This window comes from Pipistrellus hanaki, assembly GCF_964339955.1.
Source record: "Pipistrellus hanaki genome assembly, chromosome: 16".
Lineage (NCBI taxonomy): Eukaryota > Metazoa > Chordata > Mammalia > Chiroptera > Vespertilionidae > Pipistrellus > Pipistrellus hanaki.
Window position 1 is genome coordinate 37744700 of NC_140518.1, and position 71590 is coordinate 37816289.

The 71590-nt window shown below is 43.8% G+C and overlaps 3 protein-coding genes and 1 pseudogene across 5 annotated transcripts in view; 2 read left to right on the top strand and 2 right to left on the bottom strand.

Moving 5' to 3' along the window:
• Window positions 1-6602, top strand: part of LOC311611267 (polyunsaturated fatty acid lipoxygenase ALOX12-like) — a gene marked incomplete at both ends in the record, with an annotated part of 14118 nt that extends 7516 nt beyond the window's left edge. The window contains 6 exons of the mRNA XM_084863290.1: window positions 268-354; window positions 587-756; window positions 1853-1974; window positions 5896-5996; window positions 6125-6295; window positions 6423-6602. Of these exons, the coding sequence (XP_084719416.1) occupies window positions 268-354; window positions 587-756; window positions 1853-1974; window positions 5896-5996; window positions 6125-6295; window positions 6423-6602 (831 nt within the window). The remainder of the gene's footprint in view (window positions 1-267; window positions 355-586; window positions 757-1852; window positions 1975-5895; window positions 5997-6124; window positions 6296-6422) is intronic.
• A 17497-nt stretch (window positions 6603-24099) lies between these two features.
• On the top strand, window positions 24100-36792 carry LOC311611262 (polyunsaturated fatty acid lipoxygenase ALOX12-like; the record flags this gene model as incomplete). The annotated part of the gene is made up of 14 exons (XM_084863285.1): window positions 24100-24234; window positions 24726-24927; window positions 26936-27017; window positions 27121-27243; window positions 27337-27440; window positions 27925-28085; window positions 28618-28761; window positions 29397-29606; window positions 31921-32007; window positions 32240-32409; window positions 33125-33246; window positions 36110-36210; window positions 36315-36485; window positions 36613-36792. 14 exons carry the CDS (start codon window positions 24100-24102, stop codon window positions 36790-36792), a joined length of 1992 nt encoding a protein of 663 aa, XP_084719411.1.
• A 5824-nt stretch (window positions 36793-42616) lies between these two features.
• On the bottom strand, window positions 42617-48802 carry LOC311611252 (general transcription factor II-I repeat domain-containing protein 2-like). Of its 2 annotated transcripts, none has more exons than XM_084863267.1 (7): window positions 48575-48802; window positions 46758-46837; window positions 45993-46038; window positions 45579-45673; window positions 45422-45486; window positions 44877-44958; window positions 42617-44529 (listed from the first exon to the last, which is right to left on the bottom strand). In XM_084863267.1, exons 4-7 carry the CDS (start codon window positions 45624-45626, stop codon window positions 42685-42687), a joined length of 2040 nt encoding a protein of 679 aa, XP_084719393.1. In that variant the 5' UTR covers window positions 45627-45673; window positions 45993-46038; window positions 46758-46837; window positions 48575-48802; the 3' UTR covers window positions 42617-42684. The 2 variants fall into 2 exon arrangements, with proteins under 2 accessions (XP_084719393.1, XP_084719392.1); XM_084863266.1 differs by having other exon boundaries at window positions 45989-46038.
• A 1156-nt stretch (window positions 48803-49958) lies between these two features.
• Window positions 49959-50541, bottom strand: LOC311610853 (small integral membrane protein 15-like; annotated as a pseudogene). The gene is made up of 2 exons: window positions 50315-50541; window positions 49959-50108 (listed from the first exon to the last, which is right to left on the bottom strand). The product of its transcript is annotated as a small integral membrane protein 15-like (transcript).
• Between the last annotated feature and the right edge of the window lie 21049 nt (window positions 50542-71590).

Below are 71590 nucleotides of genomic sequence, written 5' to 3' on the forward strand. Positions count from 1 at the left end.
TTTATAATCTTGGTCAAGTTTCAAAGTAAGTGGTGAAGTGTATATTAAAGTCCAGGTCAGTCAGACTCCAAAGCTCAACTCACAGAGCAATGGGAGAATATAAGACTAAGAGATCAGAGAGGGAGGAGACTACCTGGCAAAGGCACCAGCAGGTAGGAAAGCATCAAGAGATGAGGGAGAAAAAGCCACATGCTGAGTGCTGCTCACTAATAAAGAAGGATCCAAGCATGTCCTCCATAAACCACCCCTCCACCCTTCTCCATCCAGCTCCTGATCCCACACACCCGCTACACCATGGACATCAACACCAGGGCACGGAACCAACTCATCTCAGATGGAGGTATATTTGATAAGGTAAGGAGATGGATTGTAGGGCGACCCAATCACCCAAGTCTGCATCACCTCCTGTCACTTTCAGCATTCTGGGGCCACCTGTGTGACTGTCCTGACCCTTTAACCCAGGAGCCTTGCCTCTTCATACCAATGTCATTGAATCTGAAAAGGCCACATCTCTCCACTTTACATACTATGCCATGTTTTCTAGTTCTATTAGTCCCTTCAGAACCCCTCATTTCTATTGTCACAGGGATGGAGCACAGGTGGAGGAGGTCATATACAGGTGCTCCGTCGGGCCATGACTCAGCTGACCTACCGCTCCCTCTGTCCTCCTGACGATCTGGCTGACCGGGGCCTGCTGGGAATCCCAAGTGCCCTCTATGCCCATGATGCTTTACGGCTCTGGGAGATCACTGCCCGGTGGGTGAGAGTTGGAGAAATAAAAGGTCATTGGGAACAGTGAGAATGGGGCTTTAACCTGAGATCACCATGAGGCCAAAGGAATATGAAAGAAGAAAGTCCAGAAAGGAGAAGCAAAGGAGTCAATTGAGAAGAGATAAGGAACAGTGAAGAGATGGTGGGTAGGGTCTGAGGATGGGAAGGTTGAAATAAACAGTGTAAGTAAGTAGATTTGTGTGGGTGAGTGAAACTATGGGATCTGGTGGAATCAGGGATTTTGTTATGAAGAGTGACTATAAATCGTATGTTTGGATTTCTTTTTCTTTATTATCTATATATATAAAAGCCTAAGTGACTGTTACAACCAAATGACCAGTTGACTAGTTGCTATGATATGCACTGACCATCAGGGGACAGACACTCAATGCAGGAGCAGCCCCTGGTGGTCAGTGCACTCCCACAGCCAACCTTCTGCATCTGGCCAATGTCCTCTGGTTTCTCCCCACAGCTGGCTGCCCTCTCCAATCAGCCCAATGGAGGGGGTGGCCAGCCCTCTGATGTCCCGTGGTTCCTCCCCCCAGCCAGCCGGCCAGCCTCCCATGGACCCTTCCCCTGGCTGACTCAGCCTCAATCGGCCCTGATTCCTGGCCAGGCCGAGGGACCACACCTGTGCACGAATTTGTGTACCAGGCTTCTAGTTTAATATATTTGTGCTGATTTCAGAGGGGAAGGGAGAGGGAGAGAGATTAAAAGAAAAAAAATCAGTGATGAGAGAATCATTGATTGGCTGCTGCCTGCTGGCCCCTCCTGGGAATCTGACCAGCAACCCAGACACATGCCACAACTGGAAATTGAACTGTAACCTCCTGGTTCATAGGTCCACACTCAATCACTGAGGTACATTGACCAGGCAGAATTATTAAAAGTAATGCCACACATTTCCTTCTTTTCTAAACTAATGTGTAGAAAGAGCTCCAGAATGTCCCAAAAGTCAAATCTTGTCAGATCTGTTCCCGGGTAGAGTGAGAATCAGCTGGATAGAGACCACAGAAAAGGAGGAGCAGCCAGAGACTAGAGCTTTCTCCTCTCAAGGAACTCAGCTCCCTTTTCTGGGCAGGTACGTGGAGGGGATCGTGCACCTCTTCTACCACGGGGATGACGTCGTGAGAGGGGACCCTGAGCTGCAGGCCTGGTGTCGGGAGATCACTGAGGTGGGGCTGTGCCAGGCCCAGGACCGAGGTAAGATCCCTCCCCAGAGAAGGGAGCACCTTAAACCCTCTGACCAGAGGCCCTTTTCAGCCTTGCCCTTCTGGGACCATGACCCCAACCCCTCATCAGCCCTGACCCTCCACACATGGAGCATCTTATTCTCATTCCCACTTCCTAAGTCTCAGGACAATTCTAGAAACCCAAGGACTGTTCTCTTCAGAGACCCCATGCCTCTTCTTAGATGCCCCTAACCTGCGATAGGGACTAATAAGGCCAGAATCATAGTTAATAGGGAATCTGCCCAGGTCCTGCCAGGTTCTCTTCTAATTATTATCTATTATCCTACTTAAGGCTAGAATAGGGAGATTATTCCCACCAAAGCCCATGAAATCCCACTCTAGCTTTACTCCCCTTTCCTTCTTGCTACTGCCTGACACTCTCAGAGGATCCAGACATCCTGCCTGCCATAGTACAGGGCCATTTATAAATGTAGACTCAATACTGTATATATTTTAACTTAAATTCAAACTTAGTACCATGATCCTTGGGACTCAAGTTTCTTAGGCAAAAGTGCTCTCCTCACCAGTGAACTACCTTCAAGTCCCCTACCCCATTAAAAAAAAATATTCTTTGATTTGAAGAGAAGAAGGGTGAGGGAGAGAGAGATAGAAATATTATGAGAAAGAATCATTGATCGGCTACTTCCAGCATGCCTCACTGTGGGGATCAAGCCGGCAACCCTACAGATACCCTGAACAGAAGAATCTAGCCATGACCAGGTTTATAGGTAGATGCTCAACCACTGAGCCATGTTAGCTGGGCTCTGCTACCCCATTTTTTATCCATAAAAAAGAAATGGCCTTTCTTGAGCTCTTCCTGGATTCATATTCCTCTCTCTAGTACACATAGGCTAGCTGGAACTGTTTTGAATCATGTTTTAGCTCTTTCCCCCTTCACTCTTCACACCAATACCTTGAATCCCTTCACCCTCCGTGTGATAACTGTAACCAACAGCTAAGAGCTATTACTTATAATCAGGCCCTGAGAACACACACTTCATTAAGCCACATCCATACCAGGGAGTGGAGTCATATCTCAAAGTATATGGAGCTATACCTTTCCCATTCATCCAAGAACACCTCAAAAGCCCTTTATGACCAAAATCTCTGTAGTATGTCTCAGTTCTGTCCACCAGGTTCCACATGATCCAAGAGACCCTTCTCATTTTCTCTTTCATGCTTCTCCCCATGAAATATCCACATCAGAGCACTTTTAATACTTATTTAGCTGTGAGCTTTAACCACTTGCACCCACACCATTCTCCCTCAGCTTTCATGGTTCTTTGTGCCATCATTCTCTCATCACTCTCATTAAAGGCATGCATTAAGATATTCTCTTCCTAGACCTATGCCTTGAGAAAGCCATTTAATCTCTTTGACTTTTAATATCCTTTCTCTGAAGTGAATATAACTCTTGTCCCAAATGAAATATTGAATGTGAAAAGTAGAAACATGTGTAAAGCAATCAATCCTTTATAATAAAGAGCTAATATGCTAAATAAACCGCACAGTGGAACAACCTACCAGAACAGCCAGTGGACGGGGGGGCAGGGCCAGCAAGCCTGCACCGCCAGGCCAGCCATGGAGGTCCTGGTGCTGCCCCTCAGAAGAGGTGGTGGGAGAGAAGCGGTGCAGTCCCGGCACCTCCACAGAGGTGGGACAGGGTGGGAGCAAGGCACCTCAACCTCCCACGGGGGCCTTCCCCCAACAGTCCAGGCCCCCAATCACCACCCCCCTACCAGTGGGCGGGAGCAGGGACAGCACTAAGGAGCAGTGAGCCAGCTTTTCGTTGAACAGTGCCACCACACCCAGGCTCACAGCAGCAGTAAGGATGTTTGACTGATGGCTCCTGAACTGTGCGAGGGCGCAGGCCAGGCTGAGGGATCCCCATCCCAGTGCACAAATTTTATGCACCAGGCCTCTAGTGTAAAAATATTATAATCATATGCCACACTCCAAAAACTTATCTTCCCAGTTTAATCAGCAAGTGTAATAGGTGAGCAGGTCCTTAAACGCCCTAAGCAGCATCTCAACTGTAAATTGAGTGGATGAGACAGTGAATTGATGCTGTTTCAGCACCAACACCAGTCTATGACTTCTCTTTTATTCTGCATTATAGCCCAGATACCTGAAACTACTTTCTGAAAATAGGAGAGCAACCTCAGCTTTCTTAACTGTTTTGGGGGGGAGTGAAAATTGTATTAAAATAAAATAAACCTAAAGAAAAATTAATGTTATAAATCATTGGCCTACAACTTGAACTTTTAGTAAGGTGACATATCTATCAAAGAACAAACAAACAGCTCCCAAGAAACCCCTTGCCCATCCAAAGGTAACCACTACATACTGTGCAGGTTAGTTTTACCTGTTTGAACTTTACACAAATGAAAACACAAAAATGCACTCAATACTGTCTCAAAATATGTTTGAAAATTACCCATGCTGTTACAAAATGTAGCATGTATTTCATTGTTCTCATTGTATATTATTCCATTTTGTGAATATGGTGGACTTTATTTTTTTCCTTTCTCCCATTGATGGGCACTTGGTTTGTTTCCATTTCGAGGCTATTAATGTCATTGCTGCTGTGAACAATGTTGTGTGTACAGTTCTGTCGGGTGTGTATCTAGAAGTGACATTGATGGCCATAGGATATGTGTATGTTCAGCTTTAGTGGTTTCTGACAGTTTTCCAGTGTGCTTGTATACATTTACTCATCTTCCACAGAGTATGAGGTATAGTCAGTATCTTCTCAAATATTTGAAAAATACTTTGGTCATATTGTTAATATGTTATGTTTTCATATTATGAGTTTAAGTTGTATTCTCCCAGTGACTGGTAGAACCGAGGAACTTGTCCTAGGTTTAGTAGCCACATGGATATCCTCCTTTGTGTGGAGCCTGTACCATTTTATTTTGGGGTGTCTACCTCTCTCCTGTTGCTTTTAACACTTTTGAACACTGGATATTTGACCAACCAGCCTCTTGGCCCTACCCACTCCCCACCTTATAAACAAACATACCTACAATGGACTGAGGGGCTTTTGCATGAACCGTCCCTTTATAAGGTAACTATTATTATCTCTATTTTCATAGTAAAATAAACAGAAGCTCAGAGAAGCTAAACAGTCAGTCCAAGGTAATGAGTTAGTCAGCAGCAAAGCAAGGACTGGTCTTTTGACTAAATTATTAACTACCCCTCTTTACATCTCATATCTCTTTTCCTTAACTTACTTATATTCTTACTAGAGGCCCAGTGCACGAAATCTGTGCACTGGGGAGAGGGGGCGGGGAGAGGGTGGTCCCTCAGCTAGGCCTGCACCCTCTCACAGTTCGGGAGCCTTAGGATGTCCAACTATGGAAGCGGGCCAAAGCCATCAGTTGGACATCCTTAGCGCTGCCATGGCAGTGGTAGAGGTTCCTGCCACTGCCACTGGGCTCACCAGTTGTGAGCACAGCTTCTGGCTGAGAGGTGCTCCCCCTGTGGGAGCATGCTGACCACCAAGGGAAAGCTGCTACCTTGAGCGTCTGCCCTCTTGTGGTCAGTGTGTGTCATAGTGACTGGTCGTTCCACTGTTCTGTCAATTTGCATATTAACCTTTTATTATATAGGGTCACTATCTAACAAACTGCATGTAATTTGACTTAGTTATTCTGTTTATTATTATTATTATTATTCCCTATTACCGTCTGTTTTGTCCACCAACATATTCCCAGTGCCTATATAATATTGATGGGCATATAATTTCTGGTACATAATAGTTCATGACTTTTTAAATAAATGAATGAATGAACACTCACTAATTCTAACATATAGACATGCCAAGATATCAGCATTTATTTCCTTATCTCCTTTGGTACTGCCATGTCTAAAGCTTTGTTCTTTTCTCTAGGTTTCCCTGTGTCCTTCCAGTCTCAAGCTCAGCTCTGCCATTTCCTTACCATGTGTATCTTCACATGCACTGCCCAGCATGCAGCAATCAACCAGAGCCAGGTCTGGACAACTAAGAGCCTGGGTCTGTGAGAGGAAGTGTCTGGTCTAGGGGACACTTGAGGAACAGAGTTGGGGTCCAGGGTCCTGAATCAAAGTTTCTGAGTGACTCCAGATTCTTCTTTTTCTAGTTGGACTGGTATTTCTGGGTCCCTAATGCCCCAAGCTCAATGCGGATGCCCCCACCCACCACCAAGGAAGATATCACAATGGACACAGTGATGGGCTCACTACCTAATGTCTGGCAGACCAGTCTTCAAATGGCTTCCGCATGGCTCCTTAGCTGTCCACATCCAGACATGGTGAGAGGGGCCCTCTGGAATTCTGAGGGGACTGATAACTGACAAAGAGACTTTAGGATGAAAAACAGGAGTTTGGGTCCCTTTTTCTTAGAACTAGAAGATGATTGGTCCTTTCTTTCTGCTTCAGGTACCACTGGGGCATCACAAAGAAGAGTATTTCTCAGGTCCTGAGCCCAAGGCTGTTTTAAGGCAGTTTCAGACAGATTTGGACAACCTGGAAAAGGAAATCGTGGCCCGGAATGAGCAGCTAGAACTACCCTATGAACACCTGAAACCCAGCCTCATAGAGAACAGCATCACTATTTGAACCTAAATCATTCAATACTTGAGGCCACCACCACAGTTAATATTTTCCACCTGATTTTTACTGTTTCCATGGGTCGAGTTGCTACAGTTCTATTTGTCCTCTTGAGGTCCCTACCTAAATATCTCACTAGCATGAAGCATTATCCTTACTTTCTGTTCCCTAATAGGATGATCTTTAACTTGAAACCAACTCCCTTAGAGAACTCAAATATCTTCCCACATCATGTTTTCCTTCCTCTGGAAATTTTGCCTTCTTCATTTATCAATAAATCATTATGGCCCTAGGTGGTTTGGCCTGTGGACTGAAGGGTCCTGGGTTCAATTCCAGTCAAGGGCATATGCCTGGGTTGCAGGCTTGATTACCAATGGGGGCGCTTATATGAGGCAGCTAATCTATGATTCTCATCATTGATGATTCTTTCTATCTATCTCTCTCTCTCCCTCTTCCTTCTTCTCTGAAATCAATTTAAAAAATTAAAAAATCATTATATAATGACATTGTATTATCATTGATGTAAGTGATTTAAAAATGTGTTTAATAGTGTAGCTAATTTTTTAATACAGTGGAAGATAGAAGTCAATTCTATATGTCTTTTCTGCTCTAGATAATAATTCATCACAGCACTGTTCATTGAAAAACTCATCCCTCCCATTAATCTATAACACTGACATTGATTAAGTTGCCATCTATGAATGAATTAGTTCTCAGATGTCCAGTAGTTATAACCACACTCACACAACTGCTACAGCTTTATACTTTTTTTTAAAAATCAATCTTTATTGTTCATATTATTACAAAGGTTCCTCATTTCTTACCCCCTCCACCAGGTTCCCACCCCACCCTCGGTCCCCTTCCGCTCCCCCATTGTCCTCATCCATAGGTGCACAGTTTATGTTCAGTCTCTTCCTCCCTCCCTTTCCCCGATAGTAAATCCCTTTTCAGATAGTAAATCAGTTACTTAGCATTTTCTCATATCAATAATACCTCCACATGCCCAAAGATACACTTCACACAAAAGACATTTCCAAATAGGTCAACCAACCTCATCCAGGCCCCACACAAGGCACTCACAGATCAACACCCCAGCGCTATACTAACTCAACACATCCAGATCTAAGCCTTCATCATTTGATTCAGCAGACCCTCAAGTTCCTGCAAAAGTTTCCAGCCATGTCTGAGAGGCAGCCTTGGGGCAGGGGCAGGCGAGGAGCGAGCTGTTCTGGGCCTGGCTGCTCCGGGCCTGGCCTCTGTTGCTCTGGTCCGTTCCACAACCAGCTGCTCCGGGTCTGGCCACTGCCACTCCCGACCTGTTGCTCCAGGCTTGGCTGCTGCTGCTCCGGGCCTGGCCACACCCAACCCAGCTGCTCCGGGCCCGGCCGCTCCCAGCCTGGCAGCTTACAGCTTTATACTTAATACTAGAGGCCTTGTGCACAAATTTGTGCACCAATGGGATCCCGAGGCCTTGCCTGTGGGATCAGGCCAAAACTGGCTCTCTAACATCCCCCAAGGGGTCCCCAAGATTGCAAGAGGGCACAAGTCAGGCCAACGGATCCCACTGGTGCACGATCAGGGTTTGGGAGGGATGTATTGTAGGAGGTTGGCCAGCCAGGGAAGTACCACGGGAGGGCTCCAGGGCACATCCAGCCCATCTCAATCAGTCCCTATCAGCCAGACCCCAGCAGCAAGCTAATCTATAATACCTATCGAAGCCTCTGTCTCTTGGTGGTCAGTGCATATCATAGCAAGCAGCTGAGCAGCCTTAGCATACCATTAGCATATTTACACTTTGATTGGTTGAATGGCTAACTGGAAGACCAGACACTTAGCATATTTGGCTTTTATTATATAGGATAGCACTCTTATTCAACATAGCACTGGAAGTCCTAGTCACAGCAATCGAAGAAGAAGAAATAAAAGGCATCAAAGAAATCCAAATTGGAAAAGAGGAAGTAAAACTCTCATTACCCACGGACAACATGATATTATACATAGAAAACTCTAAAGATTCTACCAAAAACTACTAGATTTAACAAATAAATTTGGCAATGCAACAAGATACAAAATTAATATGCAGAAATCAATGGCAGTTGATTCACCAATAATGAATTCTTTTTTTTTCTTTTTTTTTAATCAATCTTTATTGTTCATATTATTACAAAGGTTCCTCATTTCTTCCCCCTCCACCAGGTTCCCACCCCACCCTCTGCCCCCTCCCCATCCCCCATTGTCCTCATCCATAGGTGCACAGTTTATGTTCAGTCTCTTCCTCCCTCCCTTTCCCCGATAGTAAATCCCTTTTCAGATAGTAAATCTGTTACTTAGCATTTTCTCATATCAATAATACCTCCACATGCCCAATGATACACTTCACACAAAAGACATTTTCAAATAGGTCAACCAGCCTCATCCAGGCCCCACCCAAGGCACTCACAGATCAACACCCCAGCGCTATACTAACTCAACACATCCAGATCTAAGCCTTCATCACTTGATTCAGCAGACCCTCAAGTTCCCGCAAAAGTTTCCAGCCATGTCTGAGAGGCAGCCGTGGGCAGGTACAGGCGAGGAGCGAGCTGTTTCGGGCCTGGCTGCTCCGGGCCTGGCCTCTGTTGCTCTGGTTCGTTCCACAACCAGCTGCTCTGGGTCTGGTCACTGCCGCTCCCGACCTAGTTGCTCTGGACTTGGCTGTTGCTGCTACAGGCCTGGCCGCACCCGACCCGGCTGCTCTGGGACCGGTTGCTCCCGTCCCGGCTGCTCCGGGCCTGGCCGCTCCCAGCCTGTCAGCCGCTGCTCCGGGCCTGGCCGCTCCCAGCCTGGCAGCCGCTGCTCCGGGCCTGGCCACACCCGACCCGGCTGCTCCGGGCCTGGCCGCTCCCAGCCTGGCAGCTGCTGCTCCGGGCCTGGCCGCTCCCAGCCTGGCAGCCACTGCTCCTGGCCTGGCCGCACCAGACCCGGCTGCTCCGGGCCTGGCCACTCCCAGCCTGGCAGCCGCTGCTCCTGGCCTGGCCGCACCAGACCCGGCTGCTCCAGACCTGGCCGCTCCCAGCCTGGCAGTCGCTGCTCCGGGCCTGGTCACACCAGTCCCGGCTGCTCCGGGCCTGGCCGCTCCCAGCCTGGCAGCCGCTGCTCCGGGCCTGGTCGCACCAGACCCGGCTGCTCCGGGCCTGGCCGCTCCCAGCCTGGCAGTCGCTGCTCCGGGCCTGGTCGCACCAGACCCGGCTGCTCCGGGCCTGGCCGCTCCCAGCCTGGCAGCTGTTGCTCTGGGCCTGGCCACTCCCAGCCTGGCAGCCGCTGCTCCGGGCCTGGCCACACCAGACCCGGCTGCTCCGGACCTGGCTGCTCCCAGCCTGGCAGCTGCTGCTCCAGGCCTGGCCGCTCCTAGCCTGGCAGCCGCTGTTCCAGGCCTGGCCACACCAGACCCAGCTGCTCCGGGCCTGGCCGCTCCCAGCCTGGCCGCCGCTGCTCCGGGCCTGGCCGCACCCGACCTGGCTGCTCCGAGCCTGGCCGCTCCCAGCCTGGATGCTCCGTGCTTGGCTACTGCTGTTCTGGGCCTGGCTCCTCCCAACCCAGCTACTCTGGGCTGGGCTTCTCCGGGCCCAGCCACTCCGTGTCTGGGTGTTCCTGGACTGGCCACCCTGGGCTTGGCCGCCTCTGCCTCAGGCCTAGCTGCCACTGCCCCAGGTCTGGCTGCTCCAGTGCTGGCCGTTGATGCTCTTGTTCTGGCTGCTGCTGCTCTGGGGCCTGGCCACTGCTGCTCCGGGCCCAGCTGCCACTGCCTTGTGCCTGGCCACTCTAGGCCTGGTCGCCGCTGTTCCAACATTCTGTCCCTTTTTTCTCTCTTTTTTTTTTTCTTTTTTAAAAAAAAAACAAAATGCATTTATGTTGCAATGTTGGCTGGTGCGTTGAGTTCTGACTTAGTCTTTGATTTTTCAAGATCTTCTTTGTATTCTTTCTTAAGTAATTTTACTATCATTTGCTCTCACTTGATTTCTTCACATTGAGAACTTCTTTGGTTTCTTCCTCCTTGTCCTGGGAGCTCAGCAGGTTGGCCTGTGGCACCCCTTTGTTCTCCGCGGGCTCCCGCGCTGCTCCAGCCTGTTGCTGGGGTCGGCGCCGCCCAGGAAGCAGCCCCCATCCTTGGCTCCGTTGCCGGCGCTCAGCAGTTGAAGGCTCAGGGGCACCCCCCCCACTGGGGGCCCCGTCGCCCGGCTCCTTGCCGCGCCCGGCTGGCTGGTGTCCGGCAGGGGCTCCTGCTCCTCGTGGCGTTCCTCCAGTCTGGAGCTTTCTTTCTCCCTCCCACTAGGGGAGTCCAGAATCAGAGTCAACAGACTGTCCTCTGCGCACAGTGTGCGCGACTCCGGGGGCTCGGCCTTTCGCCGCACTCCCAGGACTCCACCTCACAGCTCCGTCTCCCCCTGCCCGAGCTTGGGTCCCCAGGGACTGGCCCAGACCTGGAGTTCGGGGCGGTCTGGACTGAGGCTCAGAGCTGCCACCGGAGGCTTTGTTTCTTCCGGCTAGGGTAATCCAGCATCAGAGTCAACATTCAGTCCTCTGCGCGCCATGTGCGCGCGACTCCGGGGGCCCCGCATTTCGCCGTCCCCCGGGATTGTCTCCCCCTGCCGGAGCCTGGGTCCCCAGGGTCTGGCACATAACTTGGGGCTCAGCGCTGCCGGTTCGGGGGTTCAGCCCAGGCTGGGGGTTCTATTTCCTTCCTGCTAGGGAACGCCGGGCAGCACCCAGCCCTCTCCTCCTCTCCGGCTGCGACCTCTCCGCGCGCGCGTGTGTGCGAGCGCGCAGCATGTCTCCGTACCTTAGGCTTTTTTTCAGCTCCTCTGATTTTCCTTCTGGTTTTCTCCCTCCTTCCTATTGTAGAGTTTTCAGTCAGTCGACTACCTGTAGCTCTGGGCAATGTCCACTCTACATTTTAGTTGTATTCCCTTGAAATTGTTGTGAGCTGCTGCGGCTAGGTGTATACCCGAGCAGCCATCTTGGATCCTCCCACCAATAATGAATTCTCAGAAAGAGAACCTAAACAAACAATCCCATTTACTATTGCAAAATAAAAGAAGGAGGAGGAGGAGGAGGAGGAGGAGGAGGAGGAGGAGGAAAAGGAGGAGGAGGAGGAAGAGGAGAAGAAGAAGAAGGAGAAGAAGAAGAAGAAGAAGAAGAAGAAGAAGAAGAAGAAGAAGAAGAAGAAGAAGAAAAGAAGAAACAACTGAGGAATAAACTTAACCAAGGAGGTAAAAGGCTTGTACTCAGAAATCCACAGGGCATTGAAAAAAGAGATAAAGGAAGATATAAACAAATGGAAGAATACACCATGTTCATGGATTGAAAAAATTAACATCATTAAAATTTCCATACTACCCAAAGTAACTTATAGATTCAATGAAATCTCTATTAAAATACCAACAGCATATTTCACAGATCTAGAAAAAATACTCCAAAAATATATATGAAACAAAAAAAACAAAAGACTCCAAATAGCAGCAGCAATCTTGAGAAACAAGAACAAAGTTGGGGGAATCATAATACTGGATATCAAGTTATACTACAAAGCTACTGTAATCAAAACAGCCTGGTACTGGCACAAGAACAGGCATATAGATCAATGAAACAAAGTAGATTCCAGAAATCAACCCAAGCCATTATGCTCAATAAATATTTGACAATGGGGAGAATCCAAGATGGAGGCATAGGTAACACCTAACTGCAGCCTCACACAACAATTTCAATAAAATACAACTAAAATACAAAATGGACATTACCCAGAACTACAGGAAAGTTGGCTAACTGGAAATTCTACAATGAGAAGGAAAGAGAAAACCAGGAAGAAACTCAGAGGAGCTGTAAAAGCCCAAGGTACAGAGACAAGTTGCTCGCACGCAGAGAGGACGGAGCCGGAGAGGAGGGGGAGGCTGAGTGCCTGGCTGGCGTTCCCTAGCGGGAAGGAGATTAAAGCTCCAGACTGTGATAAACCCCAGATCTGACAGCACTGAACCCCAGTTCTAGGCCAGACCCTGGGGACCCAGGCTCATACAGAGGGAGCCTGGGCTGTAAGGCGGAATCTCAGGGGAGCAGCGAAAGGCAGAGCCCCCGGTGGCGCACACATTACGCGCAGAGGACGGACCGTTGACTCTGGTGCTAGATTGCCCTACTGGGAAGGAGACAAAAGCTCCGGACTGTGCTGAGCCCCAGTTCCGACTACACTGAACCCCAGTTCTAGGCCAGACCCCGGGGACCCAGGCTCATACAGAGGGAGCCTGGCTGTAAGGCAGAAACCCAGGGGAGCGGGCGGTTGACTGTGCCGCTGGATTGCCCTAGCAGGAAGGAGACAAAAGCTCCAGACTGCTCTGAACCCCACTTCCAACCCCACTTCCAACTGAATTGAACCCCAGTTTCAGGCTCATTGGAGAGAGCCTAGACTGTTTGGTAGCAGGCGAAACTCGAGGGCGCCTTTCTCTCAGAGGTGCTTGCAGAGAGTACCGAAGGACCCTGAGGAACACTGAGACTCAGGAGCCTCATAGGGCAGGGCTAAGGGAAGCCAAGGCTGTAGGCTCCACCCTGAAACTCCGCCCCATCCAAGCTGAACACAGAGACTTTTAAGGGTACCAACTCAGGGAAGCTGCGAAAATGCCGAGACAAGGAAACAGATCACAAATGAAAGAAATGGAGGACAAAAAGCGACTGGATATAGAGTTCAAAACCACACTTATAAGGTTTTTCAAGAATTTCCTAGAAAACGTCAATAAGACCTATGAGGATATGAAAGGGATCAACTAGAAATAATAAGGGATCAACTAGAAATAATAAGGGATCAACAAGAAATAAAGAATACATTGTCTGAAATAAAAAATATTATACAGAGTCCAAGACAATCTCTTCAATAAAGGGTGTTGGCAAAAAAAAACAAAACAAGACCAGCTTACACCATATACAAGAATAAACTGAAAATGGATAAAGACTTAAATGTAAATCATGAAACTATAAAAATGCTGGAAGAAACCATAGGCAGAAAAATCTCAGAAATCTCTCATAGCAATACGTTTGCAGATACATCTCCTAAGGCTAGGAGAACATAAACAGATGTGACCACATTAACATAAAAATCTTCTGAATAGCAAAAGAACCCCAAATAGCCAAATTATCATATAAAGAAAAAATTGGAGGACCCACATTTTGTAATTACAAAAAATGCTACAAAACTACAGTAGTCTAAACAGTGTGGTACTGAAATATAAACAAACATACACTGAGTGGCCTGATTATTATGACCTCTGAACACACACATACACACATATATATATATATATATATATATATATATATATATATATATATATGAGGCCCAGTGCATGAAAATTCATGCACTGGAGGGTAGGGTACCTCAGCCTGGCCTGCCCTCTCTCATAGTCCGGGAGCCCTCAGGGGCAGGAGGCAATCTGGCAATCAGGGAAAGGCAACATCTCATCACACCTCTGCTGCTGCCACTGTCGGCAGCACAAGCCTCGGCCGGCCCTGCTTACCTAAGCCTTGGCCGGCCCTGGGCAGCTGGGCAACCACCATCCAAGGCTTGCCTGTGCCTCTGGCCAGCCCTAGGTGGCTGGGGCACTGAGGGGTCTGGGCACTACCATCTTTGAGGACAGGGCAGTCAATTAGCATATTCCCTCCTTATTGGCTGTGGGTGCCACCATCTTTGCAATGCTGTGAGGGTCAATTAGCATATTCCCTCTTTATTAAATAGGAGATATATATACATCTTCAAGTGCTTGAATTTGTGCATGGGTGGGGTCCGGCCAGCCTGACCAGGAAACAGGGGACATGGGCAGTTGGCCAGCCTGCATGCTTGTCAAACTCCTGGTCAAGGGACAATTTGCATATTAATCTTTTATTATATAGGATATACACTGAGTGGCCAGATTATTATGCGTTCAGAGATCATAATAATCTGGCCACTGAGTGTATAGCCCAATGGAGCACAATACATTGCTCAGGAAGAAAACTTTGTATATACAGATGGTCAAACAATTTTCATCAAGGACATCAAGACCATTCAATGGGGAAAGGACAGTCCTTTCAACAAATGGTGCTGTCTAGAAAAATTGATACCCACATGTAAAAGAATGAAGTTGGACCCTCACCAGACACCATATACAAAATTGATTCAAAATGAATCAATGCCAAAATGTAAGAGGTAAAACTATAAAACACTTAGGGAAAAACTTTGTCACTGGTTTGCAATTATTTCTTGGATATGATACCAAAAGTATAGGTAACAAATTTTTTAAAAAACATCAATTTGACTAAATAATCTTGAATACATCAAAATTTAAAACTTGTGTACATCAAAGTCACTAGCAATTGTCTCATTCTATACGAGACAATCAATAGAATGGGAGAAAATGTGTATTAGTCATATATATAATAAGGTATTAATGTCAAATTTATAAAAGGAACTCTGATCATTAGGAAAATACAAATGAAAACCACAATGAGATGTCATCTCACATCCCTTAGGATGGCTACTATCAGTAAAACAAAAAATAACAAGTACTGACAAGGATGTGGAGGAATTAAAATCCTTGTGCACTGCTGCTGGGAACATAAAATGGTGAAGCCACTGTGGAATTATGATCAATTAAAAATTAAAATTAAAAATCAATTATGATATGATCCAGTAATCCTGCTTCTGATATAAAAGCAAAAGAATTGAAAGCAGGGATGCAAATAGTTATTTGCACACTTATAATTATTTAAAACAGAAGAATGGCCAGAGGTCAATGAACTATAACAGAACTTCTGCCAACAAAGCAGCTAAATGACAAAATGTAAAACCACACAGGCTTTGACAACCATGCTCACTGAGAAAAACAACTTTGGGATTTAAGAATCAACATGCCATAAAGAAGCTTTAGGAGAAGGTTCAGTAGAAAACTAAAGCCAGAAGCCAACACCCAAAAGCTCAATAGAGAATGGGTGGTTAGGATATGAATTAGCAAGTGTTCCTGACTCTTTCCGGGATCATCCATCAGCATTTCAGATGACTTGGACATCTCTTTATCTCTTTGAACCTGAATGTCTTTATATACGGTAAAAGAAGTGGTACAGCAAAAAATCATCAACAAAATGTAAAGGGAGCTCATTGTATGCATAAACATATCCACCAACGATATATCTGATGAGTTAATTTCCAAAATATATAAAGAACTTATACAATTCAACATTAATCCAATATTAATTAAAATGATAATGGGAAAAGGACTTGAATGGACACTTTTCCAAAGAGGACATACAGATGGCCAACAAACATGAAAAAAAATGCCTAACATCACTAATCATCAGAAAGATCCATATTAAATCCATAATGAGAAATCACCTCACACCTGCCAAAATGGCTACCATCCTATCAAACAAAGAGGGAATATGCTAATTGACCTCACACTGTTGCAAAGATGGAGGCACCCACAGCCAATAAGGAGGGAATATGCTAATTGACTGCCTCACCCTCAAAGATGGAGGCTCCCACAGCCACAAGATGGCCAGCTGGGGAGAGCAGTTGTGGGCAACCATGCCAGCAGGGGAGGGCAGTTGGGGACAACTGGGCCAGGGGAGCAGTTATGCATTGGTCAGGCTGTCAGGGGAGTGGTTAGGTGGTGATCAGGCTGGCAGAAGCAGTTACGGCTGATCAGGCAGTCAGGCAGGTGAGCAGTTGGGAGCCAGCAGTCCTGGATTGTGAGAGGGATGTCCCAGATTGGAGAGGGACACCCTCCTCCAAGTGCATGAATTTCATGTACCAGGCTTCTAGACCTATATAATAAAAGGGTATGCCCTAACCAGTTTGACTCAGTGGATAGAGCATCAGCCTGCGAACTGAAGGGTCCCAGGTTTGATTTCAATCAAGGCCATGTACCTTGGTTGCAGGCACATCCCCAGGGGGGGTGTGCAGGAGTCAGCTGATTAATATTTCTCTCTCATCGATGTTTCTAACTCTCTATCCTACACCCTTCCTCTCTGTAAAAAATTAATAAAATATTTTTAAAGGGTAATATGCAATAGACGAACAGCAGAACAACCAATCAAAGCATAAAATGCTAATTATATGCTAAGACTGCTCAACTGGTCGCTATGACATGCACTGACCACAAGGGAGCAGATGCTCCAATGAGTAGGTTAGCTTGCTGCTGGGGTCTGGCAGATTGGGACTGAGTGAGATTGGCCAGACATGCCCTGGAGCACTCCTGCTGTCCCTCCCTAGCCCAGTTGTGCACTGGCAGGGTCCCTCAGCCTGGCCTGCACCCTCTTACAATCTGGGTCCCCTAAGGGGATGGACCGGTTTCAGCCTGATCCTACAGGCCCTTGGGAGGGTGCCAGACACAGGGCTCATGGCTAGCGAGTGCTGCTATGGCAGCACAAGCCTCTCCTGATCAGGACTGATTGGGTGTGAGCCCACAGCAGGCATACTGGGACCAGGATGAGTGGGAGTGGCAGGTAGAAGCTGCAAGCAGCATTGGACTGCGGGTTTCAGCCCAATCCCTGAAGGCTACCCAAAAGGATTTCACCCATGCACGAATTCATGCACCAGGCCTCTAGTCAATAAATAATTTTTTTAAAACAGTGCTGGAGAAGATGTGGAGAAAAGAGAACCCCAGTACACTGCTGGTGGGAATGCAGACTGGTGCAGCCATTGGAGAAAACAGTATAAATTTTCCTCAAAAAGTTAAAAATAGAACTACCTTGCCCTGACCAGTTTGGCTCAGTGGATAGAGCATTGGCCTGCGGACTCAAGGGTCCCAAGTTCGATTCCAGTCAAGGGCATGTACTTTGGTTGTGGGCACATCCCCAGTAGGGAGAGTGCAGGAAGCAGCTGATGGATGTTTCTCTCTCATTGATGTTTCTAACTCTCTATCCTTTTCCCTTTCTCTCTGTAAAAATAAAATATATATTTTTTTAAATAGAACTGCCTTTTGATCCAGTGATCCCACTTTTGGGAATATATCCGAAGAATACCAAAACACCAATCAGAAAGAATATATGTACCAATATATGTACCCCTATGTTCATAGCAGCATTGTTTACAAAAGCCAAGATCTGGAAACAACACAAGTGCCTATTAGTAGTTGAGGGGATAAAAAAGCTGTGTTATGTTTATATAATGGAAATACTATGAGGCTGTAAAAAGAAAGGAACTCTTTTGCAACAGCATGGATGGACCTAGAGAGAATTATTCTAAACAAAATAAGCCAGTCAGAGAAAGACAAATACCATTTGGTCTCACTTACATGTGGAATCTAATGAACAAAATAAACTGATGAACAAAACAGACCCAGAGACATTTATACATGGCACAGACTGACAGATGCCAAAGGCGAGGTGGTGGGGTGGACAGGATGCAAAAAGGTGAAGAGAATAGCCCAAGAATATATACGCATAGCCCATGGGCACAGACAACAGTGTGGTGAGGGCCAGAGGGAGAGAAGGGCAGGATCTAGGTGGAAAGTGGCAAACGGGGAGATGGATTGGAGAACATCTGTAATAATGTCAACAATAAAAATAAAACATAATTTTTTAAAAGTGGCACAATGAGAGCTACCTCACTGAGTTTTTGCAAGGATTAAATGAAAGGTATTTTATATTTTTGTTCCACCAGAAAACTGAACGTAACCACTTTTTCTATGAGAGTGTTGGTGGCACTTAAACAATTGGAAGAATCTATATCTACTTCTTTTACTTACAACTTCTGGGAAAGAGGTGGTGGCAAAGAATTGACCCTGTTAATGATCTCCCAAACTCTCTGCCTTTACTTTGTGCTGCTCAAACAATAAATGCTCCAATTATTTGAATTCTTCTTTAAAATAAAATGGGAGAATTTTTGCTTTCCAACGATAATTAAAATAGAAATGGGGGAAGGGAGTCATTGTGAGAGTGACTGGAAATAAAGAAAGAGAGTGAGAGACCTGAGCCACATGGGGTGTGTGTGTGTGTGGGTGTGTGTGTGTGTGTGTGTGTGTGTGTGTGTGTGTTAGGGTAATAGGGGAAGTACTGGGAATAAAGACAGCACAGGGAAATCCTGTTGTCAGGAATAGCCATAAAACATTTAACAATATAAATGTCTTACAGCAGGTGCCATTATGCTGACTGGTGCATGAAATTCGTCCATGGGGGTGGGAGGGTTGTCCCTCAGCCCGGCCTGCACCCTTTCCAATCTGGGACCCCTCGGGGGATGTCTGACTTCCAGTTTAGGCCCGATCCCACACTGGCAGTCGGGCATCCCTCTCACAATTCGGGACCTCTGGCTTCTAACAGCTCACCTGCCTGCCTGCCTGATCTCCCCTAACCACTCTGCCTGCCAGCCTTCTTACCCTCAACCTCTCCCCCTTGCCAGCCTGATCACCCCCAACTGCCCCCCCACCATGGCCTGCTCACCCCAACTGTCCTCCCCTCCTGACCTGATTGCCCCTAACTGCCTCTGCTTTGGCCCCGCCACCATGGCTTTGTCTGGAAGGATATCGTAAAGGTCTCCTGGTCTAATTAGCATATTACCCTTTTATTAGTATAGATGTGATGAAATAATCCTTCACTCCATTATGCCAACATTTAGAAAACTTGTGTTGTGTGACTGCATGAGCAACAACATTCTGGGAGGAATAGCTTTTTTTTTTTTTTTTTAAATATATTTTATTGATTTTTTTACAGAGAGGAAGGGAGAGGGATAGAGAGCTATAAACATCAAAGAGAGAGAAACATTGATCAGCTGCCTCCAGCACACCTCCTACTGGGCATGTGCCTGCAACCAAGATACATGCCCTTGACTGGAACCAAACCCAGAACCTTTTAATCTGCAGGCCAACACTCTATCCACAGAACCAAACCAATTAGGGCCAGAAGAAATAGCTTTTAAGTTTGGGTCATCAGAGCAGAGCAGAGATCAGCACCGGTAGGCAAGTAATGAGTTAAGTTGAGAAAATAATGAGGGGAAGATATCGGAACAAGAGCTAATGAACTGGTGAAAGGAGTAAGGAAAAAACCCTCATGAACACGGTCAGCACTGTGGTGATTACCAGAGGGAAAGGGGAGTGGGGGCAGATGGAAGAGGGTAAACAGGGATAAATGATGACAGGAGACTAGATTTGGATTTTGAGTGCTCACTGCAATGTGCAGATGATGTACTAGTATTACAGAATTGTACACTTGAAACCTATATAATTTGATTGACCAATGTAAACCAATAAATTCAATTAAAAAAAGAGCTGGTGAAAATAAATGTAAATGGATCTTGGAACTGTAAGCAGAGACACCTCCCCTCAAGTCAGGTAGTCTCTGCCCCCTCTGCAGCCTAGGTGGGCTCCATCCTCATTTGGAATTTAACCTTGCCTGTCGGAGCACCGAGAAGGTCAGTGCTGCCATTGTGGCCCAGTGCTGGGACTGTGATACCTGGGTCCTTGAGAAGTAGAGTACATCTAGGCTTAGGAAGAGGAGTGGGGTGAACATGGAAACTGTGAGATGGGAACCTCCTCAATATCCTTACATGGAATTTTCTATGCTGCCTTCTGTTAGAAAGGAAGTCTCCCTGTCCAACCAACACTGGTTCTTCCATACATGGTTTGAATTTCATCCTCCCACACCCATCATGTGGTCCCTTTCTCAGCTATGCCTCCTGCATCTTAAATGTTCTCTCTCTACTAGTTCTTTGCCATCCAAATATCCTCAAGCCTATTCCATCCCAAAGAGAATTCCTGCCTTGACCTCTCACACTTCTTGCTGCACTCTGGCCCCTCTTTTCTTTATAACACCACATGACCTCCTTATATTCATCTTCCCTAACATCCATTCATTGTTTTTAATTGTAGGAATCTTGCTGTGATTTTATCAATCACAACACCGTGTTCAAACATTCTACTGACACAAAATATTGTAGTGAAAAGCAACAGTCCCCTGCCAACTCCCAACCCCACAATCAATGTTCTTTATGGCTCATGTGCTACAATTGTTTCTGGAATCACTCGCATTTCATCTCTCTCTTTTCATGTCTTGCCATGTTTATGGTGATGAAACAAGGTTGTCTGCCTCCTCAAACAGATTTTTTTTCTAATTATTTCCTGGTGGTTTAACATCTTCCTTTATCCTCTATACTTCCTACATGTTAATGGTTATATCCATAGATTCTATGAGAATCGCTATGTTATGTTTCAAGAAGCCTTCATAGTTGGTGCTTACTATTTCTGCCATGGGTATATAATTATTGCCAATGTATCTTCCTGTGAATTTAGCCACTATAGATAACCACTGTTAGATGTATTATTAGGTTTTGCAAACTATTGGTATTCTAACTCCATCATTCCTGTGTCATTTCTAAGCCTGACTATACCTAAGAAGTGAAATAGTGCATAAATATGTCTGGATTAGAAGTTGGCAAGAATGTGGAATTGGAATTGGTTTGAGGATCAGTCTATTGCTGCACCTGCAGGTATGTCATTTATGTGATATACTGAAGATCAGGCATTGGGCTCTGAGGGAGTGAGGTGGCTGTGGTTTCATGTGGAGAACCCTTTCTGCTGGAGGCATGTTAGGTGCTCAGTGGTCACTGTACTCATGCAGAGTGCAGACCCACCGGGAAAGGGAGCCTGGGATAATAGGCTTGCTGCTATAGTATTAGATCCATAAAAATGTGTGGGCCATGCTCTATCAAAACACAGGGTTTACCTTCTGAATGTGTATAGAACTTTCTATGGGCTACATTTCTATACCTCCCTTTTCCACATGTTGCCTTATCATTACACGGATGGCACATTTGACTGTGGAAACCACACCTTGGTGAGAAACATGGGTTTTATTTTTTATTCATTAGGAAGCTCTTAGAAGGAGTTAACCAGTTGACCCCATCATTCTAGTGGGATTGGTCATGGGCCTTGAATGCAGCTTGGTCTTCCTGTTGGGGATGTCAGTAATGCAAAGCCCTGACTGCCTTCTGCAGTGAGTAATCATGAGCAATGAGGTCATGTTCCTTAGACAGAGAATGGACATGGCCTGCTTACCATAAGAGTGGTGAGTTCCCCAAACTCAGTGGTCCTCTCCTATAATGCAGCCCTGTGTGTGCTGCCACTCACCTAGGCACACTTGCATTATATTCATGGCATTTGGTTGGACATGAGGCACGGATATGAATGTGAGGAGCTGTGGCTATGGCTTTTGTTCCATGTAATAATGCCCCCCCCCTTTTTTGTTTTTACTAAACTAGAAGTTTTGTGTCTTCTACCATCATCCTTCAAATAGCAAATCTAACTAGTTTTTAAGTTGGGTAAGATCACAGACCCTTCACTGTTCTTGAAAATTACACACACCCTATTGGCAAAAATTCAGAAGTGGTAACTTCCTATGCTGGTGGAGATGCAGAGAAAGGGGTCCTCTGGTACCATGCTACAGCCTTTTGGGGAAACAAGGTGACAATAATGTACATACGTATATACTTATTGGCAAACTCATTGAATCGTAGACATCAGATATGTACAGATTTTTCATGTCAAGCATACCTCAAAGGTGGTTTTCACACCCTGGCTGGTATAGTTCAGTTGGTTGATCATGGTCCTATGTACTGAAAGTTCACTGATTCGATTCCCAATCAGGGCACATAGCCAGGTTGCAAGTTTGATCCTTGGTCGTGGTGCCTATGGGAGGTAGATCAATGTTTCTCTCTCTCTCCCTCTCTCTCTCTCTTTCTCTCTTTCTATCTCTTTCTCTCTCTCTCTCTAAAACCCAATAAAGACAGGTTTTTTTTAAAAGTTAGTTTTCACACACACAAAAACACCTAATATAAAAAATATGTATACATTTTAGTCTGAAATCTTATTTATGGGAATCTACACTACAAATATAAGGGTGTACATATGAAGGTATTCATTGAAACACTCATCATAGTTAATACTGAATGTCTATCAAGGCAGTAATCCTTTAAGCTATCGAAGAGAATAGTTAAATCTCCATCTATGGATCTGGAGATATTATCTTCATGTATTTTTTTTTTTTAGAGAGAGAAATGAGAGAGAGAGAGAGAGAGAGAGAGAGAGAGAGAGAGAGAGAGAGATCAATGGGTTGCCTTCTGTACACATCCCAGCTAGGGATCAAACTTGTAACCTGGGTATGTGCACTGACCGGGACTCAAACCCAAAACCTTTCTACCTAATGGATGATTCTCCGACCAACTGAGCCACACCAGCCAGGGCCATGTATTATTAACTATGGAAAATAAAATGTAGAGTGTGACTCATTTTTGTGGAATAAATGACCCAAACCATATAAAGCAATCCTATTAACAGAAAGGAGTGGGCAAGCAGAAACAGTAGATATTGATATTGGTTGTCTGACTTGGGATGGGATGTGGATAGAAAACAAAAGGAAGAAGAGGAATGCATTACCTACTCTAGGTGCATAGACACCAAAAGTCTTATTACAGGAAACACTCTAATTTATCCTGAATTCTGGAGGTCCGTCATCCTTTATCAAGAAGGTCCTTCAGCCCAGTCTGTGTGCTCAGTGGTTGAGCATGGACCAGTGAACCAGGAGATCACCTTTCAATTCCCATCAGGGCACATGCCTGAGCTGCAGGCTCAGTCCCCAGTACGGGGTGTGCAGAAGACAGCTGATGGATGATTCTCTCATCATTGATGTTTCTATCTCTTTCTCTCTCTGAAATCAATTTAAAAAACATATTTAGCCCTAGCCAGTTTGGCTCAGTGGATAGAGCGTCAGCCCTCTGACTGAAGGGTCCCAGTTTCAATTCCCGTCAAGGGCATGTCCCTGGGTTGCAGGCTCCATGCAGGCCCCAGTCAAGGGGGAGGAGGGGAAGTGGGAGGCAACCAACCCATGTGTTTCTCTCACATAGATGTTTCTCTGTGTGTCTCCCCTCCTCCCTTCTTCCCTCCCTAAAAATCAATGGAGAAATCCTCAGGTGAGGATTAATAAAAGTAAACGAATAAATAAATAAAACAAACACATTTTTAAAATAATTTTTTAAAAGAAGAAGCAGGGCCTTGTATGGCCCACAATGACAATCCCACTGCTCCTTTAGCAAGTAGGTAAAGAGAAAGTGGGTACAAACGCCCAAGGACGTCAGGCACTGCCAGCAAGAAAAGAAATTGGAGCCCAGGCACCTTCAGAAAACGCTATTCAACAGTAAAACTGTCGCCGAGTGTACATCAGGGAGAATGAGAGCCTAGAAAGAAAATTCTGGTCGATTCTCCCTCCCCTCTCCATCTCCCTCATCTTCCTCCTGGCCTCACTTCTCAGCACTTTGCTGGAAGGAGCAGCCACTTTGCCCCACCCTCTGGGCTAATCCAGGTTCAGGTTTGTCAGGGGCGGGGCCCAGTCCTGCAGTGGGCTGGCACTCCGAGTCCGGCTTTATTAAGCCCTGGGCTTGTCCTGAGGCAGCAGGAGAAAGCCTGGCCGCGGAATCTTTGGTACCAGTAACGGAACCTCTGCCACCCAGGAGAGCCCACCTGCTGCCATGGGCCGCTACCGCATCCGCGTGGCCACCGGGGCCTGGCCCTTCTCTGGGTCATTCAACCGCGTGCAGCTGTGGCTGGTGGGGGAGCGCGGGGAGGCGGAACTGGAGCTGCAGCTGCGGCCAGTGCGGGGCCAGGTGGGCGGGGACGCAGACCTTACCTGGGCTCTGCAGCGAGAGGGCGGGCGGGAGGGTGGGACCTGGAAGCCGAGAGCCAGTTACAGCACAACTTCCAATGAGAAGGGCCACCTGCACCTGAGCGCTGAGGTCCCCCCGCCAGCGATCCAGGCATCCTTCACCACTTCCCCAATTTACCGGAGGCCGGTGTCACTGTGAGGTCCGTGGCCAAAGAGAAGGTCCCAGGAGGGCGCAAAGGCTGCGGGAGCTCAGAAAGGGGGCAGGTGTAGGTGATGATGCTCAGCGTTCCATTCAAAGTGCTCAGGGCCTCACCCCGCCTTCCAGGTCTTCCCGGTGAGATGGGCGTCTGAGACCCACCACGCAGGTGTTGGGAGGAGGCAATGCTGTCCCTGGAGGCCTTGTCCCCGGACTCCACAGAGGACCCTGCACCCCAGAAAACGTCCACTCCCGGGTCCCCGCTACTGGTTCTCACCGGGTTCTGGTCCCCGCAGGTGGAGGAGTTTGAGCAGGACATTCCCCAGGACTTGGGGCCACTGCAGTTCGTGAAGCTGCGCAAACACCACTCCCTGGTGGACGACGCCTGGTTCTGCGACCGCATCACCGTGCAGGGCCCGGGAGCCTTGGAGGAGGCCGCCTTCCCCTGCTACCGCTGGGTGCAGGGCGAGGGCCTGCTGACCCTGCCCGAGGGCACTGGTGAGGAGTGCGGGGGGGGGGGGGGGGGGGTCTCAGGGAGTACTGGAGGTTGGGGAAAGTAGGGGATAGCATTGAGGAAGGTCATAGGGGTTGAAATAGTACGTGCTCAGCAGGTTAAAGGTGGACAAGACAGGAAACAAGGGGAATGTTATACACAGAATGAAAAAGCTGGAAGTGGGACTGGACAAGGAAATAATGGATGTGTGGATCCCACCTCCCCAAAAGCTGAGCAGAGAGAATGGGAGGGGCAGCGGTGCTGGGAAACAGGAGAGCCAAAGTGAAGGGGAAAGGAGATCTCCCTGTGACTGCGAACAAGTGAGGCCCTGAGCATTTTGAATGGAACTCGGAGCATCATGGTAAGGCAGCACATGGGACCTCTGAGAGGAGACATGTAAGAGAAGCAGCAAATAATATGACGTGAAGAGCTGGTTTGGGAGAGAAAACATGAAAAACAACTGTGAGGACAGGGAGCACACTGACTGGCTGAGGATGAATGAGGACAGCAAACAGAATCTGTCATCTTGGGAAATAAGTACGAGAGACAATTGAGGGAAATGACAAGTAAGAATGGAAGCCTGAACTAAAATGTCTTTGAGGCACAAGTAAGTATAGGTACCGATGAGCAGGATTAAGCCAGGTGATCAACTATAAACTATGTGAAGACGAGGATAGATGGGATGAAGCCAGATAAAGTAGCAATGTGGATTCACTATTTGATTTGGCACACATAGAATATCTTGTCTCAGGGAACAGGCGTTGAGGTCAGAGGATGTAAGTGTACCTAACTTGAAATATGTCATTTTGGAGAACAGCTTAAGGTGTGGACAGAGAAGGGCCAGGACAAGGGAAATTAACAAAGGAATATGGGATGGTGTAGGATAGGTGTGGACATTTCAGCTTATTAAGAATGAAGTTTATAAGGGGGGAGGGTAGGGAAATCTGGGGGAGATAAGAGATCAACCGAAGGACTTGTATACATGCATATAAGTACAACCAATGGACACAAAACTCTGGGGAGGGAAGGTATGTATAGGGAGGGGGCAATGTTAAAATATGTACACAGATAATAATTTAATAATAAAAAAGTGGGGGGAAAAGAATTAAGTTTATAGCTATTGTAATGAAGAACAGTGATAGAAAATTTTGAGTTAATGGTTACAATAAGGTATCAAAAAATTGGATTCTCCTCTTGGGACAACTATGAGATTGGAGATTGGTGAAATCAAGAAAACGGAGAGGGTGAAGATGAATGACTAGGGAATTAAGCAGGGGAGACAGAGCCAGAGAAAAAGGCAAAGGAGTATGTTGCCATACTGTTAAGAAATAGGAGAGTGCAATCCCACTTCAAGGAATATTTCCTAAAAAGCCCTAAACACCAATCGGGGGAAAAAAATGTATGCACGCCTATGTTCATTGCAGCATTATTTACAATGCCTGAGATCTGGAAACAGCTCAAGTGCCCGTCATTAGATGAGTAGATTAAAAAAGCTGTGGTATACTTACACAATGGAACAGTATGCAACTGTAAACAAGAAGGCTTCCTTACCCTTTGCAACAGCATGGATAGACCTGCTGTAGCAAAGGGTAATAATGGGAGAATAATATGTTGTGTGAAATAAGCCAGTCAGAAAAAGACAGGTATCACATGATCTCACTTATAAGTGGAATTTAATGAACAAAATAAACTGATAAACAAAGAAGGTCCAGATGCATGGAGGCATGGCACAGACTGACATACACAGAGGTGGGGTGGGGGGTGAGATGGAAAGAGCTAAACCAAAGAGCGTATACACATACATGCATAACCAATGGATACAGCCAATAGTGTGGTGAAAACCTCAAGTCAGGCAGGGGCTGGGAGGAGGACAGAAAGAACAGAATAATTGTAGGACATCTATAATACTATCAACAATTTAAAAAAAAAACAAAACAGGATATTGAATGAAGCCAGGGGATAGCATGAGATTGCAGAAAGCATTTGAAGAGAATTGCTTTAATGTCTCCACAGCCCGCCTGGCAGGAAACAATACCTTGGATGTGTTCCAGAAGCATCGAGAAAAGGAACTGGAGGAAAGACAGAAAATCTACTGGTGACCACCCTATTACAAGCCTCCCAGTTGTACCCCCTTCCCTGACAACTTCCTCCATCAATGACTTCTACCCCCTCCATTAACCTTTGTCCCCATATCCTAGCTGGGCCACCTGGAAGGAAGGGTTACCCATGACAATTGCTGCAGACACTATAGATGATCTGCCTTCAAATATGAGATTCCATGAGCACAAGAGGATGAACTATGAATGGACAGTGATTATAGGGTAAGGAAATGGTCAGAGTGGAGTGGGGCTGGTGGAACCAGAAACAGGTGGGATTTGGTAAATTGATGGTTTCATCCTTGATGTCTGCTCTAGGATTATGGAGATGATCCTCAAATATGTTTACACCCTCCCAAGCCCCTGGAAATGCCTGGAAGATGTTGATCAGATCTTCTGGGGACAAAAGACTGCCATGGCTGGTCAGTTGTTTGTCCAGGTTCCCATAACCCCTTGATGACCCTATTGATGAGGTATGTGTCACATTGCATAGTCTCCAAATTTCTTGTCAAAAATAATTTGAGCCAAGACCGGTTTGGCTCAATGGATAGAGCGTTGGCTTGGGGACTGAAGAGTCCCGGGTTCGATTCTGGTCAAGGGTATGTACCTTGGTTGCGGGCATATCCCCAGTAGGGAGTGTGCAAGAGGCAGCTGATTGATGACTCTCTCTCATCGATGTTTCTAACTCTCTACCTCTCTCTCTTCCTCTCTGTACAAAATCAATAAAATATATTTTTTAAATAAATAAATAAAAATAATTTGAGGGCCGGGGATCTCACAAAGGCCTCATGAATGAAAATATATGGGCTGGGTATGGAGGAGTCATGTGACTAAATCCTAGATTAAGTAGAGCCTGAAGGAGAGGAACATCAGGTTATGGTGACTATCTTCCTTCTGACCCCACAGAGAAGGTTCACCAGCGCTGGCAGGAAGATGAGCTTTTTGGCTACCAGTTCCTCAACGGGACCAACCCCATGCTGCTGAGACGCTCCACCTCTCTGCCCTCCCGGCTGGTGCTGCCCTCGGAGATGGAGGAGCTTCAGGCCCAGCTGGAGAAAGAACTCCAGGTACAGCCTCCAGCCCCTGATTGTCTTCTCCCTGTATGTGAGGTGGTAAAGGGGAGGAACCAAAGTTGAGTCTGGAAAGAGAGGCTGTGGTAACCCACTGTCCCTGGGTGTGGAGTCCTCTGCTGGGAAAACCTAGAGGTGAAAATGTAGGGAAAGCATCGAAGCTGGATTCTGCCAATAAAGCTGACCATTAGGAGACGGTGGAGAAAGGAGCTTAGGCAGCCTGACAAGGGGAGAGCTGGGCATACCTGTGGGACAGAATCAATGGGCATATTTAGTCCTAAAACTGCCTCTGACACAGACAAGTTGCATGTCTCTAGGGAAGCCTCCTTCCATGGGGTCTTAGCCCTCCCTGTAAAATAAGAGAATTTGAACTTGATGCTCTGATGCTTCCTTCACTTCTGCCACTGGGACTCAGATACTGATAGGGGATAATGGCAAGAGTGGATGTCTTTACATTTCTTCCCCTTTGCCTTGGACCTGTGGATGTATGCTTTCAACTCTAACCCTGGATTCATTCCTCTTTCCTTAGAATGGTTCCCTGTTTGAGGCTGACTTCATCCTGCTGGATGGAATTTTAGGCAACGTGATCCAAGGAGTGAAGCAGTACCTGGCTGCCCCCCTTGTCATGCTGAAGATGGAGCCCAGTGGGAAGCTGCTGCCCATGGTCATCCAGGTGAGGTGTCCTCAGAAACCTCTGCCCAACACTGCTCTGTGTTCATCCCCAACCTCTGCCAGCGGACAAAGACAGCAGACTCTGTCACCCACCACGGCCTCATTCAGTGACACCTGTCCTTGTATCCAATATCTCCTTTCTACCTTACAGCCTACTCACTACTCACCTGGAATTGCCTATTTGAGAGTCAGAATGCTGATAGTTCTCACCATAAGACTATCTTTTGTGACCTATGATTCTGTGGAATATCCCTTCTTTCTTAGACATATTTTCTCCCTTGGTTGTAATGTGTTTTCACACTTAACTGTTCTCATCAATCAGTTCATAGGAACTGTTATTTATCTCACGTGCCCACCTTCTCCTTCCGATTCTACCATCCTAACTCTCACCCTCATCAGGTTTCCCTCAGTCATACTAGACACCTCTTTCCAATTCCTCCTGCTTTGAACCTGAGCATCATGGCACTGACACTTCCCCACAGCACTTGAGAGGATGAGTGGAAGGGCCTTCATTCCTCCGACTATATTATAATCCCTGGGAGACAATAATCAGTCACCAGTGTTTCCCCCAGAATAATAAGCATAGCTTCTAACATAGGAAGAAGCCAATGAATGCTTAGCTCCTCTTGGTTTCAGATCCAGCCTCCCAGCCCCAGCTGCCCCACCCCACCACTCTTCCTGCCCTCAGATCCTCCCCTTGCCTGGCTCCTGGCAAAGATGTGGATCCGAAGTTCAGATTCCCAACTGCATGAGCTCCAGTATCACTTGCTGAGCACTCATCTGCTGGGTGAGGTCATCGCTGTGGCCACCATGAGGTGCCTCCCAGGACTGCACCCTGTCTTCAAGGTACATCCTCTACCCTCCTTGTCCCATCTCCCTCACATCCCAGAGGAAGGAAACAACACAACAATTCTCTAGGATTTAAAAAGCATAAGCCACCTCTTTGGGAAGAAGTTAACCAAGCTTCTTCTAATTGAATGAGTATTTGCGTTGATGTAATAAAAAAAAATATTTGTGATTTGTAAACAGACAAGAGGCAATTATTGTGTCAGGACCTTGCACCTTATGGCTTTATTTTTAAAGTTTAAATTATTTTATTTTGAGATAATCATAGGTTCTTATGCAGTTTGAAGAAATAATACAGAGAGATGCCAAGTTACTTAGCATACATTCAGCACTTACTGTAAGGCAGTTCTGATATTCTCCAGCAGAGTCTGCTGTAGAGCAGGAATGTAATTTCATAAATAAAAAGTATTGCTCTGGTTCACAGAGTTAGCATTTAACTGGCAAGACAAACGGTACACATGAAAAATAACCAAGCAGCTGGAGAGAGGTCAATGGGGGGTGGGGGAAAGGAGACTTATGTAATACTTTAAACTATAAAGAATTTAAATTTTTAAAAAAAATAAGAACCATGGAACAGAATCTGGATATAAAAGTGAAATCAAGACAGAAAGCAATCAACACCACAGCTTAGGATTCATTAAGTAGAAGATCAAAGGAATAAAAGACCAGCCCAAGGGCTTATTTAACCTGCCCAATGAGAGGTGCATGACATGGTCGTTAAACCAATGGAAAGGAAAATGCAAAGACTTTGTGATGAGGGAAAATAGTAGTTGCATCATGCCCAGCGTTACATAGGCTAAATGTGACAAAAAATAGTAGTTCTTGCTATTTTTTTAATATGTTTTTATTGATTTTTTACAGAGAGGAAAGGACAGAGAGAGAGAGCTAGAAACGTCGATGAGAGAGAAACATCGACCAGCTGCCTCTTGCACACCCCCTACCGGAGATGTGCCTGCAACCAATGTACATGCCCTTGACCGGAATCGAATCCGGGACCTTTCAGTCCGCAGACTGACGCTCTACCACTGAGCCAAACCGGTTTTGGCAGTAGTTCTTGCTATTATGATTAGTTCTTTGTCTTCTGGTTTCTTCCCTCCTCATGTAGACTTGGAGTTTCCTTTGACCCTCAGCATCTTTAATAGTCTTTCTGAGGTTTCAGACCAATGTGAGTTGCTTTGTTATGTTGGTTCCAATTATTTCAGTTGGGTCCTTCCCTCTCTGCAGCATCACCAGCTCACATAAATACCAATATTGCATGAATCCCCCATCACTGGATGAAGACAAAATTGTTTAAGACAAAAGGAAATACACATGAGGATCAGATCGCCTTTTTGAAGGGCAAAGGAAAGCAGGAGAGAGGGCCCTAACTAACAGTGCCCAGTTGGAGGTGGGAGGAGATTTGACAATAGCCCCTCTGCTGTTAAAGATGGTAGATCAATAAGGTTCCTTTAATTCTTACTGAAAGTCCCCTACCCAATCAAAACCCAAAATTTTATTTATTTTTTAATATATTTTATTGATATTTTACAGAGAGGAAAGGAGAGAGATAGAGAGCTAGAAATGTCGATGAGAGAGAAACATCGGCCAGCTGCCTCTTGCACACCCCCTACTGGGGATGTGCCCGCAACCAACGTACATGCCCTTGACCGGAATCGAACCTGGGACCTTTCAGTCCGCAGACCGACGCTCTACCACTGAGCCAAACCGGTTTTGGCCAACCCCGAAATTTTAAAAATGCAAGAGTAAAATAACTAAAGGTTGGAGGAGCAACTTTGAAAATAAATAGAAAGGCTAGTTTAAACTGTAAGGATGTGTATGATAGAAAAATCTTTTTTAAAAATCCAAAGATAAAGGACTGATTCTCAAATGACACCTATACTCAAAGTGGGAATAATAATGATAACAACTACTATTCAAGGACATCTGTGTGCTAGGCAGTGTACTGAACACTCTCATATGTTATACACATAAGCATCACCACAGCGCCCGCGATGCGACCCTACTGTCATCCCCTGTAAAGAAATAAAGAGATGGGTGTTTAGAGGGTTTATTATTCTTGGTCAAGTATCAAAGTAAGTGGTGAAGTGTATATTAAAGTCCAGGTCAGTCAGACTCCAAAGCTCAACTCACAGAGCAATGGGAGAATATGAGACTAAGAGATCAGAGAGGGAGGAGACTACCTGGCAAAGGCACCAGCAGGTAGGAAAGCATCAAGAGAAGAGGGAGAGAAAGCCACATGCTGAGTGCTGCTCACTAATAAAGAAGGATCCAAGCATGTCCTCCATAAACCACCCCTCCACCCTTCTCCATCCAGCTCCTGATCCCACACACCCGCTACACCATGGACATCAACACCAGGGCACGGAACCAACTCATCTCAGATGGAGGTATATTTGATAAGGTAAGGAGATGGATTGTAGGGTGACCCAATCACCCAAGTCTGCATCACCTCCTGTCACTTTCAGCATTCCAGGCCCCGCTGTGTGACTGTCCTGACCCTTTAACCCAGGAGCCTTGCCCCTTTAAACCAATGTCATTGAATCTGAAAAGGCCACATCTGACCACTTTACATACTATGCCATGTTTTCTAGTTCTGTTTGTCCCCTCAAGTCATCTCATTTCTGTTGTCACAGGGATGGAGCACAGGTGGAGGGGGCCATATACAGGTGCTCCGTCGGGCCATGGCTAAGCTGACCTACCGCTCCCTCTGTCCTCCTGACGATCTGGCTGACCGGGGCCTGCTGGGAATCCCAAGTGCCCTCTATGCCCATGATGCTTTACGGCTCTGGGAGATCACTGCCCGGTGGGTGAGAGTTGGAGAAATAAAAGGTCATTGGGAACAGTGAGAATGGGGCTTTAACCTGAGGTCACCATGAGGCCAAAGGAATATGAAAGAAGAAAGTCCAGAAAGGAGAAGCAAAGGAGTCTATTGAGAAGAGATGAGGAACAGAAAGTAGGATCTGAGGATGAGAAGGCTGAAATAGACAGTATAAGTAAGCAGAGTTGTATGGGTGAGTAAACCTAAGGGATCTGGGGGAATCAGACACCTAAACTAAAGTTAAAGAGGGTAGATCATTTTGTTATGAAGAGTGACTATGAACCATGTGTCTGCAATGCTATTATATATTTATTTATATTGATTTCAGAGAGGGAGAGGGAGAAAGTTACAGAATCATCAATAATGAGAATCACTGATTAGCTGCCACCTGTTAAGGCTCTAGCCAGCAACCCAGACACGTGCCCCAACTGGGAATTGAACTGTGACCTCCTGGTTCATAGGTCCACACACAACCACTGAGGCACACTGGCCAGGCAGAATTCTTAAAACTAACATCCCACATTTCCTTTCTAAACTAGCGTGTAGAAAGACCTTCAGGATGCCCCAAAAGGAAAGTCTTATCAGATCTGTCCTCAGGTGCAGTGAGAATCAGCTGGATAGACAACACAGAAAAGGAGTAGCAGCCAGAGACTAAAGCTTTTTACTCTCAAGGAACTCAGCTCCCTTCTCCTCTGGGCAGGTACGTGGAGGGGATCATCCACCTCTTCTACCACGGGGATGACGTCGTGAGAGGGGACCCTGAGCTGCAGGCCTGGTGTCGGGAGATCACTGAGGTGGGGCTGTGCCAGGCCCAGGACCGAGGTAAGATCCCTCCCCAGAGAAGGGAGCTCCTAGACCCTCTGACCAGAGGCCCTTTTCAGCCTTGCCCTTCTGGGACCATGACCCCAACCCCTCATCAGCCCCTGTCCCCCCACACATGGAGCATCTTATTCCCATTCCCACTTCCTAAGTCTCAGGACAATTCTAGAAACCCAAGAATTGGCCTCCCCCTCCTTTGCAAAGAGGCCCTAACCTACCATAGGGACTAATAAGGCCAGAACCATAGTCAGTAAGGGATCTGCCCAGGCCCTGCCAGGCTCTTCTAATTATTGTCTGTTTTCTTTATTAAGGATAGAAATGGGGGGCCCATGAAATCCTACCCTAGCTTTCCCTCCCTTTTCTCCTTCTTAATACCGTCCAGCACTCACACAGGATCCAGACATCCTACACGCCTGCCAAGTGCAGGGCCATTTTTAGATGTAGTCTCAGTACTGTATATATTTGACTTAAACCCAAACTCAGTGTCATGATCCTTGGGACTGAAGCTTCTTTAAAAAAAAAAAAACTGTACTCCTCACCAGTGAACTAACCACTCCTACCCCATTTTATATTGATAAAAGGCTAAGAAATAGCTTTTTTTGAGCTCTTCCTAGGTTCATATTCCTCTCTCTCGTACACATAGGCCAGAAGGGACTGTTTTGAATCATCCTTTAGCTCCTTCCCCCTTCAGTCTTCACACCAATACCTTAAATGCATTATACTCCCTCTGTGCAATAACTTTCACCAACAGCTAAGATCTATTACTTATAACCAGGCCCGGAGGATGCACACATCATAAACCACACGCCTACCATGGATTGGAGTCCTATCTCAAAGCATCTGGGGCTGTACCTTCCCCATTCATCCAAAAACACCTCCAACCTCCTTCACGACCAAAACCTCTGAAGTATGTCTCATTTCTGGCCATCAGGCTCCACCTGACCCAAAACACCCTTCTCATTCTCTCTTTCGTGCTTCTGCCCGTGAAATACCCACATCAGAGCACTTGTAAAACTTATTCGAATGTGAGCTTTAACCTCTAACACACTGTCTCTCCGGCAACTTTCATGGTTGTCTTTGTGCCATCCTTTGCTCATCACCCTCATTAAAGACAGTGTGTTGAGATTTTCTCTTCCCAGACCTCTGCTTGAGAAAGCTATTTAATCTCATTGGCTTTTAATATCCTTTCACTGAAATGAATGTATTTCTTGTCCCAATTGAAATAATGTGACAAAGTTGAAACGTGTAAAACAATCAATATAAAATTATTGTAATCCTATGCCCCACTCCGAAAAATTACCTCCCGAATACGGTCAGCAAGTGTAATATGTGAGCAGGTCCTTAAACACCCTGAGCAGCATCTCAACTGTAAATTGAGTGGATTTGATGGTGTTCCAGTTCCAAAATGAGTCCATGACTTCTCTTTTTTTCTACATCATAGCCCAGATACCTGAAACTGCTTTCCAGAAATTAGGAGAGCAACCTCGTATTCTTAACCGCGTTAGGGGAGGTTGGAAATTTTATTAAAATAATATACACCTAAAAAAAGTTAATGTTATAAATCATAGGCTACAACTTGAACTTTCAGTAAAGCGACATACCTGTATAATTAGCACAAATTACAAAAAAAAAAAAAAAAAACCCACATTGCTAGCTCCCCAGAAAGCCCCTTGTGCTAGTCTAGTCTTTGCTCATCCAAAGTAACCACTTCATACTGCACAGGTTAGTTTTACCTGTTTGAACTTTACACAAAAACATGCACTCACTAATGTCTCCAAATTGTTTGAAATTTACCCATGCTGCCATGAAATGTAGCATGTAGTTCACTGTTCTCGTTATATATTATTCTATTTTGTGAATATGGTGGACTTTATTTTTTTCCTTTCTCCCATTGATGGGCACTTGGTTTGTTTCCATTTTGAGGCTATTAATGTCATTGCTGCTGTGAACAATGTTGTGTGTACAGCTCTGTCGGGTGTGTATCTAGAAGTGAAATCGGTGGTCATAGGATATGTGTATATTCTGCTTTAGTGGTTTCTGACAGTTTTCCAGTGTGCTTGCATACATTTACTCATCTTCCACAGAGTATGAGGTATAGTCAGTATCTTCTCAAATATTTGAAAAAATGCTTTGGTCATATTGTGAATGTTATGTTTTCGCATTATGAGTTTAAGTTGTATTCTCCTAGTGACTGGTAGAACCGAGGAACCTGTCTTAGGTTTAGTAGCCACATGGATATTCTCCTTTATATAGAGCCTGTCACTCTCCTGTACCATTTTATTTTGGGTGTCTACCTCTCTCCTGTTGCTTTTAACCACTTTTTGAACACTGGATAGTTGACCAACCAGCTTCTCGGCCCGCCCACTCTCTACCTTATAAACAAACATACCTACAATGGACTGAGGGGCTTTGCATGAACTGTCCCTTTATAAGGTAACTATTATTATCTCTATTTTCATAGTAAAATAAACAGAAGCTCAGAGAAGCTAAGTAGGTAGTCCAAGGTAATGAGTTAGTCAGCAGCAAACCAAGGACTGGTCTCTTGACTAAATTATTAGCTATCACCCCTTTACATCGCATATCTCCTTTCCCTGCCTTACTTATATTCTTATCACTATCTCAGACGCTGTGTATAATTTTACTTATTCTGTTTATTATCATTCTTCACTACTACAGTCTGTTTTGTCCATCAACATATTCCCAGTGCCTTTATAGTGTCTGGTATATAGTAGTTCATGACTTTTTGAATAAATGAATAAATGAATGAACACTCACTAATTCTAATACATTGACATGACAAGATATCAGCATTTATTTCCTTATCTCCTTTGGAAATGCAGTGTCTAAGCTTTGTTCTTTTCTCTAGGTTTCCTTGTGTCCTTCCAGTCTCGGGCTCAGCTCTGCCATTTCCTTACCATGTGCATCTTCACATGCTCTGCCCAGCATGCAGCAGTCAACATGGGCCAGGTCTGGGTCTCTGAGAGAAAGCTTGGGGATACTTGAGGAACAGAGCTGAGGTCTAAGTTTCTGAATCAGAGTTTCTGAGTGACTCCAGATTCTTCTTCTTCCAGTTCGACTGGTATGCCTGGGTCCCTAATGCCCCAAGCTCAATGCGGATGCCCCCACCCACCACCAAAAAGGATGTCACAATGGACACAGTGATGGGCTCACTACCTAATGTCTGGCAGACCAGTCTTCAAATGTTAGCCACATGGCTCGTTAGCCGGTCTTCGCTAGACATGGTGAGAAGAAACCTCTGGAATTCTGATGGGATTGATGGCTGACAAGGAGACATTAGGGTGAGGGACTGGAGTTTGGGTTCCTTTGTCTTAGAACTAGAAGATGATTGGTCCTTTCTTTCTGCTTCAGGTACCACTGGGGCATCACAAAGAAGAGTATTTCTCAGGTCCTGAGCCCAAGGCTGTTTTAAGCCAGTTTCAGGCTGATTTGGACAACTTGGAAAGGGAAATCATGGCCCGAAATGAGCAGCTAGACCTTCCCTATGAATACCTGAAGCCCAGCCTCGTAGAGAGCAGTATCACTATCTGAGCCCAAATGGGCTCATATATTCATATACTTGAGGTACCCACCATGCTTATTTCCCCCTGATATTTACTGTTTTCACGGGTCTGAGTTGCTATGGTTGTATTTTCTCCTCTTGAGTTCCCTACCTAAATACCTCACCTGCATGAGGCATTGTCCTTACTTCTAGTTTCCTTAAGAGAATGATCTTTAACTTGAAACCAACTCCCTTAGAGAAATCAAATAGCTACTCATGTAATGTTTTCTTTCCTCTGGATATTTTGCCTTCTCTATTTGTCAATAAATCATTATATAATGGTATTACCTTATCATTGATATAAGTGATTTAAAGGTATTTTTAATGGTGTACCTAATTTTTAATACAGTGGGAGATATAAGTTAATTCCATTCCTTTTTTCTAATCTGGATATCAGTTATCACAGCACTGTTCATTGAAAAGCCCATCCTCCCTAATCATCTATAATGTTGACATAGATTAAGTTGCCATCTATAAATGAAATAGTTCTTAGCTTTCCAGTATTTATACCACACTAACATAATTACCACAGCTTTATACTTAACATAGCCTGCCTTTTACTGACATATTCATCCAATTTGTTCTTTAGAGGTACTTTAGTTTTCCTTGGGCTTCTGGCTTCCTAGAGGCCTGGTGCATGAAATTCGTGCATAGGTGCAGTCCCTATACCTGGTCAGTAATCAAAGCACCAGCGTCTGGCATGGAAGGGCAGGTCCCAGCTGACCTCTGGGCCCTGAGTAGCACCTGGGTCCCCAGACCCCACTCACTCCCCACCCCCGCCTGAGTCCCCACGCAAAGAAATGGTGAGCATGGCAGGATGACAAAGGATGGAGTCAAGACAGTCTCTTCAATAAATAGTGTTGGGAAAATTGGACAGATACATACAAAAAAATAAAACTACCGTAGATCACCAACTTACACCATACACAAAAATAAACTCAAAATGGATACAGGACTTAAACATAAGACGGGAAACCATAAAAATACTAGAGGCATCCACAGGCAGCAAAATCTCAGACATATGCCAAAAGAACTTCTTCACTGATACTGCCCCTAGGGCAATGGAAGCTAAAGAGAAAATAAACAAATGGGACTACATCAAAATAAAAAGCTTTTGCACAGCAAAAGAAACCATCAACAATACAACAAGTAAGCCCACTGTATGAGAGAACATATTTGCAAATGTTATCACTGATAAAGGTTTAATCTCCAACATCTACAGGCAGTTTATACAACTTAATAAAAGGAAGATAAATGATCCAATAAAAAAAAAAATGGGCAACGGACCTAAATAGAATCTTTTCAAAAGAAGACATAAGGAAGGCCAAGAGGCACATGAAAACATGCTCAAAGTCACTATCCAAGAGATGCAAATCAAAACAATTCGGTATCATCTCACACCTGTCAGAATGGCTATCATCAACAAATCAACAAACAAGTGTTGGTGAGGTTGCGGAGAAAACGGAACCCTCATGCACTGCTGGTGGGAATGCAGACTGGTGCAACCACTGTGGAGAACAGTATGGAGCTTCCTCAAAAAACTGAAAATGGAACTCCCATTTGACCCAGTAATCCCACTCCTATGAATATATCCCAAGAAACTAGAAACACCAATCAGAAAGTATACACACACACACACCCACACACACACACACACCCATATTTTTCGGACCATAAGACGCACCGGACCATAAGACGCACCAGTTTTTAGAGAAAGGAAATGAAGAAAAAAAGATTCTGAAACAAATAGTGTCCTAAAATATTTTATGTGCATTAAAACCCAACATCACAGTCATAAACACATGTAATCAACCCTGTAAAATAAACAGCAGCATTTAGAACCATTTTAGAGCCGGGCAAGCACACAGAGACCACACAGAGCCGGGCAAGTAAAAAAATTTTTTTTTTACAGTATATGTGTAGGCTATATTTGGACCATAAGACGCAGGGACTTTTTCCCCCCACTTCTGGGGGGAAAAAAGTGCGTCTTATGGTCCGAAAAATGCGATATACCCCTATGTTCATGGCAGCACAATTTATAATAGTTAAGATTTGGAAACAGCCTAGGTACCCATCAGCAGATGACTGGATCAGAAAACTATGGTACAACCTCACAATAGAATACTATGCTGCCATAAAAAAAAAAGAAGGAATTCTTACCATTTGCAGCAATCTAGATGGGAACTGGAGAGCATTATGCTAAGCGAAATAAGCCAGTCAATGAAAGAAAAATACCACATGATCTCACTCATCTGTGGATAATAAAAAACATTATAAACTGATGAACAAAAAGATAGATACAGAGGCAGTAAAGCATCAAACAGATGGTCAAATTACAGTGGGAAGATTAGGTAGAGGCAGGGAAGAGATCAACCAAAGGACTTGTATACATGCATATAAGCACACCAATGGACACAAAACACTGGGGGGGGGGGGGGGAAAGGGGGGGAGGTGAGTGCATGTATGGGAGTGGGGTGGGGAGTGGGAGCAATGGTAATATATGTACACATATACCGTACCTTAATAGAAAAAATGGGGGGGAAATATATGGGCTGGGTATGGGGGAGTCATGTGACTAAATCCCTAGATTAAATAGAGCCTGAAGGAGAGGAACATCAGATTGTGGTGAATATCCTCTCCTAACCTCCACTCTGACCCCTCAGAGAAGGTTCACCAGAGCTAGCAGGATGATGAGCTTTTTGGCTACCAGTTCCTCAATGGCACCAACCCCATGCTGCTGAGACGCTCCACCTCTCTGCCCTCCCTGCTGGTGCTGCCCTCGGGGGGTGGAGGAGCTTCAGGCCCAGCTGGAGAAAGAACTCCAGGTACAGCCTCCAGCCCCTGATTGTCTTCTCCCTGTCTGTGAGGTGGTGAAGGGGAGGCATCAAAGTTGAGTCTGGAAAGAGAGGCTGTGGTAACCCACTATTCCTGGGTGTAGTGTCCTCTGCTGGGAAAACCTAGAGGTGAAAATGTAGGGAAAGCATCGAAGCTGTTTTCTGCCAATAAAGCTGACCATTAGGAGACAGTGGGGAAAGGAGCTTGGGCAGCCTGACAAGGGGAGAGCTGGGCATACCTGTGGGACAGAATCAATGGGCATACTTAACCCACTGCCTCTTGACACAGACAAGCTGCATGTCTGTAGGGAAGCTTCCTTCCATGGGGTCTTAGCCCTCCCTCTAAAATAAGAGAACTTGAACTTGATGCTCTGGTGCTTCCTTCACTTCTACCACTGGGACTCAGATACTGATAGGGGATAATGGCAAGAGTGGATGTCTTTACATTTCTTCCCCTTTGCCTTGGTGTGTGGAGGTATGCTTTCAACTCTAACCATGGGTGCATTACACTTTGCTTAGAAAGTTTCCCTTTTTGAGGCTGACTTCATCCTACTGGATGGAATTCCAGCCAATGAGAAGCAGTACCTGGCTGTCCCCCTTGTCATGCTGAAGATGGAGCCCACAGTCATCCAGGTGAGGTGTCATCCTCTGCCCAACACCACTCTGTTCATCGCCAACCTCTGCCAAGGGACAAACACTACTGACTCTTGTCTCCCACCCCTTGGTTCAGTGATACCTGCCCTTGTATTCAGTATCTCCTTTCTACCTTACAGCCTACTTACTACTCACCTGGAATGGCCTTTTTTGAGTCAGAATGCTGTTAGTTCTCATGATAAGGCTACTGAATCTTTTTTATCTATGATTCTGTGGAATATCCCTTCTTTCTTAGACACATTTCTCCCTTGGTTTTAATGTGTTTTCACACTTACTGTTCTCATCAGTTCATAGGAACTGTCAGTTATCTCACATGTCCACCTTCTCATTTCTATTCTACCATCCTAACTCACACCCTCATTGCCAAATGTGAAAAGGGAATCCGGAAGGCTGGCCAACCTTAATCGCTCTGAATGGTCAGAACCATTAACTCATTTAGTTGAGACTTTGGTAGTTAAAGCAACCTCCACCTGTTAATCATAATGTAAATTATTGCTGATTGTCTATTATTGGAATTTCCTGCCAAAAGGATATGGGTGTTCCCCATAGCCTCAATAAAGAGGGATAGCAAAGGCCAGAGCAGCAGTAGTCCCGCCTGGCACCCCATTTTCCCAAATTAACTCTTTTCCAGCCTCTCTTCATTTGTGTGCAGCCTTCTCCAGAACACGGAACCCTGAACCACGCGGGATGTAATAAGGGATCCCATACCTCTTCGTTTCCCTCAGTCACACTAGACACCTCTTTCCAATTCCTCCTGCTTTGAACCTGAGCATCATGGCACTGACACTTCCCCACAGCACCTGAGAGGATGAGTGGAAAGGCCTTCATTCCTCCGACTATATTGCAATCCCTGGGAGACAATAATCAGTCACCAGTGTTTCCCCCAGAATAACAAGCATAGCTTCTAACATAGAAAGAAGCCAATGATGCTTAGCTCCTCTTGGTTTCAGATCCAGCCTCCCAGCCCCAGCTGCCCCACCCCACCACTCTTCCTGCCCTCAGATCCTCCCCTTGCCTGGCTCCTGGCAAAGATGTGGGTCCGAAGTTCAGATTCCCAACTGCATGAGCTCCAGTATCACTTGCTGAGCACTCATCTGCTGGGTGAGGTCATCGCTGTGGCCACCATGAGGTGCCTCCCAGGACTGCACCCTGTCTTCAAGGTACATCCTCTACCCTCCTTGTTCCATCTCCCTCACATCCCAGAGGAAAGAAACAACAGGACAATTCTCTAGGATTTAAAAAGCATAAGCCACCTGTTTGGGAAGAAGTTAACCAAGCTTCTTCTAATTGAATAAGTGTCCGTATTACTGTAATAAAAAAAAAATCTTTATAGCAATTTTTAAAGAAGGGGAAATTGTGTCAGGACCTTGCAACTTGTGCCTGTATTTCTAATTTTTAAATTATTTTATTTTAAGATAATCATAGGTCTTCGTGCAGATGAAGAAATAATACAGAGAGGTGCCATCTATTAAGTCAAATTACTTAGCAAATATTCAGCACTTATTGTAATGCAGTTCTGATATTCTCCAGCAGAGTCTGCTGTAGTGCAGGAATGTAATTTGATAAAAAAAAGTATTGCTGCTTTCAAAGAGCTAGCATTTAACTGGCAAGATAAATGGTACACATGAAAAATAATCAGAGAACTGGATATAGAGTCAGAAATCAAAAGAGAAAGCAATAAACACCGTATTTTTTTATGGAGAATGTCCCACCACAATTTAGGATTTATTAAGTAGAAGGTCAAAGGGACAGAAGACCAGCCCAAGAGCTTATTTAACCTGCCCAATGAGAGGTGCATGGCATGGTCGTTAGACCAATGGAAAGGAAAATGCAAAGACTTTGTGATAAGAGGAAATATCGATAGCAGTTGCAGGATGCCTGAGGGCAAGATTGAAGAGAAAGCTCAGGGGTATGGGCTGCTGCAACCACTAGACTACCCTGTGTAGACAGTTGAACTGATCCAGAAATACTGTAATTATACACAGTAGTGAGCCTAGTATCTATTACTAACCAGAAGGCAGCAAAAATAGCCTGTTGCTAGCCTACAAAATATTTTTGAAATCTTGATGACACTAGCAGCAGGAGCAAGAAAGGTATACGCTTATGAACCAGAACAATTGTCAGAAACAATACAGTCAGCAGAAGCCCATTTTGAAGTCAAAGATATGTTCAGTTAAATACATGGAGTTTGTAGTGGTAGCAAGATATGTGAGTACATGCTGTGTAGACCAAGCATCTCAAATTCAAAGGCTAACATGGGCCAAATAAACAAGGTTTAAGTTTATGTGGGCTGTAAAACACACACACACACACACACACACACAGCTTCAATTTTCATAGAAATGTAGGTTTATTTCAAAAAGTATAGTATAAAAAAAAAGAGCAATGATAACATTAATGTTTTCTTCCTGACACTTGGCATCTCTTCTCTGCTACTATCTTCCCTACTTCAGGGGAAATCTTATTCGCAGTGATTACTTTCAAAACTGAGCCAAGGTGAACGTCACTAATTCTGGATCTGACTGGAGACTTATTTCCTTTCATAATTGTAAATAACTGCTCACACAGATAAGTACTTCCAAACATGGAAATAATCTCATATGCAAATTTTCGAGTATTTTCAAACCTGGCAGGTAAATATTTGTAAAACTCAGGCACCCCAACTTCACTGAATTTTGCCTTCAAATTTGAATCGCACTGGATCTCAATTACCTCCATTTGCATTTCACTAGGTACTAAATCTATATTTATTGAACAAATCGAAGAAAACAAAGAAAACTTGTCCTCTAAAAATTTAAAATCTGCAAACCTTGTTTCAAATTCAGTTCTAAGGCTTAAAATTTTTTCTGCGTATTTTTGATACGATGCAGATTCACCTAAACTTGATTTGTTCATGTTGCATGTTGGAAAATGTGTTAAATCTTCATTTTTCAACTGCTTTTCCCAAAGAACTAGCTTACATTTGAATGCTTTGACTTGGTCACACATGTTTGTAATAATCTGATCTCTTCCTTGCAATTTTAAGTTTAAATCATATAAGTGTTTTGTTATATCAACCATGAAGGATAAATCCTGCAACCATGTTGTGTCAAAAAACAGGCTTGTGTCTTGATTTTTAGTTATTAAGAACTGACATATTTCTTCTTTCAAGTCCCAGAATTGTTTAAGAACCTTAGAACAGGATAGCCAATGTACCTCAGTATAGTAGGACAAGCTGGAATATTCACTGTCTAATTCACTTAAGAAAGCAGAGAACTGTCGCTGATTTAAACTTCGAGATTTTAGGAAATTGATAATTTTTTTGATAGATGTCAACACATTTTCCATGTTTATTACTTTCGTGCATAATACTTCTTGATGTATAATGCAATGTGTATGATGAATCTTGGATCCATCATAAATTTCACTTTGTTTTTTTTGCAGTAATTCCACAAAACCATTGTTTCCGGTCATTGAAGGAGCTCCATCTGTAGCTACAGAAGTTAATTTTGAGAGAGGTAGATTGTATTTTTGCAGAAGCTTAAACACACAGTTAAATATATCTTGTCCTGTACTAGTGTTATGCATCGGTACCAGTTCCAACAATTCCTCAAAAATGTTGAAATCTGTGTCACAAGCGCGAAGAAACACAGCTAACTGAGCAACGCCTCCAATATCGGTACTCTCATCACAGGCAATGGAGAAAGCTTCAAAACTAGATGATTTTTCTTTGATCTGAATACTTAAATTGTCGGCCAAATCAGTAACTCTTTCTGCAACTGTATTTCGAGACAAAGAGATTCTTTGAAAAGACTTCACATTTCCAGGACAAATAATTTCTGCAGCTTTAATTAGACATTCCTTGATGAAACCACCTTCAGTAAAAGGTTTCGAGTGTTTAGCTATCAACTCGGACAAGACGTAGCTTGCATGCACCGCCGCTTCACTTTCTTGAGATACTTTAGTAACCATGAACTGTTGTTTATTCAGTCCCAACTTGAGCTCTTTCAACTTTTCTTGTCTCATTAATCCCTCGTAATGATCATATTTTGATTTATGTTGTTCATAGTGACGATTAATGTTGTATAACTTTGGTACACTAATAGCATTATTACATATCAAGCAGATTATTTTATTTTTTACTTCACAGCAAAAATACTCCAATTCCCACTTTTCTTGGAAATTTCGATGTTCATCAGCAATTTTTCGTTTATTTTTGCTACCACTTGATTTCGATAGAGACATGCTAAATACAAAGGGCTGAAATAAATGAGTAATCATTAACATAAAATAGAACATTTTAATAAAAATTAATATTTTTCTTGAACATTAACTTAACCAGACACTGAATAAACTGCACAAATTAATAAGCATAATGCAAATAAGCCTATTTTTCTTGTTCTCTAAAAGCAAAATATTTCCTGTTGTGCACACCAAACACGTCAGTCCAAGTGCGCCTGCACTTAAGGCACGTAAGGGAAATGAATGCAACACGATTCTAATAATCAATCATTAGCGAAAGTTGTAGTTCATTATAAATAATTATGTATAACAGGATATTGTAAAAATTAAGTTACAAACTTTTTATTAAAATATTTCTTACATACCGTTGCATTGGCTGGGCCGCAAAAATATTCGTTGTGGGCTGCATACGGCCCACGGGCCTCGAGTTTGACATGCTTGCGGTACCTAGTCAAACACATCAGGGAAATAGTTCTGAAAATTCTCAATGTACTGCAGCACTTTAAACATTCACAGTTCCAACAGTATCCTTTAACTCTGCTCATTTAACCCAAAATGACAACCACTGACCATTTAATCTTTATTTAAAGCTATTATTCAATTCCACTGGAAGATTTTAGAAAAAAAATTTCTTAAAACTCCCCCATACAACCTCATCAAGCTTCTGAATCCATACTTAGTCTTTTTTAAAAAAATACTTTATTGATTTTTTACAGAGAGGAAGGGAGACGGAGAGAGAGCCAGACACATCGATGAGAGAGAAACATCGATCAGCTGCCTCCTGCACACCCCCTACTAGGGATGTACCCACAACCAAGATAAATGCCCTCGACCTGAATCGAACCTGGGCCCTTGAGTCCACAGGCCAACACACTATCCACTGAGCCAAACCGGCCAGGGCCATACTTACTCTTCATCCTCCTCATCATCATCGTCGTCCTCAATATCTTTAGCAGCAGCAAGTTTTACTTTTTTCTTTAAAAAGAAAAACAATTTAAAAAAACCTCATGAGCAAATGCTCAAACCAAAAACCAGAAAAAGATACCTGTAATAAATTACTTCTGTACCTGCGGAACCTTGCTACCATCTCCAGGGGCAGAATGCCTTCCAGACATATTTAAGGGTTTCACATGCTCCTCCTCCTCGTCATCTTCCTCCACAGCTAAAATAAATTTATTAGCCACTACTAAAATTCAACCCAGAAGCAAGAACTCAGAAAAAAAAAAAGGGCATTAATATACAGTAATCAGTATTTAAAAACAAATTCTACTACTTAAACAAGGCAAAAAGCAAACAAACTTTTTTACAAAAAGAAATTGTGGGGGCTAACACTCATTACTAGGTTTTATATGCAAAGTAACAGATGTTTCCAGTTACAAAATTAGTAATATAACTACTAGATTCCCATTTGAATCTACTATAAAGACAGTAGTCCAGATGGGACAAGTAGCTACGTAAGATAATAAAAATAACATACCTACTAAGTGCTGTCCACTTTGCATCCTTTGCACCAGCCCCTAACCTGACCTGTGAACAGAAAAACAGCACTTCAACTTAAGTTTCTGTATAATGAAATCCCCCCAAGAGTTCTTATATTTAAAAAAAAAAAAAAAGTTACTTATAAACTTCACTGTTACCACTGATGGAAAACTAATTTGTGCACAATGTTGTCTTCAAGTTTATGGGACTTTGACAATTTCTCATATTCAATAAATTTGAACAAATGCATAAAAATGCATTTGATGACATTCAGGGTGCCCCCAAAATTGCATACACACTTTAACAGCTGACAGCTCAATTTTGAAAATGAAATGCATTTTAATAAGCACCACCTTTATAATTATTTAAAGTGTCAGTATACATTTTGGGGAGACACCCTATAGTTGTACATGTCATCACCTATCTATAGTATGATTATCTAACATTTATTGGCCACCTACAAGTTGAACAGCAAGCTATGGGCTAGTCCCTGCAGGAGACAAAGAAGATTTACCACTACCCTAAAGGACTTTATGAGGCAACTTAAGTATATGAACATGAAAAGTAGAACAGCAGACTTTTATATGATTACCAAAGGAGTGATAAAAATGCCAAGTTTTGTATCACAGGTATACAGGAAATTAGTATATACAATACTCAGTTATAAAAATACTATTATAATAAAAATTAAATAGTAAGCCACATGAATAGAAACTGAGGCTGAAATTGAGAAAGGTTTAGCAGTTTATTTTGAAAAGTTTAAGTACCGTTTGTAAAGATAATTGGAGCTCGTTTCCATCACTATCCACTTTAAAGTGATAATCTTTGTCGGCCTTTAGTTCACAACCTGCAAGTGAAGAAAAAAAGCAACTATAACATGGAGAAAAAATAATACTGAAACTTCAGTGAGGGTAACAAAAAGGAAATAATTAACTTGTGATTTTTCACTATTCTACCAGAAGGCCTCTCTTCCTAGATTTCTTGAACACAAATGCCTACAAATAACATCCATCCAGGCTTTTATCATCCCTAGGATATGTCTATTCTTGCCTTAAACATAATTTCTGACATATTTAATGTACAACATTTCTGTTACTTTAACAATATGTTGACATATCCTAGGGAATATTTCCAATGAAAAGGGTCAGCAAAAAATATCTTGATATCAATTGATCAGAAACCCAGCTATTCGCAAGATTCAGCAATCTCTCCCCCTTCCTCTCTGTATAAAATCAATAAAATATATTTAAAAATAAAATATAAATAAATAAATAAATAAATAAATAAAAAGAAACCCAGCTATTCAAAATGGCTAGAAATAAAAGCACTAATGTACAGTGCATACTAGCTATTTCATTGATAAGCAGATTGTTTTAAGTACCATCAGAGTAAAATTTTAATTAATTTAAATGATTCCATTTAATTGCACTCTAATAGTTACTAGTACAGAGATGTTTAAATATTAATGCTCAATTAACAAAAATCCGGGGCAGAATAAAGTTGGGGCAGAATTTGCTGTTACTTAAAGCCTGACTGACACAAAGAAAGGGCTTCAACAAGTTTACTGAAAACCAAGTCTGCTCTTTCCTTAGTATGCTATGTACTGTGTCCTGGGAAGAGAAGCAATCCCAAAACCTTGGTATATAGTATAGTAATAGTACCGAGTCTTCTTGACCCAAATTGAACCTGAGCGTATTTCTCGTCTTAAAAAAAATAAATAAAAAGCTGTTGGCACAATGCCGCATATTAAAGAAATGTCATTTATAATGCGCCAGCTCTGGAGTCAAGAATCGTGGTTTGGATCTTATTTATCTGCAAGTGCAACCTTCCTTAGGTCACTTGGGTTCTGAGCATCACTATCTTCACCTGCCTAGTGGGCAATCCCCACCTCTGGCTGCCTCCACCATCTCGGGGCTACCAACCATTTCATCTAACATTTCCCGCCCAACAGCCCCAATGAAGCCCCAGGATCGGGGGTGACAAGACACCAGTGAGCCCCGGATATAGCCCCCACACCCTTCCTTCCCCCAACCTCGTGATCCCAGCGCCTGCGCCTCCCCTCCCCCTGGAACCCGCCGAGGCACTAGGGCTGTCTGGGCTCTGGAATTCCTGAGGCCCGGAGGGCAAGGCCAGGCTCCATCCATCCTCTCCTCCTGAAAGAAGGCCTACGCCTCACACCAAGAGCCCACACAACCTCCTGCACCAAAGACACTGGCAGAGAATCAAAAGCCTGCGCCCTCACACACCCCGTGGAGCTCTAGTTTACCCAGCAATGCTGAGCCCTCAGCGGTTCCAAGGAGCCCCAGACTCTGGGTCTCGGACGGCTCTCCCCCAAGCTTCAGGCCACCACTCCTTCCCATCCCTTAGTGCTCACCGCTCCTGGTTCTCCACCCCTGAGGCTGCCAGGCCCTGCCATTGAGCTTCCCACTCCCTCAGGCCTCCAGCCTGCCTCGCCCCCTTCCACAGCCCGGCCGCGGCCGCACACCCGCCCCGCCCCCTCCCGCCCCCCACTCACAGCCACTAGGCCCAGCAGGGCCTCCCTCTGTCCCTCGATAGTTATCGAAAAGGGCCTCAGAGAACTCACGTCCATGTCCACAGAATCCTCCACGGGTGACAGCACGCACTTAGGGGAGCGAGAAGGCGGTGGGAGATGAACAGCTTCTATGGAGCAGAGCAGGAGAGGGATAGCACCGGAAGATCTCGCGAGAGTTCCCAAAGTCTCGTCGCCGCGCGCGTGCTCGGGAGCCCCTCTCCCGGCGCCGTACCCCTCGCGCGCAAGCGCTCTTCAACCCGACTCCTTCCACCTCCTCCAGGTACAGCCGGGCTCCCGCCGAGCACGCGCACGCCCAGCGGACCCCACCCCTCCGCCGCCGCGGCCGACGCGCACGCGTGGTTTCCCCGGTAGCGCGCCCCCTCCTCTTCCAAGCCGTACAGGTCCCGCTCGTGGGCGCGGGCCTGGCGTCAAAGGTCTGCGCAGCCCACCCTGCGAGATGGCGTGGGCAGCCCTCAGCCTGTGTGTGGGGCTGGGAGGATGAGAAGAGACAGACCAAAGAACTTTTTCTTTTTTTTTTTTAAGAGTTCCTTGAAAACAAAATTGAAATTTTTTCACTGTGAACTTGTTTGATCAAAAATTATAGAACATCACTACATGAGTTCAAAAATTGGAAAAGTTAAAAATGGTATTCATATAATCAGCAAATTATCATATAAGACATTTTAACTACTTCACATTTCTTCTTAGCACAAGAATAAACTGGTTCCAAAGTACTTCAGGGGTTGGCATTTTTACTGCAAGCTTTAAATTACAGTGTTACTCTAGTCAACAAGTCATCTCTAAGTAAATGGCAGCGTTCATACGTACAAAATTGTTAGTAGGTGGTACTTTATACAATCAAGATGAATTTTTCATAAAATTAGATTTTAAAAAAGGCAGAATGTCTGATAATTACCAGTCTCTCAAAGGCTAGGATGAGGAAAATGTAGAAAATGAAGTACTCACTGATTAATAATATTTTGGTTTGAGAAAGCCAGAAATGATGCTAAGATATAAGCAATAATGACAAAAGATTTTATTAATATGCGGTATCTCTTTTTAAGCCAAAACGTATTTTTCACCTCAGGAAAGTTCTCATTACATTCTTAGTTTCCTTTGTCCAGTACAGAACACTTTTTTAGCCAGTATTTGAAGAGTTCATAACCTAAAGTCATTTTTTCTCCACAGGATGTAGTAAGCCGCAAAACGGCAAATGACTAAATAGGTTATAAAGCATTTTTGGCATAATAAATAATTGTCAACAGACTTCTACACAGAAGCCTAAAAGTTGCTACAGTAGCGGTCAGAACTAACATGATTCTTCCATATGCTCTGGCTTCATTTATTAAATGCTATCATAGATCCAGAAAAGAAACCTTACAGGGTCCTTCAAAGCTGCATCATTTCCCGAATGAGTTTCCTCTGGTAGCAGAGCCTGTTCATTCCTTCAATCCTTTTTCAGTCGTTTAGCTTTTGCAATATTTTCTTGGCGTTTTTGTTTTTTCTTTTGCTCCCTTTCCCTGGCCTCAATCATCTTGGCCAGTTTCCAGGACAGTACAGCACTTGCTAGAAACAATGGAGTAAGAGCCAAAATAGTATTTTCCGGCGTATAAGACGACCCCCCTAATTTTACAGTTAAAACCTAGGTTTAGGCCTATATTCGCTGTATAAGACTACCTCCCACTTCCGAGACAACACCAGTTCTTTTTTTAATAGACCGCCTCTCTGACTCTGGCCAATCTGAGCAGGCTTTTTTTCGTTTCAAAAGTTGTCTTATACGCCGGAAAATACGGTAACTGTTGTAAGGAAGCCTTATGGATCCTTTGCAGCCCATTGCACAACATACTCAACCCAAGCCTTTATGTCAAACATTTCTGTAGCAGTGCTAAAAAAAGGAGAATTATGCTTGAGTTCTGATCTCTAACTTTGTCCTGGATTAGTGAGCCAATTACAATTTCAGATGGATGACCCCTGGTTGGTTGTCGTCTTCTTTAGCTGTACTACTGAGAGAAGGTTTAAACTCTATATGTGCCAGGCCAGAAGCAGGAACAAACCAAAGAACTTTTGTACTTATATGCATAGCCCATGGACATGGGCTATAGGGAAGTGAAGATCTAGGGAGGGTGGATAGAGGCTTGGTGGGGAGGGGAATGGGAGATATGAGCAATACTATCGACAGTACTATCAACAATAAAATACTATCAACAATAAAAATGTATTAAATAAATAAACAAAACAGAAACAAACTCATAGATAAAGAACATTCTGATGGTTGCCAGATGGGAGGAGGTTGGGAGGATGGGTGATAATAGGGAAAGGATTAAGATGTGCAAATTGCCAGTTATAAAACAGTCACAGGGATGTAAGGTACAGTATGGCTAATATAGTCAATAACGTGGGTAATAATTATATATGGTGTCAAGTAGGTACTAGGCTTAGCAGGGTGACTACCTTATAAGTTATATTAATATCTAATCAATATGTTGTGTACCTGAAACTAATATGATATTACATGTCAATTGTAATTGAAAAATAAAAATTATTTTTAAATAGGACTGAATTCATCTAAAAAGTGAATGAATTCCCTTCCTCTCTAAAATCAAATTTTTAAAAAATATATTTTATTGGTTTTTCACAGAGAGGAGAGAGAGGGATAGAGAGTTAAAAACATCGATGAGAGAGAATCATTGATCAGCTGCCTCTTGCACACCACCTACTGGGAATGTGCCCGCAACCAAAGTACATGCCCCGGATCAGAATCGAACCGGGGACCCTTCAGTCCGCAGGCCGAAGCTCTATCCACTGAGCCAAACCTGTTTCAGCTAAAATCAATTTTTTAAAGTGTTTATTGAGCACCAGGTAATGAGGTAACAAGTGATATAAACAGAGATTTTGCTCTTAAGGTGTTTCTAGTCTAGTGTGGAGATAAATATTTAAAAAAATAAATACACCGGTATGTTACTATAAAGAAAAAATTCTGTACAGGGTGTTGTGGGGCCCAAAGCAAGGAGGGGTGGGTTTCCCTGGGGAAACAGAAAAGGCTTCTCAGGGAAAGAACTTGAACTGAGTCTTGAAATTTGATAGGCAAAGGGAGCAGAGGAGGATTGGGAGCAGGGAGGCATCCTGGGAAATAGGCAGCAAGAGTTTCAGAGAGCTTGTAAACTCCAAGGAAACTCATGAGGCTGGGACCAGGAAGAGGTGAGTGATGTGGAACAGGAGATCCATGAGGAGACACATGGGGTGTGCTAGGGAGAGATTACAAGGGCCTGCAACAAGCCAGCGTTAGCAGGAAAAGAGTCGGAGGAGAGTAAAATAGATGCTAAGGAAGTGGAAGACTCCATTTTCAGCTCGTGCTAATAGAGAAGAATGTGAGAGGGAGAGGGAGAAAGCTTGATCCAGTATGATGCCTGGTTCTTGGCTCGGGCAAGCAGCTATAGGATGGCGTCATTCACTGAGATGCGGGACTCATGAGGAGTGGGAGGACTGGGGAATATGATAACCTGCTTTTGACAAAGCAAGTTTGAAGTGCTTCTTGAAGTTATTATAAAGGGGTAGTTTATGTCCCTTGCTTTGTGTATGTGGAAACCTTAATGTCTGAGAAAGATCAGAGAGGCCTGTCTGGCTTGTTCACATGTGCATGCCAGTGGCGGGTACAGGGACTGATACACAGTGGACATTTAATGTATATTTGCTGAGTGACTGACTGAATGCATGAATGAATGTGTTTGATAGTGGGAATGCCGCAATGAGTATCTTCTGAATCCATCCCATGGGAGCTTGCTGCCTGTCTAAGGAGACAAATGCATAGACAAGCAGTGTCAAACAGCATCTTAAATGTTTGAATCGAGGTTGTTGGGCAGTGAGGGCAGTGAGGACTGGGGAGGGAGGGAGTCTTTGTGCTGGGTTTAAAGAACATGTACCGGTTTTCTAGGCAGGGAAGAGTAAAGGACATTTTTCACTCCAGGAAAAAGGACTAGACCAGTGGTTCTCAACCTTTCTAATGCCGCGACCCTTTAATACAGTTCCTCGTGTTTCACAACATGAAGAACTGTATTAAAGGGTCGCGACATTAGAAAGGTTGAGAACCACTGGACTAGACCATATAAAGGCTTAGAGGGGTGAAAGTGTATGGCATGGTTGTCCAACTAATGTTTAGTGCAGCTGTGTATCCAAATGGCAATCATTATGCCTTTTGTCCCCTTCTTTGGAAATCACTAAATGAGGGTGCTGCTCAGCCACAGGTGGCCACTGCACAAGGATGTTGGGTTATATTCGGGTATTTTGAATGTAGCGATATGAGAATCTTGTTAGACAATGCTGATATATTTTTTTTTTAATCAGGCTGTTGGGCTAGTTGGGTTTAGGTAGCAAATTTCTACCAGTCGTCTGTGGTGGTGGTTTTAATGCCACTTTTGTTTTCCAGGCTTTCCCAGTGGCAAGTCTGGAACCTGGGTGGTGGCTTGCCTCAATTCCAGTTTCAAAGTCTTTGGAAGTCTGTTGTGTGTGTGTGTGTGTGTGTGTTTGGGGGGAGGGGGTTAATATATTTTATTGAGTTTTTACAGAGAGGAAGGGAGAGAGAAACATCGACTAGCTGCCTCCTGCACATCCCCCACGGGGGATGTGCCCCGCAACCAATGTACATGCCCTTGACCGGAATCGAACCTGGGACCCTTCAGTCCACAGGCCGACGCTCTATCCACTGAGCCAAACCGGTTTCGGCTCGTAGTCTGTTTTGATACGATCTTTACATGTGCAATTTAGGAGTGAGCTCAGGAGCTCATAAACAACATTTTGGGGTTCCTTTCCTGAGCTCCATCTCTCTGATATCTCCAGTGCTTCCCTGTTTCCTGGCTTCTCCCTTTTCGATCCTCAAAGTAGGGGTTTAACTTATCCTACTCTGCTCTTTACTTACTGCAACTGTGCCCTCATCTGAATTCAAGTGGTAAGAGGACAGAGAGAGAGAGAAAACACAATTGGGGTTTTCCCCATTCTCTTGGGACTACACCTCTTCTGATTGTAGAAGATGGCATGCCTTCAGAGTTGTAGGTTCCCACTCTATGGTCGTTCCTACTTTTTAAGCCAGACCTGAGAGTTTCCCAGAAGCCTCCTCTGTCCATGCTGATAAACACTTCTGGGCTTTGGGCTGCCTTGAAGTCAGCTTAGGAATTACTGGAGGGGGGAAATAGTAAACTGCCCCGTTTGCATTCTGGTCTTTTCCCTCAATCCATCTGCTACTGCTACTATCGCAGCCCTTAAAAAAGCTGCTGCATGCATCCTACCCACGTCTCTCACAGCCGCACTCAGAGCCACGGTTTCCCCCTCAGGGACTTCCATTGTGTGTATGTTGGCAAGCTGTTGCCTGTATTCTGTACCTCTTAGTGCTCTTTATCTCCTAATCACTTTCTTAATTTATTTCATCGTGTTTACTTATGTCATTTTTATCTTCTAGATTACTGTGCTTTCTGTAGTATCTGTTCCTCGGTTGTACTTCTTTTGTCTTCATTCCTGTTGTGATTTTTCTTTTACTTCTATTTCTTTTCTGAGTTCTGTTAATTCTCATTTCCATCCCTGAATTGTTGTATTTTCTACTTTACAGTGTTTTTAGTGGCAATTGCTTCATACTTTTAAGTTCATGGTGGTATCTTTGGGTATATGTTCTGCTTCAATTCGTGGAAATATATTTCTGATTAGTGCTTTCTATAAAAATCATTCATCCTATTTTTATGTTTAAAAGTATAAACTATCTCTAGTTAAATATTCTATTAGTTGCTTTTTTAACTTATGTTTGAGCGAGTTAAATTTTTCTCTATCAGTTATTTGCAGAAATTTCCTGTTGAGACTGGGTAATGGAGGGACAAGAATAGCCGCCTATGGTGTGCAGCTCAAGGGTTCTCTTTCCTGTTTGTAGAAAGAGGGGCCCCGCTGGAACTGGTTTGGCTCAGTGGTAGAGCGTCGGTCTGCGGACTGAAAGGTCCCAGGTTCGATTCTGGTCAAGGGCATGTACATTGGTTGCGGGCACATCCCCGGTAGGGGGTGTGCAAGAGCAGCTGGTCAATGTTTCTCTCTCATTGACATTTCTAGCTCTCTAGCTCTCTCTCTTCCTCTCTGTAAAAAATCAATAAAATATATTTTTTTAAAAAAAGAAAGAAAGAGCCGGGACCAGTTTGGCTCAGTGGATAGAGCATCGGCCTGCGGACTGAAAGGTCCCGGGTTCGATTCCGGTCAAGGGCATGTACCTTGGTTGCGGGCGCATCCCCAGTAGGGGGTGTGCAAGAGGCAGCTGATCGATGATTCTCTCTCATCGGTGTTTCTAACTCTCTATCCCTCTCTCTTCCTCTCTGTGAAAAATCAATAAAATATATTTTTAAAAAAAAAGAAAGAAAGGAAGGAAGGAAGGAAGGAAGGAAGGAAGGAAGGAAGGAAGGAAGAAAGAAGGGCCCTATCCTTCAAATACGATGTTTTTAAATATGCGTGCCTCCCCCAACCCATGTAAGTTCAAGCAAGAGGGCTTGGTCCCTTCACTGAGCACTGCCAAGGGACCCAGCCAGTGTCTTTCAGTGTCTTCTCCTCACTTCCAAATGGGTTGCTTCTGAGTTCTGCCACTCATAGACCCTGTGACTACTCCTTCTTCCATGGAGCTCTTCCTGAAGAGCTTTCTGTGCTGCTGCTGCCTTTGGCCACAGGTGCACATAGTTTTGAGTTGGAAGCATTTATCTGTCTCCTGTATTGCTGAAAATTAGATTTTAATTCCCTTTGTTGTTTGATGTTCTTTACAGTTTGCTGATCTTTATAATTTCAAAGATGAGAAAAGGGAATATATATTATATATATACATATATATATAATCACTTGAAGTCCTCAACTAAAGAACTACTGAAAGATATGTACTTCCTTGAGAAGAGAGAGTATCTCAGAAGGAAGGCATGGGATGTCAAGAGTACAAAAATATATAAATATGTTGTTAATAAATTTTTATTTAAGGGATTTGATTAGCCACTATAAGGAAACAATCATAACTATTTTTAAGATTTTAAAGAAAATTTATAGCCCTAGCTGGTTTGGCTCAGTGAATAGAGTGTCAACCTTCGAACCAAAGGGTTCTGGGTTTGATTCTGGTCAAGGGCACGTACCCTGGCTGCAGGCTTTTCCCTGGTCGGGGCTCCTGCAGGAGGCAATCAATTGATTTTTGTCTCACATTGATGTTTCTCTATGTCTTTTCCTCTCTCTTCCACTCTCCCTAAAAATCAATGGAAAAATATCCACAGGTGAGGACTAACAACAACAACAAAATAACAAAAAAAAGAAAATTTAGAGCTTTGTGATCAAAAAATTAAAGTTAAACACACAAAAGAAATACAATGCGTAGCTTCTAATTCAGAAAAGGGCGGGGGGGGGGGGGGAAGTACAGTCAAATCTTGGTTCTCAAATGTCTCCCATCTCGAGCAATTCAGTTCCTGACCAAGTTGTTCATGGAAAAAATGTCTTGGTTGTCAAACTAAACCTCAAGTCTTGGCCCAACAACCCTTTTATGCTGATACCTATATGATCAGTCATTCATCTCTCAGGCGACCAACAAAAGGGAGAAGCCCGAGTATGAGTCAGTTGTGTTGTTAACATCTCAAGAAATTGTACTGCGAATATTTTCATGGTTTTTTTCTTTGCTTTTGTTGCTGCTTATTATTACTAAATACTGCTTATTATAACCATGGATCCTAAAGAAGGTCAGTGATAGCAGCAAAGTGGGGAGAGAAAAAAAAATATATAGGAAAAAAAGAGGCACAGACTGGGAGGGACTGTAAAGATTAAGATCTTGGTAAAACCAATTCATACTCACTGGTTGGAAATACAAACAAGAGCAGGTTGTATCGAGTCATAGTAGATTAAGGAAATAGATAGGACTGGTATCTCTTAGCCTTTTGGATGCATCCTTTCCTGAAGAACCTGATAAAAGTTGAAAACTCTCCAGAGAAATATCATCTACGGGAAATTTGTATCCAATTTCAAGGGATTCACAGATGCGATAAAAAGTATGAATAAGGGGAGAAACTCACAAAAACAGGGCCTGAAATATATTTTTCAGGCCTTCTGGACTACAAAGTAGATCATTTGGATTACACCATCTCCTTGAGCAACACAATTAATCTGAGACAAGTCTTCTGAAACCACAGATAGCATAGAAGAGACTGGGGACTTGCCCAATGACTGGAGACCACCTCAGAAACCTTGAAAGTGATGAACGTAGAGATGCTCAAACCATTTTAGGAAAACTTAGCAGTAGAAGAAATTCTGCTTGCGACTTTAGAAAGAATAAAACCCTCTAGTCAGACCTTGGGGATGGTTTCTAAGCCATTCAGTAGTTCACACATGAAATCCAAGAGGTATCAACCCTGCTCTGTAACTTTGGTTTGCACAACTCATTGTCTTTTTTTTTCATTGTCTTTTTTTAAATATATTTTTTATTAATTTCAAAGAGGAAGAGAGAGAGAGAGAGAGAGAGAGAGAGAGAGAGAGAGAGAGAGAGAGAGAGAAACATCAGTGATGAGAGAGAATCATTGATCAGCTGCCTCCTGCATCCCCTACGCCTGGGATTGAGCCTGCAATCCGGGCATATGCCATGACTGGGAATTGAATCATGACCTCTTGGTTCATAGGTCAATGCTCAACCAGTGAGCCATGCTGGCCAGGTCAACTCACTGTACTTAAACAAAAGAAATGGTGGTGAGTTCGGTGTGGGGCAGTTCATGCTTTAACGATGCCAAAATATGGGCATTTTTAGAAATACTCCATGGAGGATAACAGCAACTATGGTATAGAAATAGCACAGTAAGGATATAGGTATATAAAACCTGTAATTCACAGCCTTGTGATTCAAAGCAAAGTATATTACTTGTGGTCAAAAGAATCCCAATCATCCACTGAGTCTGGTCAGATATATTTTTCATTCAGATGTGTGTTTGATACCGTAAGGTCTTAGACAGTTCCAGAAGTGACCGTTGTCCTGGATACTCCCAGGAACACCAGTTACCATGCTTAGAATGTTGCAGTGACTCTCCTATATATTACCTACAACTAAAAATATAATGATGGTTATTTTATAGTGTCTCTGGAACTGTGAACGATAACCTGACCTAGAATTCCTGCAAACAGAGAGGGGAAATACTTAAACGCAAAAGCCTGAATCACATAGTTAATAAAGATGGATTGTTAGCATGCAATCTACCTTCTCTTTATCATTCAGGTAGTGTCAGGTACACCGAGAAGGCATCACAGGCCGGAGTTTTTTCCTCCTGGAGAAATTTTTCTGATATGTCAGAAAAATGCTATAGTTGAGCACCTTTCAGAAGGCTCTTTAAATTAATAGATCTAGCTCTAATAAAACAGTCACTCAGAATGAAAGTTGGGAGGACACAATTTTCCAGCTGGGTTGGTGGATGGTTGGGATTCTTTTGAAAACCGTTGATTTGCAGTTGTGATTTGCAGCAATTAAGGAATAATTAATGGAGGTCTCTGCCAAGATCCATATCAGCACCTTTCAAAACTGCACAGCCTCCTCCTGATATAGCACTGGCCCTGAAGTGTGCGGGTTTGATTCCCAGTCAAGGGCACGTACCTGCGTTGCAGGTTTGATCCCCCTAGAAGCAACCAATTGATGTTTCTCTCTCATGTTGAAATTTCTCCCCTCACGCCTGCCTCCTCCCTCCCAATGGAAAAAATATCCTCAGATGAGGATATAAAACACACACACAGAGCCTTCACCTCTCAGACTATAAAAACAACAAACAGTCGAAACCGATTTGGCTCAGTGGTAGAGCTTCGGTCTGCAGACTGAAAGGTCCCAGGTTTGATTCCGGTCAGGGGCATGTACGTTGGTTGCGGGCACATCCCCAATAGGGGGTGTGCAAGAGACAGCTGGTGGATGTTTCTCTCTCATCGACGTTTCTAGCTCTCTGTCTCTCTCCCTTCCTCTCTGTAAAATGAATAAAATATATTTTTTTAAAAAAACAACAAACACACATACACACACACACACACACACACACACACACACACGGCACAGCCTCTGTAGAGCCAATTATTGCATAGTCCAGATCATGTTCTCCAATATCGTCCACAGAAAATCCTACAGGAGCAGATTCTCAGAGGCAGGTGTTGAGAAAATCTCCCAGGGGCCAAGAGACTTAATGAAGAAGGAGGCTGACAACTCTAGTATTACATCAAGAGTTCATTAAGGGAACTTCATACGAGGCACATCTTGAGTGGTCACCTCTATGCTTGGGCCTTTACTAAAGAATTTGGCAGGTGCACACCGAAACCGGTTTGGCTCAGTGGATAAAGCATCCACCTGTGGACTGGAAGGTCCTGGGTTCGATTCTGATCCAGGGCATGTACTTTGGTTGTGGGCACATCCCCAGTAGGGGGTGTGCAAGAAGCAGCTGATTGATGATTCTCTCTCATCAATGTTTCTAACTCTCTATCCTTCTCTCTTCCTCTCTGTAAAAAAAAAAAAAAAAAAAAAAAAAAAAAAAAAAAAAAAAATCAATAAAATATATATATTTTAAAAAGAATTTGAAGAATTTGGCAGGTGCTAAAAAGTTACATAGAACAGGACAAAAGACGGACAGGGTCCTGAAGTGTGACTCATCCCAGATGAGTGAAAATGCCTCATCATGCTTGCCCAGGGCAGGGGGCAGGGCAATGGCCAGTTCCAGGAAGCAGCACCCCTGAGGGGCATAGGGCAGGAGTAGACCAGTCTCCGGGATGTGCTGCAGGAAGCATTCGCTGTTCTGGCTGGAATCTAGCTTGAGGGTCCTCAGCGGCCACATCATGAACAGTCTCTCCTCCACAGCAGAGATGCTTCTTGTTCTTTTCTATTTTTTCTTTTGAGAGTTTGTTTATTAAAGCTGAAGGCAAGAAAACAGGGAAAGGCTTAGAATAGAAGCCACAGGAGAGAGCCTAGGCGGGGCTGCTTGAAGTCACAGGGACGGCAGAGAAAAGGGGCCTTGAGGACAGGGTCAAGGGGTTAACCCGAGATGAGCTGCTGCTGTCCAGTGCTCCCCTGGTTGCAAGTCTTGTGAGGACCCTTAGAACTTGTGAGAAAGAGCACACCTGAGAAAGAAGGGGAAGAAAGGCGTGGGTGTGGACATGCTCCCCAGAGGGAGCGTGCCCAGAAATGCTCAACGTAAATTATTTTCTCAGTGTGGGAGGTAAAGACGAACAGGTCTAACTGTGACTTGGTACTTTCTTTCCTTTTTTTTTTTTTTAATTGTTTAAGGTATTATAATTAGTAGTACATATGACTCCTTTGACACTGCCTCTTGGACCCAGACAACACGAGTAGGTGCCCGGATGCTCCAGTCTAAAGACTGTGCCACTGCCTTACCCCTTGCATTATCCATGGCTCTTTGTTCCACGTAACAGAAAATCAATTCAAAGTGCTTTTTACAAAGCAAAGACATTTATTGGCTCCTACGATTTAAAAAGGCAGGAGTGCTGAAACTGGTTTGGCTCAGTGAATAGAGCATAGGCTTGCGGACTGAAGGGTCCCAGGTTCGATTCCAGTCAAGGGCATGTACCTTGGTTGCAGGCACATCCTCAGGGGGAGGGGAGTGTGCAGGAGGCAGCTGATCGATGTTTCTCTCTCATTGATGTTTCTAACTCTCTATTCCCTCTCTCTTCCTCTCTGTAAAAAATCAATAAAATATATATATTTTTTTAAATAAAAAGGCAGGAGTTGTGTGACCTCAGGTATGGCTGGACCAAGGGGCTCAAACAATATCATCAGGACTCAGACCCTCTCTTTCCCTCCATGACACAGCTTTGCTTTCCTCTCTATTGGTTTGTTCTCTGATAACCTTCCTCATGTGCGGCCACTAGAGTCAAGAGCCAACAGGTCCATGCAGGCCCACCTCAGGGGTATTGCAGGTTCGGTTTCAGGCGACCACAACAAAGCAAGGATTGCAATAAAGAGAGTCATAACCTTTTTGCTGGTGGAGAATTGCGCTTTCAATTTTTGTGTATGTGGGAGGAAGGAGGGGAGACATCATTTGTGAATTCAGTGCAGTAAACTGAAGAGTAATAAAGTGAGGTCTGCCTGTAGTCAATAAACAACCAGGATGGAAACACAGAGACTTCATTCTATTTCCATCAAATTCCTGGAAGTAAGCCTCTTTGGCTCTGGTTAGCCCATCCTGGGCCCCGTGTCCACCTCCTAACCAAACACTATCCAAGGTGATGTAATACTCTAATTGGTTGGTTTTCATTGAATCGTTAACTTGAAGACAAGGAGCAAAATCATTGTGCAGCCTGAGTTTCACCAGCAATACACATAAGTGAGTAAAAGCAATAAAAATAAAATAATAATAATAATAATAATAATAATAATAATAATAATAAATTTAAAAAAGGAATCTCTGGAGAACTGAGCAGGTTTTCAGATTTTGTTCTCCTCCAGGTAATAATAAGAAGTGCTAGCCCATTAAGTGTAAGAAGCTTCCCTGAGAAGTCTGAGAGATTATAAATTAATCTACATAAAAGCCAGAAGAATGTCTGGCCCAAAGTAAATACTATAAAACTGTTAACTATAATCACAAAAGAATGATCCTGAAGAAAGAATAAACAGTCCTAATAGGCAAGGTGGAGGTACAGAAGTTTAATCTAGATATTGAAAGGAGTATAACTGGATTTTGTAACAAACTGGTAAAGCAGGTTCGATCACTTTTTGCTTCTTTGATTCACAGTTTGAGAATGACAAGACATTTAAAAGATCTTATCTGGCCCTAGCTGGTTTGGCTTGGTGGAGAGAGCACCAGCCATCCAGACTGAAGGGTCCCAGTTCAATTTCAGTCAGGAGCACATGCTGGGTGGCAGGCTTGATCCCCAGTAGGGGGCGTGCAAGAGGCAGCCATGCAATGATTCTTATCATTGGTGTTTCTATCTCTCACTTCCTCTCCCTTTCTCTCTCAAGTCAATAAAAAATACATTTTAAAAAAATAAAATATCTTTTCTGTCACCAAAACAAGGAACTTTGGTATATAATAAATATCCAATACTGATTATAATAGATGGGAGACTGATAGACACTGGAATATATCCTCCTACACCAAATTCCAGCTATAGAAACAATAGGAACTATGACTATTCTCCCAAACTAAAAAGTGAATGCTTGGTGGAATAGAGAGAACTTGCTAAAAAAAAAAAAAAAAAAAAAAAAAAAGAAAAAGAAAAGAAATCACCCTAGACTAGATTAAAAGGGAACATTGTAGCCTAGAACACTAGCAAGACCATATAGGGAGGAATATACTGAGTGGCCAGATTATTATGACCTCTGAACACATAATAATCTAGCCACTCAGTATATATATTAGAGGTCCAGTGCATGAATTCGTACATGGGTGGGGTCCAGCCAGCCTGGCCAGGGGGAGGGGACCTGCCTGCCGGTCAAACTCCTGGTCGAGGGGACAATTTACATATTAGCCTTTTATTATATAGGATATACACTAAGTGGCCAGATTATTATGCATTCAGAGATCGTAATAATCTGGCCACTTAGTGTATATTTCTCTCCATCAGAAGGAAACAAGGCCAATGAATGCTCTGAGGTGTGATAGCTGCATGGGAGCCATCGGCAGGGAATATGAAGCCATCACACTCTGTATTCCCAATTCCCATGGACCTCACCAGCAGCTCATCCCATCCACTTCCAACTGTCAGTGAAAAGAAATAGTCTGCAATCCTGACTGCACACCAGCCCCTCTCCCCAACTGAGCTGTGGAAGCCAAGACAGCAGACAGTCTTTTCAAAGGAGCGGGCAGTGATCCCCATTAGGATCAGGAGTTGGAGTCAGTGATTCCTGAAGGTGTATGTGGGAGGTGTATGAGATGAGATTAGACACAGTAGAACTGACTGAAAATCTGCATGAAACCCAACTGGTATGGCTCAGTGTTTGGGCATTGACCTATGAACCAAGAGGTCACCAGTGTGATTCCCAGTCAGGGCACATGCTTGATCTCCAGTAGGGGGCATGCAGGGGGCAGCCCATAGATGTTTATATAGATAAAGGCCCTACAAAAACGTTATTTGCTTTAGACCCTGTCTATCTCTCTCATCGGTGTTTCTATCTCTCTATCCCTCTCCCTTCCTCTCTCTCTAAAAAAATCAATAAAAACATTTTTTTAAAAAAGAAGAAAAGGAAATCTGCATAAAAGCAAATGGTCTCTATATTCCTTTATCAACCCACTCAGGCAATTCCCCCTCTTCCCCTGAACAGGAGGCTAAACGTTTGTCCTCTTATCAGAGCAAGGGGACTCTGGGCTTGGGGTGTGTCCTATTGAAAACAGAAAAGCTAAGTGAAAGCCAACACAGTAACAAGGGAGTCCCCAGTTCTCTTTCTCCAAATGCTACCAAGAATGCTGATGGTCAGGCTTACACACCCCAATGAGGAAAGCGAAATAGCCGTCTCTGGAGAAACCAAGCAATGCAAGAGGACAGACCTGAAGAAACCCATACTGAGGCTGCCCTCCCAAATGACTGGGTCTCTCTGCACATTCCTCTGAAAAGCCCCACCAATGAGCCTAATCACCTTTTCTTAACATTCTTTTCCAGTTACAGTTGACATTCAATATTATCTTAGCTTCAGGTGTGCGGCATAATGGGTAGACATTTATATAACTTACAAAGTGATCCCCCGGTAAACCTAATATCCACATGACACATGCATAGTTATTAATACATTACTGACTCTGTCCCTTCAGCTGTACTTTACATCCCCCATAACTTTTTTGTAATTACCAATTTTTACTTTTGAAATGTATTGCCTCCTGCTTAAATATGAAGAGAAAGCTAAATGTCTGGTGAGACATTTGAAAGAAAAAGGGATTCAGGAAAACAGGAACAGAAGTGTGTTTGTTTTTTTTAACTGTAATTACCATGTTCGGAAATATTAAAGATTTAGCATCCTTGAAACAAGAACAAAGTGTTTTTTCTAAAAGTAACAAAAGAAAAAGTTTTAATAGCAGAAAATTTTTAATTCCATAAAAGAGGTGGAGAAGTTGAGAAAGTCTCTAAGAAAATACTAAAAAAAAGAGCTGGAAAACAGAAGAGATAGTATAGAAACTACTGATCAGATGTTTAGGACACTATATTGTGGGGCTTCTTTGTTATGGAACTTAGCCTATACTTTCACTAATAGGAATACCTTCAAAATTCTGAGGGAAGGTTATTTCCCATCCAGGATCCTATTTCTAGGCAAATCACAAATCAAATGTGAGTTGAATAATGACATTTTCAAACATGTAAGATATATATATATAAAAAAAAAAAGGCACCTCTTAAGCACTCTTCCTCAGAAATCTTCTGGAACAGGTTCCATGCGCACTGGCTGCACAATAAACAAATATGTAAGTGCTAATCTCACTCACCATCATCCTAAGAATTCACTAATGATCCATCATCCCTCACATGGGCCTATGGATTGTGTGATACATTTTTAATTGAGTTGTTTATATAGATAAGGGGCCTGCAAAAAATTATTTTCTTTGGACCCTGTACATCCTAGGAGGAGTCCTAATCAAAGCAACAGAGACTATTAAAAGAATGAGCACATAAGAAATTAAGAATTTGCTTTAAGAATGAAGAAGTCATAAATAAAACCTGGGAGTGGATTCATCAAAGTGACAAGGACAAAAGATGACATTAAGTGTCAGAGAACGGGTGTTAACAATATAAATCAAGCCCATGATACTTTGGAGGGGGGTGTGCGGGGTGGTCAATGAGGAAAAAGGAGATATATGTAATAATTTAAAGAATGAAGAAGTCATAAAACTTGGGAGTGTATTCATCATAGTGATAAGGAGAAAAGGTGACATTAAATGTCAGAGAATGGGTGGTAACAAATATAAATCAAGGCCATGACACTTTCTGGGTTAGTTCACCCATTCCCCCTCCCCTCCTTCAACTTCAGCCCCTCACGTGTAAAGCAGGGATAAGATCTACTCTGTCTTATAAGATTAAAATACACACATTCATTCCATTTTCTTTCTCTCTCTCTCTCTCTCTCTCTCACACACACACACACACACACACGCACACACCTGGATTGTCAGCTAATTGCCAATTATTTTTTGGAGATGGGGGTGGCAGTGTATGGATTTTAAGAAAGTCAATATCTGATTTGTTTGTTTTTTTTTCATTTACAGACATTAATTAAAAAAAACAGTGATGCCTGAGAATTAATTCTGAAGATCATTTATTTATGTTGGCAAAGTATAGCAGGCCTAACAGGCCTATGACTATTTACATAACATCCCAAGAGCCACTTTGGTTTTGGAAAGCCAGGAGGCAGAGCAGAACAAAGATGTGACTGAGAGATAAGTTGTTTTACATGATAAACTAAAAATAATATTGATGTCTTCAAGTATGCCATTAATGGGGAGAGGATAAAGGGAGGGGGAGGTGAGATAGCCTGGGAATAAGCAAAAACAAGGTAAGGTAAGATATTTCCACAACAAGGAACCTGTGGGTTGGGCATGGGGGTACTGGAGAGTCAAGTAGGCCACAGAGCAATTTCTGGTGGCAGGAATGATTGCAAAAATGTTAAGAATGTAGAAGGCTAGTATTAATCATTGCGAATGATCCTGTCTTTATTTTAAATTTTGATATTTTGTTGATCATGGTTATTTATCTTGATTACTGGCTTTTTGTGAAGCCCTTTAAATGTTGCACTTGAGGTTAAGTACCACTCGCCTCACACCAGTCCCTGCCTGGTTATTACCTCTTCAACCTTCAGTACAAGTCTACTAGGAGGAACACCTTTAGATTAGTAATAGTTTTTGTTTTTGTTTTTTTAATATATTTTATTGATTTTTTACCAAGAGGAAGGGAGAGGGATAGAGAGCCAGAAACATCGATGAGAGAGAAACATCGACCAGCTGCCTCCTGCACACCCCCTACTGGGGATGTGCCCACAACCAATGTACATGAAATCAAACTTGGAACCCCCCAGTCCACAGGCCGATGTTCTATCCACTGAGCCAAACTGGTTTCGACTAGTAATAGCTTTTAAAAATGGTTCAACATAAGGTGGAGCAAGGAAGCCATCAACAGTAGGCAGGACATAAAAAGTTTTCTAAAGTCAGTGTGAACAAGGAATTTGAATAATGTAGGATTACACAGTAAACATGAGAAAGGGAAAGATAAACAGACTTTCGGATGGCTCGGGGGTGTGGGCATGGATCCCAGAGAAAGAATGGAATTTCTCTATCCCCTGGACCCTCTGCTGGACTGCACAACGCATTTGTCCTTCAATCTTTACTTCTCAAAAATGGAGTGAGAAGCCCAAGATGCCATGGGCCTAGCCAGCAGTTCAGTCCTGAAAAGAAGGGCCAAGAACTGGATGTTGGATCCCTGAGGAAAATAGATTCCAGTGGGGCCAGAGGGACTGAACAGGATTAACCTCTCAACCTCTTTACACAAATGTTGGGAAGAGCCAGCTTCAGAACAAGTAAAGCCAAGTCCTCTGGAGATGCCAGTTTCCTGGCCAGGCGGCTTAAGAGGCTTATCTTGACACCAGTCTTGCTTAAAATGCAAATTGGCTACAAGCAAGAGTGCTTGGAGTCCATATCTCCTGCACCGATGAAGGTGGGGGGGTGAGAGCAAGGCACAGAGCCTCTGGATCTCTGTTCCACTCTTGTTCTAGATGAATCCAACCTTTCATTTTCCTTGTGTCAGCAACCAAGCGTGAGTACTGCTAGGGAAATCCCTGAACCATGTTTCTCTACCTTTTCCTCCTTTGTTGCCCCTACAATAAGGTGACCGCTTTTGGAGGGACAGTCCCAATTTTTAACAATTTGTCCCGTGTCCTGATTTTTGGAAAGAATGCACGACAAGCTAGGGAACGGCAGGAGAACGGGAAGGGAACATACTTGTGGCCATGTGGCTATTTAGCCAGGATATGAGTTTTATATTATTTTTGTTAATTTTATAATGTTAAACTTTAATAATAACAAATAATTATTGAAAACTGATTATCAAGAACTGCTTATCAAAGTTCGCAATGACGAAAACATTTTGTAACCATCTCTCAGACGATACACATCGTACTGTGTGCTAGTAAGCTAGTTAAACAGTGATGTCATTATAAATCAACTATTCAGATAATTTAGGTAAGTTATTTATTTATTTATTTCATAAATACATAAATTTTCTTGAATTTAGTAGACAGTACTCCTATTATTTATATTTTATAGTGGCAGCAAAAAGTCTAGCGCCAGCCTGGAAAGTGACACTTACAACTTACGTTACAATTAAGTGTTGAGACTTTGAAAGCCACTTTATGTGTGAAACATAATTTAACAAATTCTTGTGAAAAATTTCATGATCTTTTAAATGACAGCAATCTACTAAAAAAAAAAAATCACTCAAATGAGAAATATGCCAAAGAATTAAATAATACTATACATAATTTTTTAAATATATATTTTATTGATTTTTTACAGAAAAGAAGAGAAAGGGATAGAGAGTTAGAAACATCGATGAGAGAGAATCATCAATCAGCTGCCTCTTGCACACCCCCTACTGGGGATGTGCCCGCAACCAAGGTACGTGCCCTTGACCGGAATCGAACCCGGGACCTTTCAGTCCGCAGGCTGACGCTCTATCCACTGAGCCAAACCGGTCTCGGCTACATAATTTTCTTATTTATTATATTTGTAAATTGTACTTATGTTGAAAATTAAAAAAAAAATATATATATATATATATATATATATATATATATATATATTTATATATTACAATACTATTTTTGCGTTCTATGAAAATTTTTGTTGCTCCATATAGACCAAATTTTTAATCAAGAACTCCCCCTTCTCCGCCCCCACCCCACCCCCCACCTTCCACCCCACCCCACCCCAGCCCCACCCTCTCGTCAGTGGTGTCCCACTTTACCAATGTTAAAATCTGGTCACCTTACCCTACAAAGCCTGTAAGACGTGTTTTTCCTAATTGATCTCTATCCTGCTCCAGGAAACTTGAATCTGTTTATGTACGTGGCCTTTGGAAGGCCACCAACCACTGTAATAACTAAGATGTTGTTGCCCCACTGTGAGAGTGCACCATGTGAGGCCAGTTCCTTCACATCTTCCAGGTTTATCTCCTCCCTCAGGGTCTTCTCATCACTTACCCTCATTCTCCTGCATTCCAGCCTCTCCCTCTCACTGGCTCATCGGCTCACCCACCTCGCCCTATGGCCCTCTCTCTGTTCCCTTCCGGCCTTCTTTCTTGAAAGGCAGGTTGCACTCTCCATCTCTCTACTGAACCTGTTCTCCATAATTTCACAAATGAATTGTGTCTCCCACACACCCACACTCGTTCAGCCAGCAATTCCATGTAACAGAACTTTTAGCAGCACTTGCCTAGGAGATAGCAAAACTGAATGCAGGTGTTCACAACTGTTTCTAGAAAGCTGGAGATGTTAAATAACCATGAATATTGAGCAACACTGGTATGCCTAATTCTTAGTGGACCTAGGACTTGGTTCAAATGACTATATACAATCCAGCCTGTATAGTCAATGCAGTCTGCCTGTCCATCGTGTAAGCTTTCAACTTTAATTCGTGTAAGCATTAGGAACACCCCCTTTAAACATCCTTGACTTACTCCTCTCCGTGACAACTCAGCCAATGTCTTTTGTGGTGCAGCAATTTCACTAATGATCCATCATCCCTCACATGGGCCTGTGGATTGTGTGATACATTTTTAATCAGGTTATTTATATAGATAAAGGGCCTGCAAAAAATTATTTGCTTTGGACCCTGTACATCCTAGGAGGAGTCCCTATCAAAGCAACCGAGACTATTAAAAGAATGAGCACCTAAGAAATTAGGAATGTGCTTTGAGAATGAAGAAGTCATAAATAAAACTTGGGAGTGGATTCATCAAAGTGACAAGGACAAAAGATGACAGTGTCAGAGAATGGGTGTTAACAATATAAATCAAGCCCATGACACTTTGAGGGGGGTGGGTATGCGGGGAGTCACTTTAATTATCCTCTGTCTGAAAAGCAAAGACAGCTGTGTCGTTTTCTTTTATTTGTTTGTTTTACTTTGTTCCTGGGTGTTTTTCTATTCTGGTAACCTTTTATCCTTTGCACCCTTTCCGAGAACTCTAAGCCAGAGAAGTAAAACCGTCAAGTACATAAGGATGTAAGAACAAGCACGCCCTTTGTAGCATTCTGCATCGGTCATAACAGTGGAAGTCACTGCATGCTCATCAACAGAGGAATGGCTGGTGCACTGGGGAGCACCATGCAGCCATTTAAAAGAATGAGTCAGCGGCATAACTATTGAAGTGCAGAGGTTCCCAAGAGATCTAGCTCTTGAGTGAGAAACGCAAGCTTCCAGAAAATGTATGCCATGCAGCACAACTCCTTTTTTAAACAACCAAGATCAACCACTCCCAGAAGTGTGTTCATGATTGAAGATGCACCTATGAATCCACAGAACCTTGAGCAGACCCTTTGGGCTTGACCTGGGCACATCTGCTAGGACTGGGACCACAGAGATGGGGAAAGTGAACAGGCAGCAAATGGGCAAGACTCTGCCAGCTTTTATTGTCTCTCTGGATGGCTCCTTGGGAGAAAACCTTCTTTGACTCTCCTCTGAGCCTGGAGTGCCCCCTCTCCAGCACCCTTTTAAGGCCCCACTCCCCTTGGTATCCAGAGTTGTTGAATGAGGAAGAGGGGGTAAATCTGCATAAAGGGCCTGGAAGAAAAGAGATTGAGACTTGCATTACTTTTTACATTGTTCAATATTAATGAAGTCCCTCTGAAAGATTGAGAAGGTTCTAATAGAGATCCCTCCACAGGAAAGAACCCTTAAGAACCAAGAGGGATCCCTCTAGGGAAAGTGATCTGGTTAAATGACCAGGCTCCTCACTAAGACCTGAAGTTTTAAGAGGCTGCAGCTGAATAGGGCCCTGACACAGTCCCTTAGCACTACAGTCAAGCTTGCAAACCTTGCCCAAGGCTGTGTGAACTAAGGATTGGGAAGTTCAAGTGTATGTCACTCATGTGGCCTAAGCAGGGATTCCTGCAGCACTAGCCAGTGACCCGTTAGATGGTGCAGGATAATGTTCCTCGGTTATACCTTTGCACGTGCACAGAAGCAAGTAACAGCAGTCAGAGAGGGAAGTGCTGGATGGACTTTCTGCGAGTAGAGAGAGTGGACACTCTAATTACTAATTGGAAAAACAGATACGGTTTCTACCCTGAAATCAGATCCTATATTTACATAGTTTGAAGTTTCATGTTTGTATGTCCAATTTGGCCCCAAGAAACAAATGCAAATTAATGTAGCCCCATGCCAAATCTGGGCTCCAAACGCTCATGTGGCAGGGACAACAAAGTTGTCCTCTAAATTGGCTGCGGTTGCAGCCACGTTGGCATAGTAGAAAGGAAGGGGATAAAATTATTCTTGTGTTTAGAAAAACACTTTAACAATCATTTTTTATCCTCACCAGAGGATATTTTATCATTGATTTGTTGTTGTTGTTGTTGTTGTTGTTTTAAAAGAGAGGGAAAGAGAAATATCAAGGTGAGAGAAAGATATCAATTGATTGTCTCCTGTAGGAGTCCTGACCAAGGCCCATTCCAGGGAGGAGCCTGCAAACTGAGGTATATGCCCTTGACTGGAATCAAACCTGGGACCCTTCGGTCCACAGACTAACACTCTATCCACTGAGCCAAACCAGCTAGGGCTAACAGTCTTTTTTGTCTATAAAATGTAAGGTCCATTCCTCTCACCCATACCCTCTGGGGAAACAACAGTGAGAGCAACTTTAATCAAGAAGCTAACTTGTTGCCGAAACCGGTTTGGCTCAGTGGATAGAGCATCGGCCTGCGGAATAAAGGGTCCCGGGTTCCGATTCCGGTCAAGGGCATGTACCTTGGTTGTGGGCACATCCCCAGTAGGAGGTGTGCAGGAGGCAGTTGATCAATGATTCTCTCTCATCGATGTCACTAACTCCCTATCCCTCTCCCTTCCTCTCTGTAAAAAATCAATAAAGTATATTAAGAAGAAGAAGAAGAAGAAGAAGAAGAAGCTGCTGCTAACTTGTTTTGCAAAGAGAGGTAATGAGAACGTGGGAGTCATTTATTGGCACAGAGACCAGGGCCCAGGGAGTCTGCAGAAAAGGGGTTTAGCTTTGGCTTGCACATGTGGCAGATGTGGACTTCCCTGCTGCAAAAGGCCCAGGAAAGTCAAGCCCTCAGTCCTTCCTATGGCACACATTAGGAAAAAACGGTAACTGTAAGGACAAATCAAACATGGTAAATAGGAGGCTTGATTCTCCCTGTTGAACATAGATTTTCCCCACCCTCCCTTTTCTTAGAGCATTTACTTTAGCAAACTTGTAACTATAAGTTCTTTGTCTCTTTGAAATGTGTGTAGATCTTTCTAGAAGCTAAATAAGCATCTTGTCAGTTTTGTGCCACAGGAATGTCTTTCCTAAGGACCTGGGAGCCAGTTTTTTTTTAAATCTAGGAAGACAGCAGCCCTATCTCCCAGTTTCTGTGAGTGGGTGGGAACCTAACTGAGATGGGCTCCTTGCTCTAAGTTGCAAAACTATATCCTATATAATAAAAGGCTAATATGCAAATTGACTGAACAGTGGAACAACCTATAATTGCTATAATGCACACTGACCACCAGGGGGCGATCAACACAGGAGCTGCCCCCTGGTGGTCAGTGCACTCCCACAGCGGGAGTGCCGCTCAGCCAGAAGCCAGGCTCATGGCTGGCAAGCGCAGCAGTGGTGGGAGCTCTCCTGTATCTGCAGCAGTGCTAAGGACCCTCAGATAAGTCCAACGCTCCTGGACTGGACTGCGAGAGGGATGTCTGATGGGGTGCGGGCCTAAGCTGGCAGGCAGACATCCCCCGAGGGGTCCCGGACTGGGAGAGGGCACAGGTCAGGCTGAGGGACCCCACCTTCAGGGCACAAATGTCATGCACCAGGCCTCTAGTCTTGTCATAAAAATATAAGGACTGCTGAAACTGGTTTAGCTCAGTGGATAGA

What these genes read in the sequence shown, in the direction of transcription:
- LOC311611252 (XM_084863266.1), bottom strand. Translation starts at nt 46,013, where the DNA reads ATGCAAAGTGGACAGCACTTAGTAG. An exon ending in AAGTGGACAGCACTTAGTAG is followed by an intron (nt 45,674 to 45,988) that starts GTATGTTATTTT and finishes AATTTATTTTAG; the next exon opens with CTGTGGAGGAAGATGACGAG. An exon ending in GATGATGAGGAGGATGAAGA is followed by an intron (nt 44,959 to 45,421) that starts GTAAGTATGGCC and finishes GTGTTTGACTAG; the next exon opens with GTACCGCAAGCATGTCAAAC.